This window comes from Tasmannia lanceolata, unplaced genomic scaffold (assembly GCF_043159265.1).
Source record: "Tasmannia lanceolata isolate RefF3 unplaced genomic scaffold, GAP_Taslan_0.1 ptg000008l, whole genome shotgun sequence".
Lineage (NCBI taxonomy): Eukaryota > Viridiplantae > Streptophyta > Magnoliopsida > Canellales > Winteraceae > Tasmannia > Tasmannia lanceolata.
The window spans coordinates 19,739,076-19,804,914 of NW_027518685.1; the positions used below are offsets into that span (position 1 = coordinate 19,739,076).

At 37.8% G+C, this 65,839-nt stretch overlaps 4 protein-coding genes and 1 long non-coding RNA gene across 9 annotated transcripts in view; 2 read left to right on the forward strand and 3 right to left on the reverse strand.

Moving 5' to 3' along the window:
• Nucleotides 1-681, reverse strand: part of LOC143884702 (uncharacterized) — a 7,888-nt gene extending 7,207 nt beyond the window's left edge. The window contains exon 1 of the long non-coding RNA XR_013253041.1: nucleotides 510-681. This is a non-coding gene — a long non-coding RNA (uncharacterized LOC143884702). The remainder of the gene's footprint in view (nucleotides 1-509) is intronic.
• Nucleotides 682-5,851: 5,170 nt separating this feature from the next.
• On the forward strand, nucleotides 5,852-15,497 carry SCI1 (splicing regulatory glutamine/lysine-rich-like protein). 4 transcript variants are annotated; one of them, XR_013253043.1, is made up of 6 exons: nucleotides 5,852-6,021; nucleotides 6,128-6,247; nucleotides 7,234-7,296; nucleotides 14,005-14,247; nucleotides 14,926-15,005; nucleotides 15,352-15,418. XR_013253043.1 is itself a non-coding variant. In XM_077388432.1 (5 exons), the coding sequence occupies exons 1-4, from the start codon at nucleotides 5,970-5,972 to the stop codon at nucleotides 14,235-14,237; spliced, it is 468 nt and encodes a 155-aa protein (XP_077244547.1). In that variant the 5' UTR covers nucleotides 5,853-5,969; the 3' UTR covers nucleotides 14,238-14,247; nucleotides 15,352-15,497. The 4 variants fall into 4 exon arrangements, 3 of the variants coding, with proteins under 3 accessions (XP_077244547.1, XP_077244546.1, XP_077244548.1); XM_077388432.1 differs by lacking the exon at nucleotides 14,926-15,005 and having other exon boundaries at nucleotides 5,853-6,021; nucleotides 15,352-15,497; XM_077388431.1 differs by lacking the exons at nucleotides 14,926-15,005; nucleotides 15,352-15,418 and having other exon boundaries at nucleotides 5,859-6,021; nucleotides 7,234-7,298; nucleotides 14,007-14,404.
• A 409-nt stretch (nucleotides 15,498-15,906) lies between these two features.
• LOC143884704 (glycine cleavage system H protein 2, mitochondrial-like) lies at nucleotides 15,907-29,214 on the reverse strand. Its single transcript, XM_077388434.1, has 4 exons — nucleotides 29,042-29,214; nucleotides 25,117-25,205; nucleotides 24,271-24,441; nucleotides 15,907-16,363 (listed from the first exon to the last, which is right to left on the reverse strand). Exons 1-4 carry the CDS (start codon nucleotides 29,115-29,117, stop codon nucleotides 16,235-16,237), a joined length of 465 nt encoding a protein of 154 aa, XP_077244549.1. The 5' UTR covers nucleotides 29,118-29,214; the 3' UTR covers nucleotides 15,907-16,234.
• Nucleotides 29,215-32,811: 3,597 nt separating this feature from the next.
• LOC143884705 (Tetratricopeptide repeat (TPR)-like superfamily protein) lies at nucleotides 32,812-46,873 on the reverse strand. Of its 2 annotated transcripts, XM_077388435.1 has the most exons (8): nucleotides 46,712-46,873; nucleotides 42,752-42,951; nucleotides 40,157-40,389; nucleotides 37,335-37,584; nucleotides 36,976-37,121; nucleotides 36,652-36,857; nucleotides 34,396-34,520; nucleotides 32,812-33,514 (listed from the first exon to the last, which is right to left on the reverse strand). In XM_077388435.1, coding segments are annotated over exons 1-8 (1,746 nt in total). In that variant the 5' UTR covers nucleotides 46,714-46,873; the 3' UTR covers nucleotides 32,812-32,930. The 2 variants fall into 2 exon arrangements, with proteins under 2 accessions (XP_077244550.1, XP_077244551.1); XM_077388436.1 differs by lacking the exon at nucleotides 42,752-42,951 and having other exon boundaries at nucleotides 46,712-46,861.
• Nucleotides 46,874-52,859: 5,986 nt separating this feature from the next.
• Nucleotides 52,860-65,325, forward strand: LOC143884707 (uncharacterized). Its single transcript, XM_077388437.1, has 8 exons — nucleotides 52,860-53,061; nucleotides 54,415-54,522; nucleotides 57,507-58,934; nucleotides 59,129-59,371; nucleotides 59,486-59,635; nucleotides 62,626-62,751; nucleotides 63,036-63,182; nucleotides 64,850-65,325. The coding sequence occupies exons 2-8, from the start codon at nucleotides 54,442-54,444 to the stop codon at nucleotides 65,105-65,107; spliced, it is 2,433 nt and encodes an 810-aa protein (XP_077244552.1). The 5' UTR covers nucleotides 52,860-53,061; nucleotides 54,415-54,441; the 3' UTR covers nucleotides 65,108-65,325.
• Nucleotides 65,326-65,839: the final 514 nt, after the last annotated feature.

The window sequence follows — 65,839 nt, forward strand, 5'->3', positions numbered from 1 at the left end:
CACTCCGGCTCTTCCAATGGAGGGGCTTCCTACCTCACTCATGTTTTTTAGAAATTAGTTGGAAAATCTATGTAACCTTGTGCATTGGTGGGACATCTTGTCCCCTTATGTATTCTGGTTTATTACAGTGAATGAATTCATTGTTATTTCTCAAAAACAAAATATTATTCGTATGTATTTGCACTTTCCACCTACGAAAGTTGATTTCCTATTGTTTATGTATTTCTCAGCAATAAGGAGGATAATTGGGACCTCATTAAAACAATTTATGTGTACAAAAATAATCGAGTAGTGAAATTTAGTGGTACTTAGGAAGAGGCAAAACAATTCCAGATGCTAATTCAGAAGCTAAGATAAAAGAAGACTGAGTTGATCATTCAAAAAAAAAAAAAGAACAAGTTCCAAGATCAGACATACCAATCAACTGAGAATCGGAGAGTACAAAATTCATCAAAGTCAATAATTTCCAGAAATAAAAAACAACTATAAGGCCATGTTTGGATACCCACAAGATTTGGATTTGGATTTATCACATTTGCAGTTGAGATTTGGACATGGATTGGATCCTTCGATTTCTAAATCAGCTACAACAGTGATTTACAAATCAGCTACAACAGTGAAAAAAAATCTGATTTTCAAATCTTTTCTGCAAGACATTATTTGGAAATCCATATTTGTGGCAATTACCTTCACCCTCGCTGCTCCTCGACCTCGCTGCAGCAAGATGTCCCTCCCTCCCTCCCTCCCTCCCTCTCTCGTACAACATGAGCGTGAGGATGATTGATGTATTTTGTATCCAAAAATCAAATCCACATACAAAAACTTGAGGTATCCAAACGTGGCCTAATAGAATTTCCAAACCAATAAAGAACAATCTCCGATTAGGGTTAGGGTTAGGGTTTATTGTATGATATCGGAAAGAAGAGAGATTTAGGGTTAGGGTTAGGGTTTTATTGTATGATATCGGAAAGAAGAGATTTAGGGTTAGGGTTAGGGTTAGGGTTAGGGTTAGGGTTTTATTGTTGGATTTGTTGGTGGGAGGAGAGGCAGAGGGATAAAGAGAGCTGAGCTTGCTGGCAGTGGGTGCGCTTGAGGGCAGTGCCGGCGCTGGTGCAGAAGCTGCGGACGGCGTCGGACTCGGCCGGGCAGGCGACCGAGACGAGGCAGCCAGCAAGGGCGCGGTTCAGGTGCCGGCACGCAACATCTCGCTCGCGCCGGTGCTTGAATCTGCCGTGGCATTTGCACAAGGCCTGATGCAAACGTTCGCACCCTTCTCCCCCCGACATCCTTCTCTACGCCCTCTCTTCCTTTTTCCCATAATTTATAGTGGGACTGCACATTAGAGGGTTAATCCTAACCCTCTATAGATCCGGAGGGTTAGGATCAACCTATGGGCCCACCATGGATGGGCCATATCCCTAAGATCTCTCCCGCTTGAAAGAGCTTTGGAAAAAAAAAAAAAAAAAAAAGGATTTTTGCTAATTAGTCCCTACATGGCAAAATAATTGCTTATTAGTCCCTAAGAAAAACGTATTAGCTAAAGAGTCCTACTTTGAAAATATTTGCTAAAAGGTTCCTAAAACTCACAGACTACAATTTTCTCCGTTTAAAATTGTAAAATGGCAAATTTACCCCCCAACCCATTTAATCAGTTTTAGCATTTTTTTTATTTCCCTTCCAATATTTTAGGAGAAAAATAGGAAATAAGTAACAATATTATCTCTTTCAATATTCTCGTCAAAATATCTTCAACAAAAAATCATTTTAGGAATTGAGAAAAACGGTTCCTACACATATGTGTAGAGAGTTCTCTACACACTAGTTTAAAATACAGTGGGGGCCCTCATTGTTTGGGTGGGGCCCACATTGTTTGGGTGATCCAAGCCATCCTTTTTAAAGGCCCTCACATAGATAGGGTGTCTACAAAAAATCAGATCCATAGGATCATTCCAACTCTACGATTTGTGGAGGTAAAATGGATGTCTTTAAACCTTCACAAATTAGTCCATTTTTTGCCTCCACAATTCAAATGGTTAGGATGATCCTACGGATCTGATTTTTTATGGACACCCTATCTATGTGAGGGCCTTAAAAATGAATGGTTTGAATCACCCAAATAATGTGGCCCCCACTGTATTTAAGCTAGTGTGTAGATAACTTATCTACACATATGTATAAGAACCGTTTTCTCTTAGGAATTAAATAAATTGAAAATCCCTCTAAAATAAATTAAATAGGGTCAGTTTGAGCTATCTTTTCTTCATAGATAAATAAAGGAAGAAATTTTAGGAATATTTTTTGTTTCTAACTTTTCTAAGAAATTCCTATTTTGGTTGGATTGCAAGAAATATCTCTAATGGAAAATTATTTCTACGGAATTTTTTTTTCATTGAGGAATTATGTCTGAATACCGAAGGTCCCTGAAATCCAAGTAGAGACTTGGTTTGGCAACCTAGAGGGGGGTGAATAGGATGTTTATAAAACTTTTGCCTGTTAGAAACTTTTTCTAAATTTCACCCTAGTTTTATCCCTTGGTTAATTAAGTTGAATTAGTTAAGCTTAACCAATTTTCACAAATGTATATAAGCTTAAAAACCCTTGTTTAAATAACCAACTTAATTAGGAGATTTAGTGGGCTAATTAGCAATGTAAAGATATTCACGTTGGATGGCAATGCTAACTCACTCAATTCTAAATAATAAGACAAGCACAAATAAGAGAGTGAGAGAGGGAGTGAGAAATTGAGAAATACCAACGCAAGCGACACAAGGATTTATAGTGGTTCGGCCAACGGCCTACTCCACTCTACTCAAGGTCGCACTTGAGGATTTCCACTATTGAGACCTCCACGACGCCCGGCTCCAAGGCTTTTACACTCCAAGGGAATTAAATGAGGATGCCCTTCCACCTTTACAGTGACTCTCCTTCTCCACCGAGTTCTAAGCGCTTCACCCAAGGGAATTAAAAACAACGGATGCCCTTGCCACCGATCGAATAAAGAAGAAGAAGAAGTATTAGCCTCTTACTAGGCTTGATTACAAGTTGTAGCACAAAGGATACTCTCAAAGATAAACAAGTTTAAACCTAACCAATCTCAAGTGGATTTTCCCAAAGTCAAGGCACAATGAAGGATTGGTGAGAGATTACCCAAAAAAATGATTCACAAATGGATTTCTAGGGTTTATTAGAGTTGGACAAAGTTCCTCATGTATTTTGGACCCTTGAATGAGTATATATAAAGTCACAACTCCATGTGACCGTTTGGGGGGTAAAACAGTCAAAATCGGGTCAAAAAATCAACTAGTCGTTGCACCCCAACGGCTATATTTTTTTGAAGAAAAATATTTCTCGGAGTTCCGAGAATTCAAACAGAGCTTTTATTTTTAGAACCTTGAGCATTTCTCGGAGCTCCGAGAATAATTCTCGGAGTTCCGAGACTGGTTTCCAGCAAACAGTGTCAAACTTGTAAAATTCATATCTCTCTCATTTCTCGTCGGATTTTGACGTTCCTATACTCTACGGATATGAGAAAAATGAGAGCTATCTGCTAAAAATATTTTTAAAAATATTTGAAAATGTTTTAAATAAGTTTTGATAGGATTTAGTTGCTGGTCCAGGTTGTTGCTTCGGAACTCTGTTTTGTTCATTCTTGTGTTGAATGCCATATGGGTCCCAACATATTGGTACACCACCATGGCCATTCACTTATCCATTTAAGTTCTTAAAGGGTGTGTTAGTCTCTTTGAAAAATATATTTTTAGGGGTTTTAAGATGTGCCTTGATAAGAGAAAACACAAGAGAGATAGGTGATACAATCTACCCTTTTTACCATTCTCTTGAATGAACTCTTGAGGTAGTCATTGCTTGATCTTCTCTTTGAGTGCATGGCTTGCTTTGGGATCTTCAAGGTTGAGATTCTTTGCTTGACACCTTCCAAGGATGATGCCGCCATTTGGTTCAAGCTCTTTTGCAAGTTGTTGATCCACAAGCTTTGGCCTTCATTGTTCTTCCTTTGTTTGTTCAATGCTTTGAGATGGTTGATGATGAGCTTTTCCTTGGTACCTCCAAGGTGTGATTGGTCCAAGTATGTTCCGAGCTCTTTTGCCATTGTGTTTGGTTCATCTTCAAGCATAGGCCAACAAGGTGTGTGCTAGTATGATTTGACTTGTGTAGGACCTGTCTAAAGCACAACACTCAAGGCAAATGATTAGTCCATAAACGACTAATCAATTTGCGTTTGTTAATCATCAAAACAAGGTGATTGAATAAACCTATGGGGAACCCTTGGGCTTACAGTCCCTAATTGAAAAATTGAATAGGGCCTTATATTTTTTTAAATGTAAGAAATAAGAAATTTTAGATTTTTTTCTTTTCCGAACTTTTGTTTTGGGAATAAGAACTAGGGTATGGCTTCTAATCTTAGGAGAAGAAGAAGGGAGAATGTCGAAGGGAAAGTCAATATTGGAATAGATAATATTGTTGCTTATTTCTTAGTTTTTTCCCAAAAATATTGGGAGGGAAATCAAGAAACGCTAAAACGGATTAAATGGGTTGGGGGTAAATTTGCCATTTTAAAAATTTTAACGGAGAAAATTGAAGTTCGTGAGATTTAGGGATTCTTTTAGCAAATATTTTCTAAAAGTAGGACTGTTTAGCTAATATGCTTTTCTTAGGGACTAATAAGCAATTATTTTACTTTGTAGGGACTAATCAGAAAAAATCCTAAAAAAAATCAGACATAGGCAGCCTATGAAAAGGGCTACCTAGTAAAAAACGTCAAAGTGAAAACCCATACAAAGTGGGCTGCCGAAGATAGCAAATGGAGAAGCCTTGGGGGGATGATATGGGATTATATTTAGAGGGCTTAGTCTAATGCATTCCATCATCTTTGAGGCTCTTGACGTATGGCAAGGTATCATTTACTTTGGAGGATGCTTATATTAGTATATTAGGAGACTGTCTGCCAGTTGAATAAAGGCCAACACTGAACATAAGTAGGACAAGCTTCACTGTTTCCACCAATCTCTGGGCAAAGGAACAAATAAGGGGGAAGTAACCAAGGCCAGTTTCTTGTAGGGGTGCAACCTGGGTCGGGTTGAGGGCAACCCGAACCCGACATGAGTTCCAACCTGATCCAACCCGAATTTTTAAGCTTACTAAAAACTAAAAACAATAAAAGAAATAAAGAATGTCGGGTTTCACTTGGGTCTGGTTGCCGAAACCCTCAACCTGAACCCGACTCGAACTCAAACCGGTTTAGGAAAACCCAACTCGAACCACACCAAACCTGACCCTACCTTTTTTTTCCCCTAGTTTCTTGTCCCCGTCCAAAAAAAAAATTCAGCTACAAGAACACGAGGACAATTTCCAATCCTTGGGTGCCTAAAAGCTAGGATAGTTTTGGGGTTTTGCTTTGCATTTGGGTGCCACGTAAACAAAATTTCTTGTTTAGCTGCGAATGTAGCATCCAAATCCTTGGAAACTACTGACAAGTTTCATAGGTAATTAGTGCATGTTTAGTGACATGGTATCCATGTCCACTCCCTATACCTTTCAAGCAAAATTTCACAAAAAAGGTAGAGTTTGGCTTGGAGAATGATACCTTCTCTCTTTCTCTATCTTTCCTCTCTCTCTTCTCTTTCTATATCGGTAATGACACCCTCTCCCACTACTCTACGAGGTTGGCAACCACAGACAACTATATACCACTATTTTACGATGTAATTTCTAGGTAAATCAAATGTTTGTCTCTTCCCTGTTGACTATTTAACCACTAATCTACAACGTAACATACAGCCAAACAAAGCTGGTACAATTCATTTGGTGGTCCCATTGTAGATGGGCCATGCCCCAAAAATACTCATCTTAGCCATCAATCGGACTCTTTGGGTTTAATGCAAAAGTAGCCTATTCTGATCGTACACAGGAATTTCGTTCTCAGCTATTCATTTTTTCCAGAGAAATCTGAAATGGGAACAGAGAGGGAGTCGAGGAAGAGGCGCTCTCCTTTAATCTCTGAAGGTGTTTTAAAACCCTACCTTGTTTCTTCTCTTCAAGAAGCCCACTAACCCAATCGAATTCAATCTCAGATTTCATTTCTCTTCTTTTTGTTTCTGGGTTTCTGCAGATGAGGGCAAAAGCAAAAAACACAGAACAAAAGACGACCCAGAAAGAGCGAGCAAGAAAAGGAAAGATAAGGAGAGGAAAAATAAATCCAGCAAGCATTCCAGAGATGATGTAGATAAAGGTGGGTGTTGTTTCTCTTCCTCTGTTATTTCTCTGAGAAATAAGAAAAACCATAATCTTCCTTTTTCTGCAAAAGCTTCTACTTAATATCTCCTGTTTCTATACATATTATTTGTATCTTTAGGCCCTGTTTTTTGAATTGCAAGAAAAACATTTTTCAAGGAATTTTTTTTTCTTTCCTCAATTTAGAAGAAAATAACATTATTATGATTAATTTAGAGGAACATCAGCATAAATTGAAGGTGTGGCTAGATTAAAAGTGAATAGGGTTGGTTCAAGTTATGTTTTTTCATGTGTTGTAAAAAAAGTACGAAACTTTTAGAAATATTTTTCTTTTCCAAAAATTTATTGCAATCCAACCTTGAGGAAATACAAACACAGCTTATCTAGTAAAAAAAAGTAGGAAATTCAATCACAGCTTATCATTTAAAAAAAATACAAACAGGGCTTTAAAATTTAGGGGTGCAACTCGGGTTGAACCGACCCGGAAAAAACTCGGGTTGGGTTGAGTTCAAGTCGGGTTCGGGTTGGGTTTTCTCAACCCGGGTTGAGTTCGGGTTGAGGGCTTGGGCAACCCTACTTGAGTTCAACCTGAAATTTTTAATAATTTTTTAAGTTTTTAAGCTTAAAATCTCGGGTCGGGTTCGGGTTGGGTTTTCTCAACCCGGGTTGAGTTCGGGTTGAGGGCTTGGGCAAAAAGGGTTGTTTGGGTCGGGTCGGCAAAAAGGGTTGTTTGGGTCGGGTCAGGTTGAACCTCGTCGGGTTGGAACTCGGGCCGGGTTCGGGTTGGCCTCAACTCGAACCCGATCCGCCCGAGTTTTACCCCTAGCTTTAATGATGACAAATTCGATTAGTTCACATTTACAAGAAACAGTGTATGAGCACTCAAGTTTAGTTATGGCTTTCTAACGGTTGAAGTTACTTGTATGCCAAATTGTTAGATAATGTTATGATCAAATAGTCAATCTTGTGATTTAATCTAATCAGTGTTTTCAGGAAGGGAGTCCTCGGAAAAGCATGATCACAAGCATCACAAAAACAGTTCTCGTGCTGTGAGTCCTATTTCTTCTAGTTTATCTGCAGTGTTTGGCACTAGGAAACATTTTGTGCTGCTTCATACTTTTGCATAATTTAGAATTGGGTTTTTAAGTGGAGCAAATGGAAACATGGTATCAATCTGTTAAAGGCACTGGGTTCCCATGTTTGAATCCTTATATATAATGTTGAATGAGTATGATATCCTCTGGGGACTGTGATGACTGAAATACTAGGTAGGACCTTTTGTCACATTAGCAGTCTACATTAATTATGAAGTTAGTTCTCATAAATCGACCTTTTGTCACATTAGCAATCTACATCAATTATGAAGTTAGCTCTCATAAATCCTCAGTCTACATTAAGAACTTGTTCAAACTGTATAACTAAGCTTCTATATGCATTGAGGTTCCGGTGTACCTTCCTCCATTTCTTCTCAATCCCTCTCCAATTGATGCAGAGGATGCTAGAACATCAAATTGCGGATTAGAAACTCATGATGTGCTTTGGTCATTGGTGAAGAATCGACGAGTGAATATTTGAAAGAGATGCAAAGAAAAGTGATACATCCATCGAGAAACTTCTCCATGATAGTATGAAAGTCCACCTCACTGTGTTTAGTGCACTCATGGAAGGCGAGCTATTAGCAATCTGGATAGTACTAATATTATCATCATAGTGAGGAATGAGCAAAGTAGGTAGGTAAAACACCAAACACAACAAGGTCACGCAGTCATGTGATCTGACTTGTTGTAGAGGATGTCAAATGATATTCAAATTGTGCAAAAGTTTACGATGTAGTATACCACTTCTTGCATTTCCAATAAAACAAGGCATTACCCAGAGACATACAACCCCCTAGTAGTAGATCAATGGATGCCGTGACAGCCAACCCAAATCGAATTAAGATGAAGTTGAAAATAGAAGACCACAGTCTAGGGTACCTCAAAGATACCAGGATCGTACTATTAACAATAGTAAGATATTAATTATGAGGATCCAATACAAATTATCTCATTGGGTACTGCATGAGTTATGTTAGGATGTGTCTTAATCAAGTACATGAAGGTTCCCACTACCGGCGATAAGCAGCGGGATCAAGAGCTGGCTTACCACCACCCTTTCAATAACCATCAATTCCAATCAAATGCCCACGACCTTTGTATCTGTGAGATGAGAAAATGTGATATGATCTCGAGTGTACTCTTGTCTATGACCATTGTTTCATTACTCCCATGTGCCATCGTGGAGTCCCTCAAGGCGACTCACATTTACCTTGGCCATGTTCTTGTCCGAGTCTACTTTTTGCCCTACAAAGTAAATCAAAGCTCCTTTGACTTTGACTCTCTCGAATTATGACTTCGTCAACCGAGTACTCAGCTGTGTCAACCGAGTACTCAACCGCGTTGTGTTGAGTCGACTAGGATTTTCTTTGGTCGTGTTTTGACCCGCATCCACATTTTGAAACATTGTCTACAATTGCTCGGTTTGAGGAGAAACCTCAAACCCGAGGAAGTTCTTCATTTTGAAAGAAGCCTGTAGAAATTCTTCAAGCGTGAAGTCCCATTATGTTCATCACCATAAATTTTGATTTAATTAATATGCCATTCAGAGAAAAAAACAGAAGAAGAAGATTTTGTCACCATAAATGACCAAGATGGTGAGGCAAATGGAAGTCTTGCAAAGGAAGATAGAGTGTAATCATGACGACTTTGGACAAAAGCAACACTCAAATTGGGACCATGAAACTTCTCAAACATGTCCTTGGTGCTTTTCTAAGCTCATAGGAAGAAATTTCTTCAAGCGACACCAAACGTTGGGGAGTGGGTTGTGGGAAGCCAGACAGAATTCATATAAACCAAGGTGCTCAGAAACTTCCTAGTTGTAGGAAGCTCGCTTCAAAACCTAAATTCTTCTTGCTTCCCAAATTTAAGGCAATCTCTCTTCCTACGTGCTTCATCTTAATTAAGAATATGCTTGGTGATTAGTTTTTCTCAAAATAGTGTTTTCTCCATTTGATAACACGCCAAATGACTGTATTTAAAAGAAGTGTATTTAAAACTTAAACATATTTTCAAATAAAATTTATAGGAATCTTTTTCTAAAATCATAACATTGAGGAAGTGGTATCTCTTTAGGATCCACTCCAGCGTCTAGAAATTGGTTAATCGGTAAAGATACATGTACTTGGTGTCCCGCCCAAGAAAGAGACCCAAGTCCTAGTAACCCCGCTAAGTGGTGATTTCGGATACGAGATATCCATCCTAGTCACTATGGGCGTATTTGCCCAATTGACACGTCCGAAGGAATCAATGTTGGACTTATTGGATCTTTAGCTATTCATGCGAGGATTGGTGTCTCAAAATCCAAATAATATTCATTACTTCAAGTGGTTGCATTCATCGAAAGGAACAAATGAAGATACAATTGGTTCGAATTTGACCATGGGGTATCTGGAAACAATATTTGATTATTTCTTTCATTTGAAATGGGCCCTTATTTTTTCATTTCATTTTTATTTGATTCTATTTCTATATTCTTTCTAGATCCAAGGACTAAACAATGAAAAAAAAAAGATATACACAAATAAAACATGTAAAACCATAAATTCCTAAAACTTGTAATTTTAATCAACTGCCTAGTCAGTCCTCTTCACTAGAATCACTACTTATAACACTAGCCTACATTAACCCTTCCGTCATAAGCTACTATAACCCTATCTCTTTCTATACCTTTCTTTTTCGCTTCCAACGAGGCTTATTACATGCTTCTAGTTGACTTTTGATGTCGCTTCCCACTCATTTCTTGTTTGCTTAGAGCTTTTTGCTTCCTGCATTTCCTCATTTCTATATCTCTTGCTTCTGGCATTGCTTCTGTCTTTTTAAACTATAATTTAAAATACTCATCCAAATCAATTTATAGAATTTCATTCTTCACATCTATCTGGTAAAGAGATTTTCGAATGGAAGCAATAGAGATATGAGTATGGACATGATGAGGATTGTCGGCGCGTTGGAAACCCGTGGGGCCCAATAAGTGGCATATTTGCCCAATAAGTAGCATGATTGACTTTTAGGGATTTTATTTCCATGTTATTTAGATTTAGCGATTTATTTCTGTGTTATTTATTTATTTATTTATTTTTTGAATGGTCACCATTTCATTGATAAGAAAACCGAGATGGTCAAGGTACATTGAGAAAAAGACACCCAATGGGCTAAAAAAAATACCTGGGTGATACATGGCAAGAGAAGAGGAGAGAAGAGTATAACTACATGGGTGGCACATGATAAGAGAAGAAGGTGACATATGGCAAGAGAAGAGGAGATATGGGTATGACTGGAGAGATTGGTATAACTGCTTAAGTGCCAAATGGCAAGAGAAGAGGAAATATGAGAATATGAGTAAAAATAATCGGGTGACAAATGACAAGAGAAGTGGAGAGATTAGAATAACTACCTGGGTGCTGTCCTTTATTGAGAGATAGACACATGATGCCCTTTAACTGTTGCAACACATTTATACAAGCTTACAAACACGTTTTATTAGTTAGCTTTTCTTTAGAGGCATACTTGTAATTGTCTCAGTTGTTTGGGGTGTATTCTGTAGCAGCCTATATAGGACATATCTGTAAATTTCTAGAGAAACTTGAGGGGTAAATTTGTACTTTCCTTTTATTCAGATCTGGCTGCCCCTTCCTCTATAAATAGGGGAGACCTCATTGTAAAAAGGAGATCTTAGAATGAATGAAAATTAGAGCTTGCTCTTGAGATGAGATGTCTCTTCATGGTGTGATGTCATCCCTTTGAGATAATCTCAAAGTTCATGTGTGATGCCTGCCAATCTTTAGGTATAATGCCTTGAATCTATCCTAAAGTCCTTCAAGATATCTGAATTCTACTCACAAATTGTTAATCAAGACAGAAGATCACTACTAAAATCAGTGCCGCAATCTTTCCTTTGCATCACCCTACATCGGATTTGAAATTTCAGAATTGTTAACTAGATCCAGCTGAATTTGCTATCCAATAGCTCTCAAAATAGATCTGTGCATGTGCACTGGTCGCACTAAAGACCTGCAATTTTTTCAATCAAAATCAGCAATTCAGCAGTTGTTGCTAATACTCTTCAAAGACAGAAAGTTAGCGCGGACCGATTCTTATCAGCCAATTTCGGTATTTCATTACCTTCAGATCTCTCCTCCATCACTTACAGTTTGGAGGTAATTCTGTCATTCTTGTTCTTATGCATGCCATTTGTAAATTGCAGTCAATTTACTTCTGCACATTTCAGATCTGAACCATCCTCCATCCTCAAGTTGTTGTCTAGATATACTTAAGAAGCCTTCAATTTCATTTCTATTAGCTTTTTTTATTGTTCTATTTGATATGAAATTCATATCTATCCCACTGTTCATATTAAATTCAGATCTATACTATTGTTCTTACTTGATCTGTCCTACAAACAGTTTATTTTCAATACAAACTCGAATCAATTCAATTGTTGATTGAACCAGATCTACTCAGATTTGTTAAAATCTGATCAGATCTACAGATTGTGGTGGTCAAACCACTAGATCTGTTCCTATTTCTAGGTTCTGATTTCAAATCTTCGCGGATCTGGTGATTACAACTTAAGATCTAATATTAGATTCTGATCTGGATTCACCTCTCCAATCTTTCTTTAATTTCCAGCCTTAAAAAAATTAGATCCAATTTGCACAGATCTGATTTGATTCACTTCGTTTCCTGCAAGTGCACCACCATTGTGAACAAATGCTTGGTCGGAATTTGCTAGATCTAGCTTTTGATTTTAACTTCTCCTATTTGTCCTACACCAACAACACCATACAAAGGGACAATAGTCCACATCTTAAGCCTTGGAATATGACAATCTAGTCTTCATGAGTGGGAAAATCTAGCACTAAAAGGGGAATAGATTGAGTGGAAAAATCTCGGGCACAACCGACATAAAGCTCGACATGGGTTGCTTGTGCACAAAGGAATATGAAGAAAAAGACCTAGTTTTCAAGAAGAAAGAAGGAATGTTGAAGTTAGGGTTTTGAATGGATTGGATTGAATATGAAAAGAATATGATGGCAAAAAGAGAATTTGGGGCTTTGAAAATTGAAATAGAGGGGGATTAGGGTTTTGAATGGTGAATTTAGGATTTTGAATGGATGGAATTGAATTTGGTAGGGATTCAAAGCTGTTGGACTTGCTTTAGGGTTTCAATGGTGGATATGGCTAAGGGTAGAATGATGGAGCTAAGGGTAAAGATGGGATGGGATTAGGATTTGGTGGGGATAACGGTTTTGTTGGGCTTTGTGTATATATGAGATTGTGTTTAGGGTTTTCAAATGGTGGGTATGAAATTAGCCTTTGGAGATAAAGTGTTTTGGATTCAAACTGGTGGGAATGGTGTTAGTGTTTATTATTTGAATGGTTGAAAGATGGAGTTGAATTAGTTGCTAGATCCAAGATGCAATGACTCCGATGACGGAATGACAATAAGTCTAAGGCCTCGGATCCGATATCGGAAGGGAGAGCCAAAAGACGAGAATAGAAAAAAGACAATTTTTTCTTTTTTTTCTTCTTCCTTTTTTTCGGGTTGGGGGTGGGGGTGTTAGGATTTCGAATTGATGAACATATCTCTTCTGGATCTTTATCAACTTTGCTTCAACACTTTTAGCATAATAATAAAGCATCTTCATTCAATTCAATTTATATAAAAGATAAAAACTACAAGGAAGGAAGAAGAGAAAATAGGAGAAAAAGAAAAGGAACGAGAGGAGAGAGTTCTTGGTGGCTTCAATTCGGCCTTCGGCCTGTGCTTATGCATACGCGAAGATCGGGCAACGATCTAGCGGATGTGGTTGCCAAGGGTGGGGTGGATCGCGCTTCTTTGGTTGTCGTCACTCCTCCTGCTTTGTAAATTCTTTTTCTTTTCGGCCCTGTTTTCTTTGTGAGATGGGCCTCTTGCATTGTCATTTTAGATCTTGGGGACGTCTTGTCCCTATGTACTCTCTCTGATTTAATGCAATTTTCGTTACCTTTTTCAATAAATAAAAAAAAGAATTCTTGGAGGTTGAATCCCATCCCCATGGCAACATGCTTTATATCGATTCAAAGTTCAACTAATTATATAAATTGCCATTTAAGGTCATTAATGATGGGCCTCGTCCTAAACATAAAATGAAGTAAGTCCTCGTTTGGATACCCACAAGATTTAGATTTGGATTTTTCACATTTCCAGTTGAGATTTGAAACTGGATCACATCCTTAGATTTCTAAATCAGCTACAACAGTGAAAAAATATCTGGTTTTCAAATCTGTTCTGGAAGACATTATTTGGAAATCAATATTTGTGGCAATTACCTTCACCCTCGTTGCTCCTCGACCTTGCAGCAGGAGCAGCTAGACGTCTCTCTCTCCTTCACCTTCGCTGCTCCTCGACCTTGCAGCAGCAGCTAGACGTCTCTCTCTCTCTCTCTCTCTCTCTCTCTCTCTCTCTCGTACAACATGGGGATGATTGATGTATTTTGTATCCAAAACTCAAATCCAAATACAAATTAAAAAACATGAGGTATTCAAACGTGGCCTAATGGAAATATACTGAAACAATAATGTAAATCTAACTAAACCTTATGTAACCATGTCGGATTGTGACACTAGTACCTGTACTGATGCAACATAGCTGATACTTGGATTATCTCTTCTAAACAGGAGATTGAAGATCTGTCAAGCGACGACTACTACTCCAAGAACAATGAGTTTTCAACATGGTTGAAAGAAGAGAAAGGACTGTTTTTCTCTGACCTTTCATCTGAGGCTGCACACAAGCTGTTTTCAGGGTTCATCAAGGACTGGAATAGCCAAAAGCTGAAGTCTCATTACTACAAAGGCATCACAAGTGGTCCGCGATCAGCCCATAACTGGAAAATAAAACATAAGTAGTGTCTATGAGGTATTCGCAAAAGCTCGCTCCCTTTGAAGCTTAACAATGGTTTTTTTTCTTTTTTGCTGTTTTCAGTTCTATATTTTCTTTTGTATTATCCATTTTCCAGACCCTCTGTGTGAACAAATTGTATACTTTCTTTTAATGCAATTTAGTACTTAGGATAGAGGTAACTCTCTTAACTCTCTTTTTTATGTTTTAACGGAAAATTAGTCGTTAACCTTGATTATGTGGTAGTCATGTAAATGGGCCGCATGTGTACCACTTGTTATTGGGGCCGTTGATCTAGTGGGTCTCTATGATCTAACCTATTTTGCCATTGCTATGATATGATCGGATGATCATATTCCGTTGATTTAGTTTTGTAATTAAAGAAACCCATCTTTTAAAGAAAAACGCTTAGCGATTGGATTCTCATTCAGCATGGGACCAAGTTCCTTCGTGTCTGATAATAGCCATTAGATCAATTATTCTGATCCCTAAATCATATACGGTGGACTAAATAGGCTTACACCGTGTAAAATCTCTGACTCTTAATTTGTAGAGATTTTCCTGTCGAGTGTGTTCATTGCCTTTTTCAACTACCCATTTATAGACCACCATCAATGATAGGATTGTTTTTACTTGATTCATTGCTTTTCTTCCTTCAGGTTTCGGCTTGTGATTCACAACGTTCATATGAACCAGGTTTGTTAGTGGAGATTTTCTGCAATTTCGCGGAAAGACAATTCCCTGCTTAGTACAGCAGAGAACAGCCACATGCAAAAGTAAGCCGCGAAATGGCTTTCCGAGAAAATACCTGACAAATCCTTTGTTAGCGTAGTAGGGCTCTTTTGTTTGCTTTTAATTTGCTACTGTGGTTCCCGGTTTGTTAGTGTAGGCTTAGGGCCCTGTTGGTTTTAGATTGTGACAACCGATTGTCAGCCCAAACCAATAATAGCTGGACTTCAAATTATGTTTAATTTTGAGTCCAATAATCAGTTTGGAGCTCACAATCAGTTTACACAGTCTAAAATGAACAGGGCCTTAGTTTATTTGCTTTTTTTTGCTAGTTTGGTTCATTTTGTGGCCATCTTAAGAAGACTTCTAAACTTGTTCGATCCCGATATGTAGGTTTCACACACACTTGGGTCCGATATGAAGGTTTCACACACACTTGGGCTTAAGCTGTCAAATTGGGAGAGGAGGGGTGCTGCTGGAAGAGAAAAGAGAGGGAAAGGGCGGGCCCTGGGGATGACAATAAGGTGTGTGTGTGTGTGTGTGTGTGTGTGTGTGTGAGAGAGAGAGAGAGAGAGAGAGAGAGAGGCTATTCCATGATTATGTTCACACATCGCAATGCATATTATATGATTGTGCATATAATATGTTCAAACATTGCAATGCGAAGGTAATTCCCATGAACAGGCTATTACATAAAAGTTTTTCTTTTAAAATGTTTTCCTTTTCGGTATCCATAATCCAAACATTGGAAAAGTAAATTTTAGAATTGCTAGGAAAATCAAGGAAAGGAAAAAAAATCCCAAGAAAAAATTTTCTCCTATAAAACTTTTTCTTGCAATCCAAACAGGCCCTAAATGCAAAGCTAATTTAGATATTGAGTATGTAAGATATCACAGGCTGTCTTCAATCAATGGTGTCTTGTGCTCAGATTACCTTTGTCATCACAAATTCACAACAACCCAATGAAATTTTGATTACTCTGGCTAAACTCCAATGCTGGCATGTAGTCTCTGCACACATCACTTGGATAAAACGCCATGAACAATACAACGATAAGAAGAAAAAACAGTTGCATGTCACAACCTATGATTCTTGTACCAAGATCCTTCTGGCTAGAGAGAGTTCAATGTAATTTTATGAAACTCAAAATACCCAGATAATTATTTTGAAATTTAGGATGAGCCGCAAAGCCAGAAGCTAGCAGCTGCAGGCATGAAACAATCAAGGCACAGAGCAAAACCTAGCTATCGATCAGCAACGATGCACCAGACTGTACTCAGTGTTTAGCATCTTCCTCTTCACAGAATTTTGAGTACTGCTCTGAATCCATCAAGGAACTCACCTCACCCGACTTGCTCATTTCTACCTTTATGATCCATCCACTATCGTATGGGCTTGCATTCACCTGGGTAAAGGATAAAATGTTATATCAAAGTCCAGATTCTAGAAAAAAAACCAACAGCAAAGTTAAATGCAGTGAGCATATGGAATGGATGCATTGGATTATGAGATGCTCTCAGTTCATCAAGTTCATAACACACTTCATCCATACAAGAAATCCTTTACGAAACCCTGCAAATTGCACAAATTTTACCTGGTAAAGGGCAATGCAAACAACTCAAACAGCTCTAGTTTTATAATAAATCGGAAACAAGAGTTAACAATGGTCCGTGGTCCCTGACTTAAACTAGCAGCCTTCAATCATCATTGATGGGATACCAACATTCCAGTGGCAGCATCAGAGATGGATAAACTTAGAAACGGGCATGGGTATCTAGACACTAGACAGACAGATACCGGTGAACGTAATAGTTGATGATTTATATGCAATTACATATAAGCAGTCTCAAGGCCACTTTCCAGAAATGAAAATATTGGTGCAGCAGCAGTCTCAAAATTTCTCTCAAACCCAACCGTGATCTTGTGAACGCCAGATGCACAATTTTTATCAACCCAACCTTTGATTAATTACAAAATAAAATAAAAAATAAATAAATACAAACTCACAAACCGACCTGCAGCCCAAAGAAGGACATCTCCGTCATTGCAATCTCATAGTGCATGGAATGGCCTCTGTTAGGGGTTAAAATTCCCCATCTTTTCCTTTCTGTTTCAAACTTCGATCATCCTTGAACAAATTTTCCCTGCTCCCCTCATTGCCCACAGTGAATTGACCTTAATAATAAACTGACCATATATTTGCTTTCACTATGAAACCCACATACCCTTTAGAGTCAGTGTTTGCCAACCACTTCTTTTCTTCATATAATTATGACCAAAATCTTAGTTGAGGATAGTTATCCATGTCCATTTCAAACCACACCTTAGCATGCAGTAGTCTTCTAAGGGATGTTGTTGAAGGTTCTGTTTTCAACAACCTTTGGCGCCTCAAGGAATCGCCTGGAATGTGCTCAAAATCTAGAAATGGATTGGCAGTTGACCCACTGAAAAAAAAAATCCAATTTCCAAATCTGAAGCTGCTCATTTGAGGCTCTCTGATTCCAGAGAGAGAGAGAGAGAGAGAGAGAGACAGAGAGAGACAGAGACAAAAGTTAGACCTGCTAGGCAATAAATTATGGCTCTCTCACCACCTGAATCTGAACTACTCTCTCCTCTTAATCGCTTTCCAAAACATGGTCCCATTTCCATCACAATGATATCAAGCTTCTGGATGTGGTTTTCACAGTTTTGAATCTAACCACTATCAATCTAGAGAGAGTGTGTTTGGTAAGCCAGTGATGGCAGGCGAAGAAGGTGGGGAAGAACCAAAGAAGGAATGAAACGGCCATTGTTTCATTTTCATTATTGTCCTTCCTAGCTGGAGACTTTTCCAGTCAAACGAGGTAGAATGGCTAGACTTGGAGGTGAAAATATCAGCTCTCTCTCTCTCTCTCTCTCTCTATATATATATATATATATATATATATATATATATATATACACACACACACACACACGCGCACACAGACAGAGAGAGTGCGCGCGCACGTGTGTATGTATGTAGAGTTTTTATATGGTGTGTGGCTGTATATTCCATTATTTTTCAGAAAGTATTGTACGGCACACTCCATAGGATCAAGGTTCTGAAAATCGGAATCAAATCGTAAATCATAACAGGGTTCAAATCGTAAATCGGATCATAAATCGTAAGACTTTTTCAGATTTATATATCAAAAATGAGAAAAACTATTAAAAAAATAAAAAATAAAATAAAAAATAAATAAAATGAGTAATTATCTATTTTCCATTTGAAACTAGTAAATTAAATATAAAATTCCATGATTAGTAATCCGTAGCACAAACCATATTCATCACACAATAAATTACTAAGCAAAGCACAAACTATATTCATCATATAATAAATCATTATATAATTTTTCACAACAGTAAACAAAGCACATTCTCAAATCTATGATAATCATCATACAAAGAAATGTCAGCAATACACAAAGCATTTTTAAATGATTTTCATTTTGAAATCACAATCAATTCTCAAAATCCAAAACAGACAGAATCGTAAAAATCGTAAAAGTAGCACGATGCAAAGTCGAATCGAAATTTTTTACGAAAAAAGATTCTTCGTCCGATTTGATTCGTTCAACCCACGAATCGATTTGAATTGTAAGATTCAAATCGTAAATCGTAAGATTTTAACAACAGAGCATAGGATGATCCAAAACCGTTCATTTGTTCGGCCAAAAGGTAAATTGGTTAAGCCCCAAATCAGCTCTTATACCAAATTTGATGTAGATCGAGTTTTTCAGGAAAATGCAAAATTTCAGTAAGAAACAATCAAGAACAGTTTAATATGAAGAACAATTAGTCTGTTAACATGTCTGATAACTCATGTATGAGCAACTTTCGTTCAATATGAAGAGTCTCTGTCTATGCAAAATTTTATCCCACACTCCTTTCTAGGAGAAATCAGTAAGTGTTGCAGAAGGACCACATGAAGTTCAACCAAAGGTTTTTGGATAGCAGCAAACTGATCAAATATTCCTTGGACATTATTAAGCAACCCGGAGATAGTAAGGGTCCCTTCCTTACAATACTAAAGCTCCATCTGCAATTGTGTAACGCGGGCTCTAACTTGTTGTGAGTCATCCAAAGCCATCTAGCGATCCCTCAGAGTCGTGAGCATAGTTGTTAGAGTGGGAAGAGAGTGCGAGAACTTTGGCTCAACAAGTTTTATAAATGATTGTTCGTTTGGCAGTAGTTCTCCCAGGCTTTCAGGGAATTTTCAAATCTGCCATAAGAAGATCCTTGATTGAGGTCTGTTTTAGCAAAATCATGGGCGACTCCCCTTCTCATACGTGGACTCTCCTCTACAACTGGGCAAGCTAAGTTGAACTTTGATGGACTCAATATAGGATACCTGGCCAGGCCCTGCAGGAGTGGGGGATCTTCTCAAAGATGAGAGTGTGGTTACTAGGTGGACCTTCTCTGGCTCTATCAGTGAAATGGACGCAAACAAGGCAGAAGTGAGTACTTTACTGAAAGGGGATTCTAGGGAGTTGACAACATGATCGTGAAAGGAGACTCAATGTTATCAAATGGACGAATAGTGGGGATCATTTCACACGGAGATTCGCAAACATGATTGAAGAGATTTTGGGTAGAATAGAGGGTCACCTTGCGATTTTTCAGCATTTTAGCCACTTAGCAAATTGGGAGGCCTATCAGCTCACTCTTTTGGAGTCAATATGCTGAACTTGGAGATTTTTTATTTTCTTCCTCATTGAGGTTGTTTTAGCCTTTTATTGTCCTTTGTTTTGGCTTGTATTTTTATCATCTCTTTCACTCGGGCTTTGCACTCTTTTTAATAAAGAGTTTCCATTAGAAACCATTAATCAAATCTCGTTTGACTCTCCAGAGTTATGATCACATCAACCAAGTACTTGATCACGTTGCACCGAGTTGACTAAGATTTGCTTTGGCTGCATTTTGGGCCGTATCCGCATTTTGGAACACGGTCTAATTCCACTCCAAACTTCAGGAGAAATATTTCGGTTTCGATCAACTGAAACTAGAATTACATTGAATTGGATTTTACTTGATATCCCTGAGATTTCCCCGAAATTCCGCCAAAATCCTAAATTTCGGCCGACATTTCATTTTTTCACCCTTATTTACAAAATTTCAACCGAAATTTAAAGATTTCCACCGAAATGGATGAAATTTCCACAGAGAAATTTTATACATTTTGGTGGAAATTTAAAAAAAAAAAAAAAAAACTGAAAATTTTGTCAAATTTTTACATGATTTCTGCTGAAATTTCTGCCAAAACAAAAATATTTCGGTTTCGGTGGTGGCCGACACCGAAACCGACATTTAAAACCTTATACATGAGTCCCCTCCCCTCCCCTCTCTCACTCTCACACACATACAACCATAACCCCTCTTCTTCACACTCTTTTGCACCAACTTCATGGATCTAGACCGTTTAACTAGTGGGACAAGACTGCCCTTGGATCTCCAATGACTATCAACTCTACACTTCCCACTCTTAGTTGTCAATTTTGTTTCGTTTTGGCTAAAATGTCTGAAATGTACTGGTTTCGTTCGAAAACCGGAACGAAGCAATGGAAATTTCGTATCGTTCCGGATTTCGTCTGATTTCATGAATTTCGGATGAAATTCACCGAAATCCGGAATTTCGTCCGAAATTGTCCCAATTAGTTGTTTTTGTTCTCACGAAATTCGAGATTTCGTCCGAAATTGTCCCAATTAGTTGTTTTTGTTCAACTCCCCTTCTCTCTTCTTGGTTCTCTTCTCTTCTCCTTTTCTCTTCTTAGTATTTACATGCTATGTCACAAATATCTCCGATATTTTCAATTTATAGCATTTTTACCGCAACATTTTGATAAAACGACAAAATCTCGAAATAATCCTGAGATTTTAAAAATATGGTGATATTTTCATTTTTATCATAAAATATCACAATAATATCCCGATATTTTTACTATATTTTATATTTGTCTTAAAATTTATATATTTATATATTCCTTAAATAATTTTATTATTATTATTTTTTCCGATATAAACCCAAAAAAATAAATGTTTTTAATATATCCAGAGATTTTCCCTTGGCGAGAAAATCCCAAGAATGATGTTTGTGACATAGTTTACATGTAAAGTCATTTACTCAAGATTTACATGTAAATAAGGGAATACCCCTCATTTGGATCTATTAAAAATAGTTTCGAGACCCAAATCTAAACAGACAAAAAGTCAACTCTCCGGTTCTAGTACAAAATTCAAAAAAAAAAAAACAAGGCGGGACAAAATCTTAACTTCCAAACAATGGGGTAGTTTTCCAATTTTAAAAATTCATAAAATCTACCATGTCCAAACATTATTAAATCCCAAAAGTACAGTAAAAAAATCTCATAATTTGGTCTCTAAAATTTTTTCATCTTGTCAGGTACTAGTCAACACATTGGTCAACAATCAACACAGGCATTTCATCAAACTAATAGTGATTTTCCTTTAAGTAAATGCTGGATCTTTTACATATTTGGTTCATTTAGTTGTTTCATATATTTTTCAAACAATTTCTGATTTTTTGGGATTTTTTTCCATATTTTTAACTATTAAAAAAATTTCCCTCGTCATAGTGGAACGAAAAGTTTCGAACGAAATCGGAACGAAATGACCGAGATGACTGAAACGTACCATTCCGGTGACCAAAACGAAATGGTCACCAAAACGAAATTGACTACTTAGGCCCCACTAGATAATCTAACTTCGATGGCTACCAACTCCACTGTTGGACCACATGAAATCCATGGTGGGGTCTGTTAGATAATCTATCTTCAATGCCCATCAACTATACTTTGAAAATATGAGACCCAAGGGGCATCCCATTAGATGATCCATCTCCAATGTCTATCAACTCCATTCTTGGGCTATTTGACATCCAAGGTAAGGCCTATTAGATAATCTATCTCCAGTGGCTACCAAATCTACTCTTGGGCAAAGTGACATCTAAAGTAGAGCACATTAGATGATCTATCTATCAACTCCACTCTTGTAATGTGACAGATAAGGTGGGGCCCATTAGATGATCTATCTCCAATTGTTATCAATCCACATTTAGACCGTGAGATCCAAGGTGGGATCATTAGATTATTTATCTCCAGCGTCTATCAAAATCACTCTCAGGCAATACAAATCCAAGGCGGTCCCATTTGATGATCAATCTCCAATGACTATCAATTCCACTCTTCGGCAATATGACATCTTGAGGAGGGGTCCCATAGACGATATATCCAGATTGATGAAAGGTGGCGCCCACAACAAACGAGCAATCTAGATCAATGTTGCTCAATAAGGACTGGAGGTCATTCTCTAGCCCATTGATCCACCCTAAAAATACTAGGAGGTTTCCATGGGACCCAATAAGCGGGTCACAGGAAACATCCAATCAATTGGGGGGAGAGGGATAAGGGGTTTACATGAGAGAAAGAAGAAGCTCAGTGAGAGAGGAAGGGTTGTTACATGAGAAGGGGACTACGATTGAGAGAAAAGGAACCATCTCTCTCTCTCTCTCTCTCTCTCTCTCTCTCTCTCTCTCTCTCTCTCTCTCTCTCTCTCTCTCTCTCTCTCTCACACAAAAGCCCCTCTCAATTGGAACCCCCTTCTCTCTTTCATGTAACACCCCCTAGTGAGAGGAAGAGGAAAAAAAATAAGGGGGGGGGGGGGGGGGGGGGGGGGGGTTAGAGAGAGAAAGAGAAAGGAGAGAAAATAAGGAAAAAGGATAAGAGAAGGGTGGGCCAAGGAGTTGTTAGGGCAAGGGTATTTTTGTTAACATTTATAGAGGAAGAAGAGCTGACCAACAGTCTAAGGCCATGCCTTTTTCAAAGGGTGGCAATGATAAGACCCATAACTTTAAGGGTATAGATAAGGTTTGCTCTTTTGGTTTTTATGCATGATTTTAAACTTCCAACGATGTGTATCAGCAGCAAACATGTGTCGACCATTGTAGAGATCGAAATTCAAAGTCCAAATCGAAGTCCGAAGTTTGAATCCTTGTTAAAGCCACATAACCAAAAAATCACACACACACACACACACACACACACACACACACACACACACATATATATATATATATATATATATATATATATATATATATATAGAGAGAGAGAGAGAGAGAGAGAGAGAGAGAGAGATTTTTTTTTTTTAATGGTAGTATATATAGAAAATATTATTGCTCATTCTGTTAATAAGGTGAGTATGTTGATAATTAAAAAAAATAAATGATCATTAGCTTTAAAAACATGTGAAATAATTATATTTAGAATGAACCTTATTGTTACAGGCATGTGCCACAACACATGCAATAGGTGTTTATTCTTGTCCAACCATTATGGATGGTTGTCTTGCTTATGTGATTATATATAAGTGTGTATTTCTGCTTATTCTAATATTTCCTGAAGTTTTATCGTAAATTTTCACCATTTCCATGGGCTTCCACAAGTACTTCCACTTTCATTGGGACCTGTTCGAACAGAAATAGATGTTTAAATTCTTGTTTTTATCCATTTCAAAAAAAAAATCCTTGTTTTTATGTTGATCGATTGGAAGGTTTAGGGTTTGGAAAAGTTTGAATGGAAGACAATGGATAGTAAGTGTTAGGGAGACTCAAATAAGGTGAGTGATTTTGAGGATTTCAAATGGAGGGAGTTTGGAATTGAAGGTGAGGGCGGGGGCATATTTGAGGTTTCCGGCTAGTGGCTTTGAAATAAGAAGAAAAAGATCTAGGGCTTGAAGAATAAAATGAAAAAAAAGGATATAGGGTTTTGCAAAAAGAGAAGAGAAAGATCGGTCTGTGAAGAACAATACGAGAAAGGAGATATAGGGTTTGAAGAAAGAAAGATTTGTGAAGAAATAGATGTACCTTTGTTGCATGAAATGATATCCTTGTACCTTGATTTTGCTAGTCTGATACCTTGTAAATACTAATTAAATCGTGTGATCACTCATGTGAGAAAGAAGAAGAGGATAGAAGGAGAGAGAGTGATGTATTCTCATTAGCTTTAAAAGTAGGGTTACAATATGTCATATACACATGATAAAAGACTCAAATACCCATAATTAAGGCATTCGTGGCCATCATCTGAACAGCGTGCGTGCGTGTGTGCGAGTATTAACACCTTGGCGGTCTCTTTTTTGTAAATAGCTTTCTTTTAGTAATAAATTTATGCTTTCAACTTGGTACTCAAAGATGAGGCATTCCATTTCAAGATATTGAGAAGAGTTGGTCAGCTTAATTTTTACAAGCAAATCTGGAATTAGATTACTCACCAAACCTGGAGAGTTGCTGAGCTCCTGATTGACTTCAATTACTTTTCCCGAAATGGGAGAATTGATGTCACTGGTTGCCTTGACACTTTCCACTGCACCAAAACTACTTCCTTGTGTTACAGAGGCACCAACATCAGGCAATTCAACATATACAACATCACCTAAATGGTCCTGAATAAGAAAAATATGGTCGGATTATTGATCTAAAATTCTAAATAAACCAACCACACTGGACCAAATTGATAGAAATTTGATAAACTAGATAAGATGAAATTGGTTGTTAAGCGACAAAGTTCACTATTGCTGCAGAAAAGATAGGACCATTGACCCGTGATTTTGAAGATACAACACACTGCAATTTGAAAAGGAGCATGCTAAATTGCTAGCCATGGCAAATATAAGTGCGCATGGCCCAGTATTCACTTAGACCAGTACAGTCACCATGAACTATTTTAACTTTGAGCCACTGAGAGAAACAAGATGTTCATTGTTCTAGCATGTAAGCAGATAACCATAGTTTTAAATTTCGGCAAAAATCCGAAATTTTGGCCGAAATAGTTCAGTTTTGGCCAAGGCCGAAATGAAATACACCATGAATCGGATTTTTACAGGATTTTGCCGAAATTTTGTTTTTCACCTTTATTTACAAAATTTCAACCGAAATCTTAAAACCGAAATTGCCGAAATTTCCACCGAATTTCCACAGAAATCTTTAAAATACCGAAAAATTTAACCTAATTTTACATGATTTCGCCGAAACCGAAATATTTCGATTTCGGTTGTGGCCGAAACCGACACCAAAACCGAAATTTAAAGCCTTGTAGATAAAGGGTAAACAATAGTAACCTGAGCATGATCCGTGATTCCTACGGTAGCAGAAGTGCCATCAACTTTAACCCATTCATGAGAATCGGCGTATTTCAAATCCTTCACAACTGCAAATCCAGAATAACAAGAGTCACAATCAATATGAAATGATTTTATCTACAAAACAGAAGATCAGAACTAATGATTAGTAACTTGATCGAGTATACAAAAGATTGGTATGTTGGAACAGTTTGATTGAAAATTGGGTCAAGTTATTCTTGTAATTTAGTACATGAGAAACTCGAGAAAACACCATTAATATGTTAAAACCTCAACCTTTTATCAATTTGATAAATCGTTTATGTTGTTTTTCCAAAGACTTGATTTTATAAATGGCTGTGGGTAGATTTGAGTCTAACATCACTCCAACTCTTTGTTTCATTTTTCTCTATAAAAAACTCCAATTAGTAGTTTTAGATCATTTTTGTTAGGGTTTCAAAAGATGTGATCATGTTAGATAACTCACCCTGTTTTGGTTAAAGATTTCGAGTGTCTGGAGTAAGATTTGAAACAAGAAGAGAAGAGGAAAAGTGCAGCAAAGGAACCCAGGAGAGAAAGAGAAGAAAACATGTAGAATAGGCCCTATGAGCCACGGTTTGTGATGAAAATTAGAGGGCATTGTTTTGGTTTATTGTGATTCTTAGTAAATTTTATTTGATGTTAGCGCTAAGTTTTAAGTTGGTTTTGGCAGGGTTATCAGGAAAAAAGGTGAATAATATTGTGAATTGTTTGCCTCTGATTTCTGAATATGGTTGTTTAAATCCTCTTCAGAAGAACATTTCAAATTGTAGACAGAGTTAGGCCCGAAAAGATGTGGGGAGACTGGATTTGTACCGATTGTGGATACTTCAACTTTAGATGGCGAAATAAATGTCGGTACTGTAAGATCGGAAAAGGAAAAGTAAAAGGCAAACTCTGGCACCCTCGAGAGCATGGAGACTCTCCATCAAAGGAAAGTTCTGAGAGGTTTTGGCTTGACTCTGGGAATATATCATCCAGCTTAATTGATGGGATTCCAACTCTAACTATCTCTAGAAAGGAGGGCGGATCGCACCCTCCTTCTAAAGTCCTGTTTGGTTGGAAGGCCAAAATGGAACAATTGGAGCTTGACGGATATTTGGAATCAAACTAAAAATCAATGGCAAATCCCATCCCTTCCTAGGCCTGGTACTCTTGGCCCCAATATGATTTTATTTAAGTTCACTAGCCAAGCAATGGCTTCCAAGGTGTTGAAGATGGAAGCAAATGCATGTGGAAATTTTCTCTCCTCCCTTTCTGTGTGGAGTCCGATTATCAAGCATGAGGAAAGGGCGGTCTGGATCAATTTTATTGGGACCCCCTCCACGTTTGGGCGACTTCTACAGTTGAGGCTTTGGGTAGTCTATTTGGAAAAGTATTAAAAGTGAAAATAGAAGGAATGACTCACGCTTCGGCCCTAATCCAAACCTCGGATATGAATGAAATTAAACCTTTTGTCCATATTCAGGTTCAGGATGTTAGCTTCAGAATAGATATTGATTCTTAGGCTTCTAAGGCTCCGTTGGGAAATCACCAAGTAGGGTTCCCTCCTCCATGACTGATCCATTGGTACCGCGCCCCTTGGTAAAGCCTAACGACCCTCGGAAAACTCTGGATAAGGATGAACAATCAATCATGAAGCCAGTTGAAGGGGTAGAGCTAGATCGGCCAGAAGGTTCGACACCGGTTCCAACTCAGTTGAATTGTCCTGGTGGTTTTGTTCGAGGTGAGACTCAGGGATTGTGTTTGAATTTCAAAATTCAAAATCAGCGACTCAAGACCCTAGAAGATGATAAATCCCGGGAAATCATAAGGATGCTGCCCTAGACACGAAAGGTCAGCAGGGGGGACGTCAAGGTCAGTCTGTCAAAAGGTTCCGAAAATCAGTCTGTCAAAATGCTTCAAAATTCAAAATCAGCGACTCAAGACCCTAGAAGATGATAAATCCCGGGGAAATCATAAGGATGCAGCCCTAGACACGAATGGTCAGCAGGGGGGACGTCAAGGTCAGTCTGTCAAAAGGTTCCGAAAATCAAATTTGAAAGCAAAGAAAATGTTAGGGAACCTTCTGAGCAGTATTTTGGGCCAGGAGTATAGCACTCAGGCTTCATCTCCAAAGTATGGCCTGTATAGGTCATGTAAAATTCTACAACAATTATGGGACGTCAAGCCTGGAAAGGAGCTTGTACTTCCTCTCTCTAGCTCTAGCCCTTTGAGCAAAAAACAAATCCTAGGAAGTAATGGGCTCTATCTCGAATACCAACAAGATTATGTAAGACATGGTTTCTGGGGAAGTGTGTTTGAGGAAAGGAATAATTACCTCCTTGGTTTATGTTACAGATGGCTCTTCCACCGCCCCATTAATTGATGGCGGTGGCCTCGTTCCTTCAACCATCCATTATGACGATATGTGATTACTTGCTTAGCACGTTTAAGGATTGTTAAAAGATATTGTTTAGGAAGCCTCTGGTCATCTAGGAAGCCTCAGGTTGTTTCGTTGGAAAAAGGAAAATGCAAAATGAAGTAAATTAGGTTGGTGGATCGGTGGAATAGCTGGAGCAATTAGCCCTTTTAATGTTAAATTTCTGGTGCGCTAAGGAAAGCAGAAGATCCTCAATAGCTTGAGAGACCACAGTCTTTCGCTTGTCAAGGCACTAATGCCTGGAAATCCATTATTTGGCAATGAGTGACGGAATGCAAAGGTGGTAGGACTGAGAAGTATAGGGGTTTTATTTGGAGGATCGAGTGAAGAAGTTGATGGGTGTACGGAGGAGCAATGGCATCACAGGACAAAATGTTTGGCGATCTAGAAAGTGGTTTAGGGATAAATTGTAGTGTGAAATCTCTTTATGGTATGGAATAGAAGGCAAGGACCTATATGGTCTTAGTTTGTGGGTCAGGGTATGCCCTAGCCAGCTTTATTGATGTTATGTATTGTGAATGGGGACCCCTGGTCCCCAATGTAACCTTCATAATATCAATGAAAATATGTCAATTTTCAAAAAAAAAAAATCCTCTTCAGAAGTTTTCTTTAGGATTCAAGTTCAAAAAATAGCAGTAGAATGTAGAAAAGGTCTAGGTGTCTTTTAGTTGGATTTGAGCCCCTAAAGTTAGGAGCCACTATTTTAATTTTTTAATGAGCGATTGCAAAATTCTGTTGTTAATTCCAACTTGGCATACGAAGTTGGATTAGGAACAGAATTGGAAATAGAAACAGGATAGGAATTAGAAAGGAGGGATTTAAAAATATTTTCTTTCTGAATACAAACTTTACATATCTTGTACAAAACTTCTATTGCTGCATTTTCTTTTAAAGGGTTATTCTAAGTCTACTGTCATGTCTCCTTGGATGTTTTCTTTGTTCATGGAATTGTTCCATTTAAAGAACAAGTTTCCTATCATACAAAAGGATATATGTTAGATAAATGTTGATCAGTAACCCAATTGAATATTAAAGTCACTGTTTGATTATGATGGCAAATCCAATCTTAAAAAAAACCCAAAAAAAATCTCCAAAAAACAATAATTTAGTCTCAATCAACGACGAAATTTAGATCAAGCAAGAGAATATAAACATTAAAAGAAAAAAAAACAAAAGAGTTTCTCTCAAAAAAGAACAATAATACTCAATGCATAAGCAAAAACCCATATCATAAACCATTAAACAAAAAATTTACAAACCCAAAAACCAAAAACTCTCAAAAGGAAAAAAAAAAATGGATACTTGGGCAAAAGGGTACAGATCTAGCATTTTAAGACACCACATAAGAAAGATCCAGAAGAATATATGTTTATTAGTAGTTGAAAAAGATGCATGGTTCCAACCATAACAACAAAAGAAAATCTAGAAAATATGAAGTGGGTTAAAAAAAAGGGTAAGATTTACCAGAAGAAAAACCCCTGTGAAAAGTAGAGATCTTAAGAAAAGAAGCAGCTCTTGAAGCCCACAACCTAGACGCCATGACAAAAAGAGATCCCCTTGTATACAGTTAAAAGATTGTCTTTTTTTGGGGGCCTGAGAGAGAGAGAGAGAGAGAGAGAGAGAGAGAGAGAAAGATCTTTATGTATGGAAAAACAAAGGACATAGTCATGGTGGGGTTGCCATCGAAATCAGAATATATGCCCACAAAATAAGCAAACAATCCACCAACCCAAAAGTTTGGTGGGTTTGGTATTTTGGCCCTGTTCATTCCTGTCTTCACCACATGCTCGGGTGAACATCGTACAAGGGGTAATGGGGTTAGATCTAATTGGAATCTATTGGTTGATCCAGGCCGTCCATCTAGTAGGACCCAGCTGGGCCATTAGTGATCGTTCCAACATTGTGGGTGTCATATGAACGATCTGGATCTACCAAACGTGGGGTGTGTATCATATGAACGATCTAGATCAACCAAAGGTGGGGTGCACCATGTTTTAGTGAGTTGTGCGTCATTGGTGCAGCAGCCACTGCCACACCGGAATCCACAACTGTTGCGATGTCCACGGTGAATTCCACCGAATAAAGAAAATTTCCCATAGCATGTATTTGAACAACGAATTCCACCTTCATAAATTATGTACCTACATATAGTATGTCTTTGAACATTATTATTATTATTATTATTAGGGAAATGTTATCAGCACTACTGTATTTTGATGAGGGCACTCCTCACTTTATTCAAAGTACGCCATGGCCCGCACTTCCAAACCGTCCATTAGATGGGCCCCAGCCTAAATAGGTTGTACCCCAAAAATCATTTCCATAGGTTGATCCTAACTAATCCGGTTTGGATCCTCCTGTGGTGTCAGCCATACCGTACTTTTAATAAAGTGAGGAGTGCTCTCATCAAAATACAGTAGTGCTTATAACATTTCCCTATTATTATTATTATTACTATTATTATTTTCTATGTATTTTGAACATATATTTCTAAGAAACACGTTTTTATATGTTGTATAATATCATAGGATTTTTATAATAAATATTAGAAATAAGAGTGTGAATTGTCAAGTGATTGTCGTCCGAGCAATGAAATATACGATATTATAAACTTAGGAAGATGATAAATTCGCACCCCCTAGGATGATTCGCACTCCTTTTAACCTGAATTGTGGCAGACTTTAGCGGGATTTGACGCCAATTCACATTAAAAGAGGTGTGAATCATCCTATAGGGGGTGTGAATTTATTTATCATCACCCTATATTTATTGCACAATGAATGCTTCATACAAGTTAAAAAACAATGAAATAAATATTAGCATGCTTTTAAGATATTATGAGAGAGAGAGAGAGATGGGGGTAAATTTTAGGGTTGCAACTCGGGTCGGGCGGGTCGGGTTTTGGAGAACCCGGCCCTACCCAAGAAATATCTCGGGTCGGGTCGGGTTTTTTTTTGGAAAACCCACGATTCCCAAACCCGGCCCTACCCATGATAAATCTCGGGTCGGTTCGGGTCGGGTCGGGTTTTTTCACGTTGACGCAATTTTTTAAGGAAAATTCTTATTTGGCAAGGCAACTCAACTCATAGAAGCAGAAATTACACTCACATTACACTTGAATCAAACAATGATGTCATTACACTCATATTACACTTGATTCAAACAATGCTGTAATCAAACAATGTTGTAATTACAATCAAACAATGCTGAATCAAACACTTGAATCAACTCAACTCATAGAAACAGAAATTACACTCACATACAATAATAGTGGGTGCGTGGGTTTTTCACTTTTAACTTTTAACTAACAATAGAAAAAAATGTACATACTATAACTTATGTAACTCGGGTCGGGTCGGGTCGGGCCCCTTCAAACCCGGCTCGACCCGAGATTCATGCGGGCTTTTGAATGCTCAACCCGGCTCGACCCAAAACCCATGAAACCTGAACCCAACCCAGGCTATTTTCGGGTCGGGTCGATGCGGGTCGGGTAAAACCCGGCTCGAGTTGCAGCCCTAGTAAATTTAAGATATTAGAGGTCGATTTATCACTGCCTTTTAGTTATTGGTGAATAATATGGGATTTGCTAGCGTCCATCGCAGACGGTCTGTTGCATGTCAGATAAGCCACCTCATGAATGAAGACAAAAGCTGATGTAAAGTGAGCCTGTGTGGCTAGTCTGACATGCAACAGACCATCTGCGATGGACGCTAGCAAATCCCGAATATTGATTACAGTTCTTTCTTATTTGTCTTCTTCCCACACCATCTCGGATGGACGCCAGCAAATCCCGAATAATATTGACTACAGTACTTTCTTAATGTTCTCTCCCCTCCCCCACCCTCTTTTTCTTTCCCACTCCTTCTCCTCCTCTTCTCCACCTCTGTCTTCCTCCAGCAACTACGATTTTCCCCGTTCCCAGCCTGAGTTTCAGGAACTTCAGCGATATCCTCTTTGATAATCAGTTGCATCCCCAAAGCCCCACCTTATCAGCCCCAAACGTCAGCCGTATCTCCCTTTTAAACCAAACTTCAACCAGCCATCGCCCAATTTTTTCCTCATCTACGAACCCATTGTTTGAGCCTAAATGAAAGTTTGAACAATGTTTCCTAATATTTAATACAAAAACCCTGCGATAAAAGGCATGAGAGTATTTTGAAACAAGAGAGTATAAATTTTTAGCATTAGATTAATATTGGTTTAAGAGGATATAAATTTATGGAGTATTAATTATTAGATCTCATAAAATTCTACAAAACAGAGGGCATCATTGAAAGGGGATACAACACTGGTACGATAAGGGGGTAACCCTTGAGATTTGATCCAACAGCAGCTCCTCAAAAAGTGAGCTGATTTTGGGTCAAATATCAAGGATGGGATGCTGAGTACTTGTTCATAAAGCCTTTTATCATATAAATTCTCCTGAAAGATAATGATTTCATCACTAAAGTCGTAAACCCAACATTTGCTTCTCTCTCTCGGGTTGGCATTTCCTCAGTTTGGGCTGGTTTAAGGTTAGGAAAAGCCACCGAATTTAATTTCGGATTAGGTTAGGCTCGAGGCCTTAGGCAAAACCCAACCCGATCCAAACTCGTCCTTTTCTTTTGGTGCAACCCAAAACTGATGATAAAGTTAAAAACAAAATGAAATTATAGGTTTGTAACTTTGGTAGAGTCAGGTTGAAGTTTTGCTAAAAAATTGAATTGGAATCGATCCAAACCCGACCCCATTTTATGGCCAAAGCCATCCCAATATAGAATTGCCCAATGACACTCTCCTTTCGACCACTTAGAAAATAACATTCACTTCTAAGTGTTGAAAGTTCTCTCCAAACAATGTGGGACTAAACTTTTGCACACCCAATACAAAGAGTACAGTTGAGAACAATAGTTTTAAACTCTTGAAAGCACACAAGTTTTGTTTGTTCAAAGCTTTAAAACTAGGCTTTGTAGGGTTACACCAACAACAATAAACAAGAGAGAAGATAATATATATGTATAAGATTATCCAAGAACATAACAACACCTTTCCAAAAAAAAAAAAAAAAGATGACAAAATTTCAAGAGAAGCTTATCCATGGATTGTTATCTCCATACCAAATGCACCAGTCAGGTCGTTTTTCACCAAATCAGAAGTCCCAATCACATGCCAGAGTAATGGTAAAATGGGTGAGGTAGCATTTTCTATGGAGTGAGCCATTAGTGTTTCACATATACCTTTACCACCCTCAAATGCATCAAATAACAATAAATTTGATTATGAATACCTTTTTACGCAACAAAAGAGGAATGATATAAATCAAAAATGTAAAATGCATTTATCTGTTGGAATGATAGCAAGAAGAATTGTAGAATCAGATAGTAAACACTGTCCTTGTCTCTTTGTGCATTGTTCTAACCACAGTAGTAACCTGTTCGATCTGATCTTCATTTGAACATGCTGATAGAAGAACTTTGGCAGTTCCCCCATCTGGATAACAACCGGCATCGACCATTTCTTCAAAGATTTCTACACATTTCTTATACTGTTTCTTTCTAGAATAAGCGCCGAGTCTAGAAGTCCATGTCACCACATCAGGCTCTAGATTTTTTCCAGGAAGCGATTGAAATAGCTCTTCCATTCTGTCACAAAAACCTGTTCGACCATATATATTTATCAAAATATTGTAGGTGCTGATATCAGTTTCATATGGGCCATTCTCCATTGAACTTAGGATCTCTTCCATTTTCTTAAAGTGGCCTATACGGCCATATGCGTTAAGCATGCAGTTCAGAACAAATGTGTCTGGTTTAATTCCTGACTTGTGCATCTGTCCCACAATTTCTTCACATTTTGCAATGTTTCCATTTTTCGAGTAGGCTGATAACAGTAGTACATGTGACTTCATAGTTGGAGTCATCCCCTTTCGTTTTAATTCCTCAAACATGGCCAGCGCATCTGTAAAACTCAAATACAAGACAAATCTAGATAACGAATAAAAAGATTAATAATTGCTTAAAACAAATATTAACAAGGAAGAAAAAGGAAGTTCTGGAAAATGAAAAGTGGATATGAAGTCTCAATATACAAATATTACAGGCATTTAATTTATGGAAAAATGGTTTGGAGGTCTGGGCAATTCTATCAAATGCTTTACAGTTTTTGAGTCTGTTAAATCATGTTGAATTCAATATTTGATTTCATAATAACTTCCATCAAGATAACCGTCTAGATGCACTCCATAATGCAGATTTGTCATGGTATTATTACAGGAATGGACATTGTGAATCAGAAAAGGCCACAACCAACCATACAGGACTTGAGGAAATGCAACCATATTTCGTCCCTCTCCAATAGTCAGCTAGCAAACCAGCAAGCCTGAAAAATCCTTCCATGACGAAGCCCTTTCTCCTAACTTTGAATTCAACAATTACTCACAATCCCCAGGCAGCTAAAGTATGCAGCCTAGTGCACATGTGTCCTTTTCATTCATACATATAAGGTCTCTCTGCTCTTAATCCATTATCAGATTTTCTATCTTCCTTGATGCATTTTTTATTATTGAAGTCATGCAAATCCTGATCTCTACCTACCATTGTAAATAGGGAAGTCCTCTTTTTCTACTTTTTCCCTTAATTTCATATTTAAACTTGAGGGAACATTGGGGTTTCTTTATCTGACACTAGAATGTCACACAAAAAATTGTTTGATTAGTTTTTCTTGCCTAAATCTTAGCTTGTCATGCCACCGATAGATTCATTCCTATAATGAGCACTTCATGAGTTGATACAAAAGAGAGAGCTATTAACTATAAAAGAATGTCAATAAAATTAATTTACCCTCATGAAGACCAGCTCTCCCATATGCATCTACCATAATGTTATATGAAGCCCTATCTGGTTCACATCCCATGTGCTGCATAAGGGAGAATATCTCAGCAGATCCATATGCAAAGCCTGCACGACTGTTAAATGGAGGAAGTTGTAAATGACTATTAGAGTGAGGCACAATTGTAATTTACTTAGTAAGGTGTATCATGTAATGCAATATACCAAATAATGACGTGCAGCCCAGTAAATTGTTATGAGCTTTTTTGTGAGGTCTGTTTAGACTCACTATTTTGCCCTCCTAATCTTTTACAACGTCCCACCTTTACTAGGACGGATATTGCATAAGCCATGAATCAGTCAATTCATACACAAACTGTGTGCATAACATGTGGAGGCTCCGAAAAGAATGCTATGCTATATCAAGGGTACTCTAAAATCTAAATGACATCATTACTCAAAATTACATTTTTCTGGTGCAGATTGCGCAGGAGATTCGATCACCAAGAGGTTGGTTGATGGATGCTGCTTATCTATTGGAAGACATTTAGGGGCCATTTGGGTACGCGGATTTTAGAATCCAGGTTTTTACTTTGAAAACAGTGTAAAAGAGGGTTAGAGACAAGAGAAGAAGAGAACCAGCCGTCGTTTTTGACTTCTCTCCCTTCTTTCCATCAGCAAGAGAGTAGCAGATCCTCCCATATTTCCAGGTTTTAGAAATCAAAGAATGTAGGAGAGATTTTTAAAACTTGATTTTCTTGCTTAAAATCCAAGAAACGCTGCCAGGGCAGCATCCAGCAGCTTGATTCATACCCTCTTTTACACTGTTTTCAAACTAAAAACCAGGATTCTAAAATACGCGTATTTTAGAATCCTGGATTTCCTCAAAATTATAGTTTGGAGACGAGAAGAAATAGAGCAGCTGTCGTTTTCTGATTTCTAGCCCTTCTTTCTGACAGCAAGAGAGCTGGCGATCGTCCCATGTTTCCAGGTTTTAGAAATCGTAGGATGCGGGAGAGATTTCTAAACCCTGGTTTTCTTACTTAAAATCCAAGAAACGCTGCCAGGACAGCATGCAGCAGTTTCAAACTTAAAACCTGGATTCTAAAATCCACGTATCCAAACGGCCCCTGGATACACAGATTTTAGAATCCAGGTTTTTAGTTTGAAAACAGTGTAAAAGAGGGTTCATGATCAAGATGCTGTATGCTGTCCTGACAGGATTTTAAGTGAGAAATTCAGGTTTTAGAAATCTTACGCATTCTAAGATTTCTAAAACCTGGAAATATGGGAGAATCTGCTACTCTCTTGCTGACGGAAAGAAGGGCGAGAAGTAAAAAATGAGTCAAAAACGACGGCTGGTCCGCTTCTTCTCTTGTCTCTTAGCTACAATTTTGAAGAAATCCCGGATTCTAAAATCCGCATATCCAAACGGCCCCTTAGTGTCATGGAATAGTCGGAAACAGAAGACTATAGCGAGATCCAGTGCCGAAGCACGAGTACAGAGCAATAGAAGCTGTTACCGCTGAATTTACATTGATGAGACACAAAGTCAAGACATTGGGACGATATGACCTACTTTCCTACAATAAGACAACCAAAGTGCATGGGCCATCTCTTCCAATCCAGTTCTTCATGACCGAGGAGAACATATTTAGCCATTTAGGTAGATCACCATATCAGTTGAAAGAACATTGAAGATAAAGAATTTTAAGGTTCAAAAGTACAAATGATCAAATTTCTATCATTTTTACAAGAAGCTTGACCAAGGAGAGACATAAGTTCTGGAGTCACAAGCTGTCCATGCAACAAACCCATGATCAGCTTGCGGGGGAGTGTGAACGATTATAAGAGTGTGGCAAACTTGTAATTTGTTGTCTTAGTAAGGTTCAGTATTTCAAGCATAAAACACATGCGTGCTCGCACACACACACACTGGCTACTGATGTTTGCCCTACCATGTTTTGATAATAAGGAGAACTCACTTTGTCTGCTAAGAGCTTCTTGGGAATTGTAATAGCCTTTGATAGATAGTTAAATAATAAAAGAGAAGGTGAGTTAGCCCTATTATCAAAACATGGTAGTGTGAATATCAGTAGCCTGTGTGTGTGTGTGTGTGTTTGGGGAGGGGGGCTTTTCATGAGATCTGTTCTTGACCTCTTTATTTTTGTCTTGCTACTCATCTTCAATCAGAAGTTTGGAGCATCACTGCCCACACTGTTCAAAACCATAATTTCTTCATAAGAGCATCACGATATGAAAGGTAACCTGTAAGCTTCCATGAGGGCATTATAAGCATACACATCAGGCTCATGCCCAGCATCCTGCAACTCTTCAAATACTTCTTCTGCTTTCTCACAAAGTCCATCCCTTGCAAATGCATTGATCAGAGCCGTGTAGGTGCAGATATTTGGCTTGCATTTTCCGGTTTTCATTTCATTAAATATCTTTAGGGCCATATAGGATTGATTTTCCTGAAATTGAGATGGTAAAACGGTGAAGCAATACTAAAGAAACAAATTCAAATTTATGAAGTTCAGAGGGCTGGGTTAGTGACAAAGAAAGCATGCTAAGTAAAAGCAAATAGTACACCTTTCCGTATAAATTGATCAACATTGTATATGTGTCAGTTGATGGCTGACACCGATCTTTCTTCATCTTCTGAAAAATCTCCACAGCTTTCTTAGTGTTTCTTCCCTTCATTAATCCATCAATGTAAGCAGTGTATACAATCGTACCTGAGTAGAATTGAGGCCCATGTCGAAAAGTTCATATAATGAAGTTCAAAATGTTTTGTAAGTGAAAAAAGAGTGCAAGTTATAACCTAAAGACAAAAAATCAAGTGTCTCCGATTGCAACCATTCCTTCAACAATAAAATACCTTTCCCTCAACCATAAAATACTGTTCCAAACCAATCTTAAAAGGTTTTTAAGATAACAAACATACATACTTGGTGGAACGTTGTGTTTTCGCATCTCAGCAAGGACAGCCTCTGCTTTCTCTAGCAATCCTGATTTGCAATAGGCCCGTAAAAGAAGGGCATATGTATCTTCGGTAGGGACGCATCGGGTTTCTAAAATTTTTAAGTAAATTGATTCTGCCTTATTATGCTGGGACTTCTGGCCATAGGCATCAATGAGTAAATTGTAGCAGATGACATCAGGCTGGAAAGAGCTCTTCACCAATACCCACTCAAAGATCTGGAACAAAAATGTTTGAAATGTCACAAAGAAACTGATTTCTAGCTAGTCTGAAATATAACGAAGAACAAGGTATAATTAATAAATCCATGACTAAAATTTCCTTCTGTTTATAGGAGTATAGGACTATCCGGGCACAGATGTTATATGGGAGGGTCAGATGTGCTTCCCAGTTATTCAGCCGATAGGGTGGCAGTTCATTCATATCTTTACGCTTTAAAGGAATCCCACAAGCAAGTACTACAGGCCCTTCATCACTAACCTAGTATTTTCAACAGAAATGTCCAACAGTCATCTCTCATCTGGGACTCTCTGTCATTAGGGAGTTACTGTCATTCTTTCTCTTTTGGATATCTGTTGTGTTGCTCGGGACCATCTCGGTCTATGAGCTGGGAGTTTATCTTGTTTTCCATTTACAAAGATCTCTAATCAACTGAAAAAAGAAAAAAAAAAAGATTATATCACTTTAAATAAGATTCATGAAATAATTTAGTCAATGCCTTACTGGTGACTGAACTTATATGTGTGTATGATAAGACCCAAACAAGACTCATTTGGGTGCATAGAAATTTAGAAAGGAGGGTTCCAAAAGTTGGATCTTGCAAGTACCAGATCAGAGTTATTGATGCAGGGGGCAGGGGGTGCTCTCAACTTTTATGAATTTTTTTATTAAATTTATAACAAATAAACATTTAGAGAAAACATTTTAACTTAAGAAATGATGACAGATTCATAGCTTTAAATAACAAATCCCTGGGTGATGGAATGATCCGTAAGTTGTTCCAAAAGTTACGCAGGATCATTTTTTACTGGGAACTGTCTTATCGCAGAGATAATACTTCCTCATTTGTCTAGCAAGCTAAAGATTTAAAAACAAACATATGACTGAAACTAAAACAAAAAATGAATAACAATGAAAGAGGTCAGTTTTTAAATTCTTAATGAGATTATCCAGGAAGAAAGTGAATTCAGTGTAAGTAAAAGTGGTTTCAGCAACTCTCAGGACCCAAATCTAGCTGAGTTTCTTACAGCTTTTGACAATGTAGCATTACCTCTATTTTTTTTTTCTAAGCCACAATGCCTAGGTTAATCATTTGTGCATTTATCAGATAGTTCTGATCTATCTATGTCTGAATTGTAAAACTGCTTCTGCTCAGTCTCCCTAGCCTGCATCTCATTCTGAAGCTCATTTGATTTGTCTTCTCAATGTCCTATGACCTATGTTACCTAGGTACAGGTATGATTAAAAATTCTAAATATGGCTGAGTTTCAAAAGACAAATATAACATCAATGATATATATCTATGGAATTATTAGTTAATAATGAGGAATAATAACACCATGCAATTCTTTAGCATAAATCAAATCATTCATCCATGCAATTCTTAAGTATAAATAAAATCGTTCATCTATTCTTACAATTTAAATATAACTACTCAAATATGAGATAGGAAGCTATGCCAATAGCCCATACCCAATGATTCATAGAAACCACATGCTAATTGCAAGTCAAAAAACCAGAAGTAGGATTGTAGGATTTCTTCTTGATGAACATTAGGAGAGAATGCAGCCAAGAAATTATCGATTGTGCACAATGTGAAATGTTGTCAAGGTTTGAGCTAAAATTGGTTCACAGTTGAAAAGAAAAAAAAGATGTAAGCATAGATTAGGTATGGAATAAATACAGTCAGAGAAGTACTAGTAGCCAACATAAGTAGGATAACGAGGGTCTAGATGCTGTACAATGCATCTATTAGATCTTAACTTCCTTTATTACTTCTACATCCTATGAAATTCCAATTCCAATTGGGAGTCCACATTTTCCACTTGGTCTCCTGACGCTTGAACTTTTATATGGTAAAATTGAGACCCATTTCTTAGGTTAGTTTTTTGTGTATCATTTTTTTCCTGTCGGTCCACTTGATTCATTAGAATATCCCTGGCTGAATTGAGGCCTACAATCAGTGCAAATAAATCCATTTCATGGAAAATGAAATTGAGTGAATGTTATAGAGATAGGAAGGCAGCATCATGCATTCGGATGAATGATAAGATGAAATTCCCAAAATTCCAGAAATCCCCAATAACTATTGAGCAACTGAGATTGGAACAAGTTGAGCTAATAAATAGAAAAAAAAATATTTCAATTACAAAGTAATAATATTAAGTATTTTATTAACATAAAATCCGACAAAAATACAGAAGATCGATAAGTCCAAATTTTCACTACTCTAACAGCATCAATAAAGAGGTCACTGCAAGATTATGCTCCGATCCTTGTTGAGTCTTTTATTCACCCAACATTGCTCGCAATAAAGATTGGTGGAACATGTCTAGTAGGATAACCAATTCATAGGAAATAATGGAGTAGTGCCTATTTCAATTTTCTCTTTTGTTTAATCTAATGGCAACTGGATGGTATCAGGAATTCAGTATATAACCCCAAGTTCACATAGGTGCTCACAGAGGTATGAAGGGATATCAACATGTATGGATAACCAAGACAGCACAGCATTATGGCACAAATTGAGAAACTAATGACAGGGACATAAAAGTTGAAAGGTTGTCTTACTGACACAATTGGATCCCATTGTTTGTTGAGACGAAGTTGAACAGCTACATTAATGAGGTCGTCCCAAGTGGTGTGAGTAGGAGCGAGAGTGTCAAGTGCCGCCCAAATTATGTTGACATCCTTTTCCTTCTGAACAAATTTCAAAAGTTGCTGAGCCATAGGGCTCAATACAGGGAAAATGCCATCTACAAATCCAGACCCATATTTCCATCCCCGTCCCCTTAAAGAACCACCTGCACATAGAAACATACTAAAGAATAATCAGCAAGGTTCTTCATATGGATAACAGTTGAATAATGCCATCAGCAAGGTTTGAAAGACGAGAGAATGCAACTTGCTTAAATTTGTAAAAATACAGGATATATACATGCATGTGTGTATGTGAATAAGTTACCAAGAATATATCTAAAGAGTGGACTTCTGCTTTCTCAAAGGACTTTGTATAGTTAAAATAATGTGTTCTGACATGATTAGTAATTTCTTTTTACTGATAGTGCATCTAGAATGGTGAAAACTAGATAGCTCAGCTCATTAGCCCACATTGACTACATCTGAGTACTTGGCAATGAGTACCATCTGAAAACTTTCTTGAAGCAAAAACAACTCAGCATCAACTTGGTCAAGATGGATCAACTAGTACAATTGAAAGTTGGACGTGTGTGTGTGTGTGTGAGTGAGTGTGTGTGTGTGTGTTGTCCTGGCAATTTTACACAGACCCATTTCCTGACCCCTCTTTTTTTAGAGGGGAGCACCTCGCAGCTGAATTTATCTTATTCATTTAAGGCTAGTGATACTCCCACTACCATGTTTTGATAATAAGACGAATTCACTTTGTCTTTTATTATTTAAGAGCTGCCAAAGGCTATTACAATTCCCAAAAAACTCTCAGCAGCCAATTAAAACAAGAAAAGACAAGGTGAGTTCATCCCTCTACCAAAACACGGTAGTGCCAGTATCAATAGCTTTAATTTAATTCATATGAGGTGGCACTTCTCTTGTGGAAAATAGGGGCTGTTAAATTTCCTTTCAAAATGGTGGTCGAAATGGGGGTCATCCACATCATTTTATTTAGATTAGATATGGGGGATGTTGACATCATCCTATGGCCCACCTTACCCCCTTTTCCATAGCCCACTTATCCTTTTAAACCCATCTTTTATAGCCTTTTAGACCGGCCCACTTATTTCCAATTGGCTAAACCCTTATTTCCTATTGGCTAAAGCCCTAAAAAACCCCACTTAAAGCACTTTTAATGCATTTTCTTATAACCTGTTGGTCAAATATAGGATCATACCACTAAAATAACTCAATCCCTTCCATCCTGAACACCCATCTAAAAGAGGTCTAGTTTTGGAAACTGTGAAGAAACTTCCCCGCCCCCCTCTCCTCACTTCTTCTCTCCTCGCCTCTTCTACTACACCTTCTCCCCTCACCTTCCACCATCCATCTCATCATCCACCCTTCCCTCCCAAGCCTTCTCTTGCTTCTTTAACTTATTCTTTGTATTCCCATTTCTTTTTCCCTCTTTTTCTCCCCTTCCCTCTTCCCCTTCCTAATTGGGTTTATAAACTGCTTCCCTTTTTCCCCTTTTTCTCCTCCCCTCCAGATCTTCATTACCCTTTTCTTGATCTTAATTTTTTCTAGATCTTGATCTTGATCTTTTATTTATCTTGATCCCTTCGAGATCTGATCTTCTCATCTTTTCTGGATCTTGAACTTTATCTTTCCTTCATCACTACTTGTTGTCTGAGATAAATTCATTTTCATCTCTATTCTAGCTATCTCTTCTCCCTCTTGGAGACCACCTGCAGCAGAATGACACCTGAGGCACAGTACGAAATCACAAGTATAGATCCAACATATTTCTTTCATGAACCTACGTGCATCACCACTTTTAGCCCGTATACCGCCCTATCACTTTATCTGTCCTAACCTGCCCTTATTTATTATCTTTAACTATTGGCTCACACATACCCTTGTCACTAACCAAAATCCATCCTAGCTTCGTTTGGCCATAGTTAGATAGTTTCTTTTATATAATTAATGTGTTTAATAGACCTGATCAGGGATCTGATTTTCTTGATTAATAACCTTGATTTCCTTGATTCATAACTTATTGCATGGAATTCCCTTGGATAAATTTCTATCGGTGAAATAATACTAAGGTTTTAAATCTTTGTGAAACCTAGTCGTCATTTTATTACAACTTCTTATTTATTTTGTTATGAGGATGTATATTGTTGTTTTATTGAAGTTAGAACCTATCTATGCTCCTGAAGTTACTAGCAAATGACCGGTGAACCCTAGGTTTGCACATATATATAAGTATAAACATCTAGGGATTGAGCTTCTAGCTCAAAGCTCAAGGCTTTATTCTTCAACCTAGAGTTCGGAGGTTCAATCCCAGCTTACCTACCAAATAGAAGTATAAACATGTAAAATTGATGCATATTAATATCTAGTGAATTATCCCAAACTGTTTCCCTTTTTGTTGTATTCCACTCATGTTGAGATAGAATACCATACATAAAATGAGAGATTCAGTTCGAACAGAAAAAGAAAACTGGTAAAATAAAACATGTGAGCAACTATTACCCTTTTTCCTTGACAGCCTTTTGCTATCAAAGCTTCTCAAAGTCCCACGTTTGTCAAGAAAAACGCTCTCACGATTGCCCTTCTCAACAGTACCACGAGAATTCTTGGATCTGCCACTAAAACTGTTCTCACAACCAAAAAGAACGCATCTGCATCTTGAGTCTAGAAAGTGATGTTGTAATGCAGATTTTAACACCAACCTACAAACATTGTAAAGTTGACAATATGAGTTGAATCCTCGAGTTTAACTCCCACTTTAAGTTACTGATGTCCATAAATAAGGATCAAAACCACAGTGAAATGTAACGTTTAGGACAGTAATAATCCATCTTTCTAAGGAGTCTGTAACTAAGAAACATTAAGCGTTCAACAGAATTAAGCTAAGTGCTCTGTCATGTACAAATTGTTCTGTTCTCTTTCTTTCTTTCACTTCCATTTTCATTGAGGTCAAAACACAATTTAAGGAGAGAAGATATTTCTAAGTACGGACTAACCAAATGATTTTCTTCTTGGGACATGGGCTTGCGGTTGGAAAGTGGTTCCAATTTATTCACTCTCGTTCAGAAGAACCTCTTCAACCCATCCAAACTGTATTTTTATCATTTTCAGCTTGAAACAACTAGATGGAAATAATCACTAGCAGGTTGCAGTAAGAAGTCTCCAAGCAGGACTGATTTTATATGTTTACAAGAGATGGTTCTTGGTAGCTGTCTGAGTTACGGTAGTTATTCCGCTTCCAGGATAAATTCCCCTGTGGGTGCCTTTGAAAATTATGTTCAAGCTCTAAAAAAATCAACAAGTTGGCTCAACTTGATCGACATTCTGGTCCAGTTACACCTGCACCTTGGGTTTTTAAAAGCTAAGAATATTCCAATTAGATAATTGAAAAATCTAGCTATTTTTTTGCCTCTAGAAACCCAATTTATGTTCAGATCAGTTCAGTGTTTAAAAATGCAAATGCAGTACGGAACACGGCAGAAGAAAATCCTAGTTGACTCAGCACGACACGGTTGAGTACTCGGTTGATGCAGCTAAGTACTCGGTTGACGCGCTCATAATTCGAGAGAGTCAAAGGCGTTTTTATTGACTCTGTAGGCAGAGCGCGGAACGAGGATGTAGCGCAACGCAAAACGCAGCCAAGGTAAACGAGAGTCGACTCGGGGGAGTAGAAGCAGACGTAGGGGATTTTTAAAACTATGTATCAAACAGGCTGGTGGTGTGGACAGACTCAAGGCTAGGGCTGGTTGTAAAAGGATTTAACCAAGAGTATGGATTGGATTACAATGAAAGATGCAGTCCAATCATCAAAATGGGAATTGTGTGAATTTTTTTATCCAACGTGATCATATTTGGCTGAGATCAAGTTGATGTAAACATGTATTCTTGCGTGGAGAGTTGAATGAAGTTTATATGGAACAATCCCTTGGATTTTTTATTTTTGTTTGAATGGTAACGACCCCTTGCCGGGTAGATTCTTTCACCCTCTTCATGAAAATTTTCTAAACGATTCATTAGCCGACCCCAACTAGTTTGGGACAAAGGCTTAGTTGAGTTGAGTTGAGAATGGTAATGACCCCTTGGATTTTACAAAGGGTCCCCTCTATAGAATGGTATGTAAGCTAGAAAGAGCAATATATGGCTTCAAGCAGGCTTCACGAACATGGTTTGTTAGATTTTGTTTAGTTATGAAGAATCACCCCTTCATTCACTATGCAACCAACTATTCAGTTTTTATTCGGAGAAAAGGACATCATATCACCATTCCATTACTCTATGTCAATAATATTATACTCAAAGGAAACATACAGACAGGATATGAAAGTATCAAACAAGTTCAATTCAATATAGTCATGTGAATCAAGTATTTCAATTCATGCACAACTCATATACAGAACATATGGAAGTTGTTAAAAGGATTCCTCGCTGCATTAAGGGTACCCATAGTGATTTATAAGTAAAACAAAAATAATCTAACTGTCATCAATCCATCCCTTACGATTGCATTCTCTGATGAAGATTGGGTGGGAGATTCGACCACGCTTAGATCGACTACTGGATATTGCATCTTTGTTGGAAAACATTTAGTGTAATAGCGTAGTTGTAAGCAAAAGATTGTCGCAATATCCAGCACTGGAGCAGAATACAGGGCCAAGGTGATGGCGGCTCTCACAACTGAGATTTCATGGATAAGAAACATAGCCATTCATTCATTGGAACAATTGTTGCGGCCTACAAACCTATACTGTGACAACCAAAGCGCCTTGCCTATATCTTCTAATGTGTTCTTCATGGCCGAATGAAACATATTCGAGTTGATCACCACCTTGTTAGAGGGAAGATTGAAGAGAGAAAATTGAAGGAAGATTTATCCGAATCAATGATCAAATTGCTGACATTTTCTCAAAGACCTTGATCTAAGAAGGACAGATTTTTGAAATACAAGCTGTCCATAAGAAAAATGGATGGTCAGCTTACAGGGGAACATGGAGGAATATAAATTGTAATACGGTGGCCCACCATGTAAAGTATGTAAACCATAAATATTATACATCAATGGAGGCAGCCTAAATCAAACTTTGGGGCTCTTCGCGGAATCTCTCTCCTGTTCACCTTCACTTCATTTTCCATTGTTCAATGATTGATTGAAAGTTATGCAAGTCGAAACTTTCATGCAATTTTGCTTCTAGTGCTTCTAGAGGCTGTACAAAAAAATTGTGGTATTTTCATCAGATTTTCTCTAATTTCTGTGTTTTTTGTGAGATTTCATGTATTCTTTCTTAGGGCTATATTAACTAACAACTTACACATTTTCCCCATTAACTGTGACCTCAGTCCCCAACCATTTTGTTACATTGTTACATTAAGCTCCAAAAAGGATGGAAAAGTAAAACATCTTGTAATTCTACTATGAAACCATTTCCAGCGTCTTATTAATACACACAGAAAAAAAAAAGCAAGAAAAGAAACATATCAAGGTAACTCCTCGACCACATTTCCTAAACCAAATTCAAAGAAAAAAAACACCAAAAATGATTTTTTTTTATGTGGGAATTAAGCTCCAAACCTCCCAGAACATGTTATCAAATTAAGCTTAGGAAATTGGAAAACTCATAGATTTCATAACTATGAACTCATTTTGAAGATCATATTATTATAACAGAAAATCAGAAACTGAAGAAAGAAATCACACTAATTCCCCAACCACATTACCAAAAAAAAATTCAAAAAAAAAAAAGAAGGAAAAAGGATAGGTCTTATATGGAGTAATCTCCCCAACCACATTATATTATTTCGGATATGGACCCATTTAAAAATCATAAGTGTGCCACATAAACCACCAATGAAATAAAGAAATTACAGTAACCCCCGACCGCATTACAAAAATAGAATTGAGAAAAGTCGAAAAGAAGATCTTATATGTCAGAATCTTCATATCTTTCAACCACTCTATTTCAAAAGTTTAAGACATAGAAAACTTGAAGGACTAGTGGTTTTATAATGACCCAATTTCAAATATCTAATTAGCGTACCATATGACTTAAACAGAACAAAATAATCATAGTGAATCCCCAACAACATTGCCAGAATCAAATTCAGAAATTTAAAAAAAAAGACAACAAACAAAAATGATGTAACATGTAGGAATTTCCCCAACCACGCCACTCAAAAATAGAATTTAGAAGAAAAAAAAGAGGAGAAATTATGCTGAGGAATATCCCAATCCACTTCAAATACAGTAAATTCTTAGTTTGGTGACAACCCACTTTGTAAATCTTCAGTATGATATGAAAACGAGAAAATATGCAAGAGAAGAGAGAGGAATAGTAAAACATTATGGCCGTTCGAAAGTTGAAACATGCAAACTCAATAGAAGCAATTATTAAAATAACAGAAATTCACAGATGTTTGGAATTGAGAGAGAGAGAGAGAGAGAGAGAGAGAGAGAGAGAGAGCCCTCACATGGATAGGGAGGAGGAACGGATTCCCTTGGAAATCCAGTTGGGTATGTGAGGAATGTGGAAGATAAGGAAATATCTGAAGAGAATCAGTATGTGTAGATAGTAAGAGCAGCATATTGGCCATATCTTAAGCAAGAGAACAGACAAACAGAACGAGAGAGAGAGAGAGCATCTAAGTGGGTTTCTGTTTGAAGGGATTTTACCTATATCAAAAGTGGATTGATATCAGCACAACCATGGTTTAATAATTGCACAAACTAAAATTGTCTTTTCTTTTTTAAGTGGCTCGTGATAGCTTTTTGGGAACTGTAAATCTGTAATAACCTTTGACAGCTCTTTAAATAATAAAAGACAAGATGAACTGGGGCAATTATCAAAACATGATTGAGAATTATGATTAATAAACAATCTAGATATTATTTGTGTTGACATACTTGCACTAAGTTTTTGTTGTCGTATTCTCATATATGAAGATGTTAATCATTTTTAAACAAGACTTGTGATTTTATAATTGAGTGAAGGACATGTTTGTTAAAAAAAAATTGGTGCATTATTTAGAGAATTTTCAGGCATATTTTTTTGGAAAAATTAAACCTTTGGCCACTAAATTAGGCAAATGATGTGGGCACAATCATGTTTTGATAAGGGGCACAAACTCATCTCATTGCATATGGTTTAACCTGCTGTCAAAGTCTGCTGACATCTTTTAGGGGATTCTAATAGTGGGTTAAGTATATAGGACATGGTGAGTTCATGCCTATTATAGAAACATAATTGGACTAATATCGTTTGACTGAAACTAGTCATCTATATTTCGGATAAGGGAATATAAGTATAACATAGTGTATGTAATTCAAAATAATCTCGTTACATTTTATCAAAAAAATCTTGTTATATTATTCTTAGAAAAAAATTTTTACCCTCTCTATGAGGGGGACAATGTAGCTAGAGATTCTTTGGATTTGATGAGTTGGCCCATGGTTTCAAATTTTGGTTTCGGACTGCATTTCGGTCCTCACCGAGACCATAATTTTGGCTGAAATCTGACGAAACAATTTAAAATAATATTTTTTTTAATCCACAATTTCGATCGAAATTACCGAAATTCAATTTCGGTTGAAAATTTGGAAAATATTATTTAATTAAAAAAATCAAGATTTTTTTGGTTGAATTTCCTTAAATTTCATATGAAATTTTGGAAAAGCAAAATTTAGACCCAAAAAAATGTAATGTCTCGGGTATGTGTGATTTCGATTTCGGTCGGAATTTAAAACTATAGTAAAATTCATAAATTTGTGTCCAACTGAACCTCCAACCCACATTTGTAGGTCGGTCAGAGATCACACTTGATCACCCAATCGAGCCAACTAACCAAGTGCGAAACTGTATTCACCGTCGCAATCCACACACCGTGTGGGGATTGAAAACAAATTTTGCTGGGGACCATTGCAGAAGGCATTTCTAGGACCGGCATATTCTCGGATTTTGTCTTATGCATTTAATTCATGTGAGGTGGCTGCTTTCTCAGCAACAACAGCCCGTTTGCGAAATGACCTGGTGCTGAGATTAGTCAAATCATATCGGATCATGATAAGATCTATTGAGCATGGAGAAATATGAGCCAGATGACATTTCCACTATCTTTTCTGAGAAATTATGTGGTGGCCGCCCTTTATATGTAAAGGGCGGAGGGAGAAAATATCAACCACGTTGATTTTGATCAAGGTAGAAGTCAAAAAAATGGGTTTGACCTGGATACAAAATCAAGGGGGAGAGTTTTCTCTCTGCCCTTGTTGGTGGACGGTCGGCCACCATATAAAAACTCATCTTTTCCAGCATTTTTCACCCTTTTTGTTTTGCTTTCTTTACAATTACACTCATTTTCAACCCCTCCTTTTTTCATTTTTCTTTTTCTAGAAAGGAGTCAATTTTTAAGGACCCAATTTATAGAAAAGAAGGTGGAAATATAAATTCTCTTATCGGGAAAGCCATTTCGCACCCGGCTTTTGCATGTGATGAGAGCCATGTGAGATGAATAAAATGAGCAAGACAGAATGTGCCAAAAAGTCAGTATGTGTGGCTGTCATCACATGCAAAAGTTGGCCATGAAATTGCTCTCCGCGAAAGTGGGTAGTAACTCTCTTCTCTTAATATAGCATCTTTTGGGGCTCCAATTTGCCATGTGTATATCAGTATATGATCTAGTCCGTTGACCACGAGTATCACCCACTTCCATTGATGCAACCTTGATCTAATCATCCTGACCGTTTGATCTTTCAAGCTCCTTTAAGATCTTGCCTCTGTGTTGTGGATAGAATTTCTGTTGGATATATGACAAGAACTATGTAAGACCCAGGATCAAGAGTCTACAAGATCAATGTTTCAGATCACAATGGTCGAGGGCGGTTTTCTTGGACACCTTCGTCACCGTCATCCAAATAGTCGAGGCCGGTTTGGCCGGTCGACGTGGGCGGCCACTAAACAGCCCAACCTGTTCAATTACCAATTTAGCCCTGGTTGAGGAAAAAAACTACAAAGACACGTACCATACACTAAGCACTTAGTGCGTGTTTGGCGTACCGTTTAAAACGCCGTTTGGCGTTTGAAACACCGTTTTGGGGCCAAACGGCCGTTTGGGAGTGTTTGGGTGCGCAGCCTCCGTTTGAAACGCCGTTTGAAACACCGTTTTGAACCCTCAAAACGGTGTTTTGCAAACGGAGGGGGAGAGGTCCGTTTGCAAAACGCCGTTTTGAACGGAGTTTTGGGTTTTGGGTTTTTACATGTTTACCCTCACCAAACCCATTTTTACACCTTTGTTTTTTTGGAAGAGCTTACATTACACCGTACAAAATCTCTGATTATGATTAATTTGGAAGGATATTATCATAAATTGGAAGGATATTATCAAAAGGTGGGTCCCACTTTTTAAAGATATGATAGTGGGACCCACTAGTCCGCTACCCTACCCATCACCATGTGAGAAACTTGTCTGTTTTTTCCTGAATTGAAAATGATTTCCCACCTCCTCTTTAGCATACCCTATCCCTTTTGTTTTGTATTTTTTTGGCAATGATGTTTAATTTTAGTAGTGTTTGAATGAGATCCTAATGACCTTTTAATATTTGGCCTAATGAGAGAGTAGTTGAGTTACATTGAGGCCAACCAAACAATGCCCTTTTTGGTCATTTTACCACTAAAACTCTGTTTTGTGGCATTTGCAACCAAACACACAATACCTCCGTTTGCCGTTTAATATGCCGTTTTGATCTGGCCAACCAAACATGAAAACGCCGTTTGGCAAAACACCGTTTTGCAAAACGGCGTTTTAAACGCTATTTCAAACGGTACGCCAAATTGTTTCCCTTTGGCGAAGATTATTTAAGGGAAATGTTAACACAATCTTTGAGATTAAATAAGAAAAGACAAGCTTTGCGATTATTAAAACACTCGTGATATCATTTCCCTATTTAATTTACAGAAATTCCTTTGATTTTAATTGACATAAATACCCTTTATCCTCTTAATAGTAAATAAGGTTATTTTCTTGAGATTTTTAAAAATTAGGGTTGTTTTTTCCATGTCAAGTCTTCCCACTTAAAAGTGGGCTTAAATTTTGTTTTATGCTGTTGGGAAAGTTGCCTTATTTTCCACCCCCAGTGGTTGCTTGGGTGGGAAGGCAAAGGAAAAAATAGAGATTTTTATTTTTATCTTTTGGGGAAAACTAAACTATAAAAAGAGAAGTGTTGTTCTCTTGAGTTGCGGCGAAGCAAGATGTCTTTGGTGTGTCGGCTGCCAAAGGAGAGAGAAGAAAAAGAGAGAGAAATGGCGAAAAGGTTTTTTTCATCTCGAGGGTTTTCTCTTGGCTTTTTTTTTTCGGGTTTATCTCTCGCGTTATCTCTTGTATACGGTCTTGGGTTTGTAGGTTTGTGATTAATCCATTATAATCTTTGTATTTTGTTTTTCTCATAGTGGAAGATCGTGTTTCTCGCCCGTGGAGTAGGCTTGGCCGAACCACGTAAAATCTCGGTGTTCATCGTGTGGCTTGATTTGTTTATTTTACTTTCCCGTTTAATTTTTGCACGATCGGATTGGATTTGCTTGGCGGATTTTCTCAACATATGCCTATCTCATGATCGAAAGAAACAAATCCTTATAGTCCCTTTGGTCGCACTAAAAATTGAGAAAATCAAATTAAAAAAGACATATTTTTCTTTTCTTAGCAATGTTTGGTTGTCATTTACTATTTTCGGGTAGCCAATATGTATTGCCTAGCCCCATGGTATGAAGGGAGTGGTAGCACTCCTCGTAGAGATAATATACTCAAATAACACATGGTCATGCGGATGATATCTCAAATAATAGTCTGGTTATAGAAAATGTTGTACCCATAAATATGACATTAATTAAACATCAAGCGGTAATGTCTCTTCAAATTGATCGAGAATGCTTGAATTATTTGTAAATGATTAAAATTTATAAAAAGTTAATTTTCTTATTAAAAAAGGAACGTATTTTCTATCTTTCTGGGATAAATAAAATTTATTCATAATTTCTCCTTTTTAATTTCTAGGGTCTCATATGTTTGGTATTTTTTCTTGAACATCGGGATTTTTTTTTATAAAGTTGGGCTTTATTTATGAAATTATCGGTGGATTGTGGTTGAAGTCAGTTCCCAAACATATGACATCGTACAATCCAATAGACTCTTTTGCCCCAAGTCCATATAAAGCACATAAATAAGGGTTGTCTAAGAAAACTTGGGGCGCCTCCTTGAAACTTGTTTCCCCTAAGAAAACTTGGGTCGTTCCCAAGTTTAAGCAAGATGACACCAAGTTTTCCAAGGCGACCCCAAGTTTCATCAAGGAGACACTAAGTTTAACCGAGATGATCCAAATTTATCCCAGACAACGCTAAGTTTTAGAGAGGCAATCCCAAATTTCAGCAAGATGACCCCAACTTTCCACATATCCCCCCCCCCCCCCCCCCCCCTAACGGTTCCTACGAGAATGGTTCACTGCTTGAGGATAAATTCACCTCCTTTAACATTTTTCCTAGCTTTTAAAATTTAACGAATAACGTTAAAAGCGCCGGGGGGGATGGGTATTATTCCCCTTTTTTATATATATATTTTTAATTTTTCAGGTGTCTTTCATTTTTCTCACGACCCCAACTTTAATTCTTCTTCCTTATTTTTTCTTTTCTATTTTTTCAGCAACCTCCATTTTTTCCATTGTCTTTTCTTTCTTTCTCTTCTTTTTTCATTTTTTTGGCGTCTTCTATTTTTTCTGACGTCGATTCTTATTTTTCCTTCTTTTTCTTCTGCTAAGGGGGCTGCAGACGAACATGGCACCAATGAAGGAGGAAGGGACGTAAACCCTCTTTCTAACCTCAATACGCACTCAGAGGGCAAAACGGTCTTTTGGATGATACAGTGCCGTACAGAGGTTTGGTAACTGAAATTCAATCACACCGGCTATAAATAACTAGTAAAAAACCCGTGCGATGCACGGGCCGACAAAGAACGGTACGGACCACGTGATAGGGTGATCCAAACCGTCCATGTGATGGAACACAACATAAATAGGTTGTGCCCCAAAAATCATTTCCATAGGCCAATCCTAGCCTTCCAATCTATAGATGTTTCCATAATTCCTCTTATCTTAAATCGGATGGTCAATATCACCCTATAGTTTTTTAATTAAAAAACCATAAAGAATGGGGGTAAGATCGAAATTATGCGGCTCTAATGGATGCCTTTGTTAAAAGCATAAAGGAGGGGTAGGATTGAAATTATATGATCTAATGGGTGCCTTTGTTAAAAGCATAAAGGAGGGGGCAGGATTGCAATTATATGAGTTGAATGGGGGCATTTGTTCAAAAAAGTAAAAAAAATGTGAGGTGTAATTCTCACCGATTTTTCAAAAAAATCGAAAAAAATCTCTCTTTTCATCCCGGCTTATTATAGTAGATTTCACAAATAAATTGTAATTTTTGAAGAATTTTTCTAAGAAATTTTAATACATCCAAATGGATTGGGAAGACAAATAAGAGAGATGTTTGATACATAGGCTCGAAACTCGGCAATGATAGTGTAGTATCGCAATTAAAATGAAATTGAGGGCCTTATTGTTTCTTAGTCTGGTTCTACCTGCCATACCTATTCGCTGCTTGGGTCCACATGCAGGCCCCTCAAACCTTGAATAAAAAAGCTTTCGTCTTTTGATCAACAACATACCAATTCCAACTCTTTAGTTGCGTTTAACCTTCCTGGACTGCCTGCATCTTCTTCTATTCCGATCTTCTACTTTTCATTCTTTAGGGAAATCGAATCCAACACTCGCAATCTTACTGGTATTCATTTTAGTTTCACTTTTCTTCTGATTCAATAATACGTCTTCTACTATTTTACATCTATTTTTGTTGGATTTTGCTGCTTGCTTATTTTTCATTGGACTTTCCACATATCTTTCATCGATTCAGCTCTCTTTGGTTTTTAACTGATCCAATCTGTTAAACTGATCTTTCAACTTGAACTCGAATTTCTACATGTGCTGATGAAAGGGTCTGGTTTTTCCCTAGATCTTCCACGGAATCGCTTTGAAAATCAATTGGGAAAGCATTATTCTATAATGGTTTCCATAATATGAAGTTCCTATATTGATCGGAGGGCTAGGATCATACTACGGAAATGACTTGTGGGGCACAACTTATTTTACGTTTTGGCCCATCAATTGAACGGTTTCGATCATTCTATGCTGTGGGCACTTTTTGCATCGTTCAAACCCATATTTTTTCAAGAAGTAACTCCATAGGATGATCCAAACCGTCCATTTGTTGGGTCACAGCCTAAATAGTTTGTGTAGGATGATCCCTCTATAGATCACAGAGTTAGGATCATAGTATCATACTATCGAAACGAGTTTGGGGCACAACTTATTTATGCTGCGACCCAACAAATGGACGGTTTAGATCATCCTATGTAGTGGGCCGCACTGCACCTTTTAAAAATTAGGGTTTGTACGGCCACCCATCATATGATATCTCCCTCCGTTTCAACTTCTCCGAGGATACTCAAAATTTGAGATTAGCCGTCCAAATTTAGGGGCGTTCATTATTCGGTTATAACTGAATAACCGACCGAATCGGTTCAGTTCGGTTTTGGTTTTTTTTTTTTTGGAAATTCGGTTATTCGGTTTCGGTTATCTAAAATAAAATAAAATCGGTTAACCGAATAACCGAAATTATGGATGAAACCCATTTTTTTTCCAAAAAAAAGTGCAATATGGGCACACCGTAGGATGATCAAAACCGTCCATTTGATTGATCACAACTTAATTAGGTTGTGCTCAAAATATCATTTCGATCGGATGATCCTAGCCCTCCGATCCAAACCGAATAACCGAATTGTTAATCGGTTCGGTTTCGGTTCGGTTTTTAGGAATTTCGGTTCGGTTTCGGTTACCGAATTTGATAACCGAAGCTATTTCGGTTATCAAATTTCGGTTTATTCAGTTCAATTATAACCGAATAATCACCCCTATCCAAATTAATCCATATTCATTTTGAGTACATATATGTTTGGCAACCACAGAAAATATTTCATGTTAATTTTTTTCTTTGGAAAATGAATTTCATGGTTGCAAGAGATGTCAATGATTTTCTTATTATTTTCGGTATTTCTGCTATTAATTGATGTTCTTTCAGGAGTTGTAATCTCAGAAAATAAAGGGCATGGAAGAAGAGAGACAAGTGGAAGTACATGAAAAGTTGGTTGACAACTCTAGCAGCGATGTTGACTCAATCCCTATCACGGTATTCTATTTTATGCTTTCTTCCCTTGTCTTGATCTTGATTCTCTATTTCCTTTTTGTCTCTTTCTCTTGGCTCTCAAGGGTTCATATCATTTTGGTATCAAAGCTCAGTGCTTAGGTCCCTTGTAGGATTCATTCATTTTCAGCCCCCAAAGTGTCCGACAAAAGTCCAATTTGAGTCTCCCTTAATTAAATGCTTTAGGTAAATTCATCTAGCGCCCTTCAAGTGCTCGAAAAAATTCCCGATATAGCCTAGGATTACATCAGTTTGGTATCAGAGCCTAGGTTCGAATGTCTAATTGGGATAACATGAATATGTCTAGAATATCCCAACTCATGGATCCGAGGATTAGAGACATACCAAGATTCTATGGAGTTAATGAAAGAGAATGTCTTGATTGTGTAGACACACTAGAGACGTATATACGGCAGTATAATCCTAGTGATGACCAAAGGATTTACATTAGCAGGAAAACTCTGGTGGCTAACATTGAAGAAGAAGCGACGCATAATAGGAAAACCCAGTTGTTATTTGATGTGACCGAGGGACTTATTTTTGGAAAAGTTTGCTCCGAAGACTTTTCAGGAATACAAAATACTACGAGCTAGACTGATTTGAGAGAAAAAAAAGCCAAAGCTCTTGCGATAAAATTATATAAATTATCTTGTCTGAAGATCTAGAAAACTTGGCGAATGTACCTGGCCAAGCAAGTGTACAAGAGACAAGTTACTTTAGGCATCCAGATCTAGGCTTATGTGTGAGGACTGATAGCGTGGAAAGTGTTTGACATCAAGAGGTAGACAAGAGGAGCACTCGTCATCCAACGACAATTCCGTCAATATGTGGCTCGCTTCCATTACTTAAAGATTCAGAAAGCGGCAGTCATCCTTCAGGTGTTTGGTAAAATTTCCGATGAAACCTAGGATCACATTAGAAATTTTCTTCTTCCTTTTTTTTTTCCTATGTGACATTTTCTTTTCCATAATATTTTTAGCCTACATCCTACTGCAGCCTTGCCATGAGTTGGGATCTTCTTTTTCCCACTAATTTTCATACCAAAATTTTTATCTTGCAACTCTAATAGACCTTGGAATTCTTTTTTCCCACTAATTTTCCCTTTAAAACTCAAGAACCAAAAGCAGCCAAGAACCAAAAGGGAAAAACTTAAACTTAAATATTTTATTACTTGAATTCAAAATTACTACACCACTCATACGACTTGTGCTTTTAAAGTTCCACTAGAAGCTGCTTCTAATAGAACAGAACAACTAAAAACATCTAAACTTCTAGAAAATACTCCAAAACCAAGTAGTGAATATACCCAAGAAATGCATAGCGTAGTGAACGACAATCAAGCTTGGTTCTTGCTTAGTCACGAAGGTATGGAAAACAACTTCATGCAAATACTTATAAGGATCTATAATATGGTAATTTGCCCAATAGTTTCTCATGAGGGTATTTTCAGTGAAGTACCTGATAGGGTGGTTGATTGATCAACCAAATTCCCTCTGTAAAGGCCTCTACCCAGAATCTCTATAGAACTCCCCAGCCGTTGGGCTGCTGCTCTGATACCAAGTTGAAATAATGGTTGCGAAATGAATAGGGAAGGAAGGGAGGAGAGATAGAGGAGAGGAGGCGTGAGAGTTTTGTGGGGACCCGGGTAGAACTCACCCTTAAAAGCTAGCCGTTAAGGGAAGGGTGCCCAAGTCCTCATAAGCCCATCCACATCTACTCACTTTTCCGATGTGGGATATTTGCTTTTTTGTGGAACCCCCAACAATATCCCCCCTCAACGTGGGAGCAATGTGGGAACTACGAGATCTTCCCAGAGGGATTTTTTGTTACAAACCTAAATCGGTTCGTAACAGATTTGATCTTCTTAGAGGGAAGATCAGCCTCTTGACCCACTTTGAGGGAAGGGTCGTTCCTCCTTTCTGTGCAAAAACACAAATTTGGGGATAAATTTCTTCATCGAACAAAGAAAGGCTGCGTACAAGTTATTTATTAAAAATCTCTAATCTAGATAAGCCCTATCTCTAAGACTCCTAACTAACTAAATAACTACACAGCAAATCTCAAAATAATAAATATCTCAACCAATTTATTTCAACGAAGGTGGGACCCAAATAAGCACGTAACATTTTTCCATCCTCGGAGGCACATCAGGGTTATCGAGATCTTCCCCGAGGGATTTTTCCATCGTCGGAGGCACACTAGGGTTATTGAGATCCTCCCCGAGGGACTTTTCCGTCCTCGGTGCCACACCGGAGTTCCAACGCCCCGCCTCTAATACCACTTGTGGGGACCCAGGTAGAACTCGTCTTTGAAAGCTAGCCATTAAGGGAAGGGTGCCCAAGTCACATCTACTCACTTTTCCGATGTGGGATCTTTGCTTTTGCATGGAACCCCCAACAAGTTTTGGGGAGAAAGATCTTTGCTTTCCACAAGCATGCTGTAATTTTTTGACTTCTCAAGGACTTAAGGCTTCTCCTAGAGCATTCACACTATCATGCACCTCCAATTGTCATTGATGAATGTTAGCATGTATCTCTCTTATTATAACACAATGGTTTGATGACTGTTCAATATGTATACACACACACACAGTCCATGTTCATAAATTCAAGCAGTAATGATGATGCCTTGCGAAATTGGCATTATGCAGGCACAACTTCATTTCTCCATACAATTCTTCTTCTATGGATATTAGACGGGATTTCTCATACAACTGAATTTTCAAATATCCATCTTAATTCATAACTGGATTTCTTATACATCTTTGTTTCTCATACAACTGAAGAACCAAGACAGGAAAAGTAAATCTCTGTTTAAAAACTTGAGTTACGCATGTTTTTTTATGCAAACACCTATTCTGGCTGATATTTTGACAGGAACTTTGGAAATTCATGAATGAATTACACAATATTTTTATCCAAAATTTGGTTCTTGCTGATTACCTATTGATGCTTAAAATCGTATTTCAGGTAGAAGGAGAAGAGGAAGAGATTCTAATTAATGGGAATTTGAACCAAGAGAGAAATGGAGGAAACAAAGAAGAAGAAGTTGCTTTGGATGGAGAATTCATAAAAGTGGAGGACTCATTAGATGTGAAGGGCAGTTCCGATACAGACAAAGCGGCAGGAGGAGAAGATAATCCATCTGCTCTACAACACAGCTCAAGTAATTCAATGGAAAGGAAAGAATTCTTAGAAGCCCAAGAGAAGATGAAAACACTGGAGCTTGAATTAGAAAAAGCCGCCAGAGAATTGGAGCATTCTCAATCTGAGAAAGCTCGTCTGCAGGAGGAGGTTGTTGTTGCAAAGGAGAAGTTGGAGGAAAGGGATAAGCATTGTGAAGAGCTCGAACTCGCTCAGAAGAGATTGCAAGAACAGATCAGAGAAGTAGAGGAGAACTGTTCGCAACTCAGTGCACTCCAAGAAGCATTGGGAGCTCAAGAATCAAAGCAAAAAGACTTATGCAATGATCTCGAGACAAGATTGAAGCTTTCAGATGATAATTTTCGCAAATCAGACGAGCTTCTCTCACAAGCTTTGTCGCATAATACTGAGCTGGAACAAAAGTTGAAGTCTCTTGAAGAACTCCATCAAGAATCCGGGGTTGTTGCGGCTACTGCCACACAAAGGAATCTTGAACTTGAGGATATAATTCAATCTTCAACTGCAGCCAAGGAGGAAGCAAAATCACAAATGAGAGAGTTTGAGATGCAGCTGATATCTTCACAGGAGAGGGTTACAGAGCTTGAACAACACTTAAATATGGCTGAACTAAAAAGCGTTGAGGCTGATAAAGAAATAAAAGAGTTCCGTGAGATAACTGCAGAGCTCACGGCCATGTTGAGAGGGTTCGAGGAAGAAAGTGTACAACTAAAAAGCCAATTACAGGAATATGCAGACAAGCTGAAGACTCTTGAAGATCAAGCCAAGGTATATCAAGTTGTGGCTGTGGGAGCAGCTGAAAGAGAGGCATTCCTAAAGGGAAAATTGGATGAAAATTCAGAAAAATTGGTAACTCTGGAAAACACCATTGATGAGCTCAAAAGCAAGGTCATGGAGGCAGAGAGCATATCCAGACAGTCTTTTTCAGAGACTGAACTGTTGGCTGAAACAAACTTGAAGCTCAAGCTGGAATTGGAAACTTATCAGATTAAAGTAAATGAGCTTCAGGAACTGCTAAGCTCTGCTCTCTTGGAAAAGGAAGGTCTAGCCGAGGCAAATTTGAAGCTTACACAGGAATTGGCAGAATATAAGAAAAAAATGAATGAGATAGAAATGATGTTGAACACGATCCTTGTTGAGAAGGAGGAAACAGTTGAACAGCTTCACTCTTCAAAGAAGACGATAGAAGATTTGACACAACAGCTTGCTTCTGAAGGGCAGAGACTACAATTACAGGTTTGAGCCTATACATCTGATCTTTGGATGAACAGAGAAGTAACATTCAAATTTTGATTAGTCACATATTCAGTGACATTTCTTTTTAATTTTCATATTCTGAAAACTTATATTTGGTGACTAATAGTAACAAGATATTAAGTGATCTCTATGCCCTCAAACTTTCTGATCTGAGTATAGAACTTCCCTTGCAGATATCTTCTGTGATGGAGGAGAACAATGTTCTCACTAAAACATATCATGATACAAAAGAAGAACTGCAAACAGTAATAATCCAACTGGAAGGCCAACTGAATGAACAGAAGGCAAGGGAAAGTTCTCTCAATGCTGATATGGAAAATCTCAAGGCTGAGATCACTGAGAAATCTGGGCTGCAAACTCATATAGAAGAACTCGAACAACAATTGATGTTGGCTGAAACCCGATTGAAAGAAGAGGTATTATTTCCGTTATGCGTCAATGAAAGCATCACAAGGAACATTCCAACAACTTGTATGGCTTGATTAATGAAACTTTAATTGTCCCTTCCCGATAATTCCTACTGGTTGTAGGTGGAAAGCATTAGGGAAGTGGCAGCCGTAAAGGAGGCAGGAATAGCTTCCAAACTGGAGGACCATGTAAGAACAAGGGGCATTTTAGATGAACAAGTGGTGAAACTCCAAGAGGAGCTAAATATTGCTCATGCCACCATAGCTGAACAGGTTCTCCCTCTATCATTTTTATGATACTTCTTACTTCTGTCCTGTTACCGTTTTCAACTGTTCTCCTCCATATATTTTAAGAGTAATGCCCTAATTGACTCCTATGATTATTGCCAACTGTTGAAGCATAAATGATAAAATAACACCAACTCTAACAGCTTAAGCTTTTGGAGTAATTGGTTGTTTTACACTAACTATTAAATAAACTGGCCTACAAGTCTACTAGAATGCCATTAACTTTTGAGAAAGAGGGCTGCTAGCAATCGGGAAGCGACTGTCGTAGAATTGATGATTAGGGGTTCTGGTGGAGCCAAGGTTTTAAATTTCGGTTTCAGTACCAATTTTGGACCGCCGAAATTCGGTATAAATAAAAAAAGATTATTTAATAAATTTCGAAATTTTGGACTGAAATTTCCGAAATTTCGGTCGAAATTTGGTAAAGGGCGAAATCCAAAAATTTGCCAAATTTCGGTTTCGGATTTCGGCCGAAATTTAAAACCAGGGGTGGAGCAAAAGTTGTATGGGATATAAGAATGCGTCGAGACTTGAAGGAGGAGGAGATTGTCCAGTTCACGGGACTTATGCTCCTGCTGAATGAATGCTACCTGAAATTATGTGATGATGATCGTATTCTATGGTCGCCTGAAGCTCAAGGTGGGTTTTCTGTTAGGTCATTTTTTGAAAGGTTATGCTGTGATGGAGCACGGTTTCTTTCTATTCAAATTTTATAGTGAGGAAGATTGCACCCGAATCCTAGAAGGAAATGGTCATAATTATGGGGGAAGATCCTTGATTCTTCAGAGATGGGATCCGAACATCGTGATGGAGAGGAAGAGAATATATGAAATCCCGGTTTGGATCAAACTTCACGGGCTTCACCTAAAGTTCTGGAACTCCCATTGCCTCAGTAGAGTTTGTTAGGGAAACCCCTCTACATGGACTCTCACACAGCTGCTGCTTCCCGGCTTAGTTTTGCTAGATTATGTGTTCTAGTGAGTGCCGAGCAAACTCTCCCAGATTCTATCAAATTATGCACTTCCTCGGGAGAGATTATTCAGCAAATTGATTACGATTGGAAGCCTAAAGCTTGTTCTCATTGTGCGGATTTTAGCCATAGTTCAGATTCTTGCCATCTCCATGTGAATCATCCCCCAATTCAATACAAGAAAGAGTGGAGGCCGAAATCTAAGACTCAAATGGAGGCAGTTGGAGCTGATGATCCTTCATTTGTCAAGCCTATGTATGTCCATCAATCAATCTGGTCCCTCAAGCTCCTCGGCTCCTCCAATTCATCAAGAGCAAATCCACTCCAACAAATTTGCAGCCCTTGCTCATCATGATGGCACTGCTCCTGTTTTTGAGAAAGGCAAACAACTCTCCAATGACTCCCCTGATTTCCAAGCTCTTTTTTGGATCAAGATGGTTGGCATAAAGTTCAGAAGAAGAAAAAGTGTTCGTCATTTAGTTTCCTTTCTTCCCCTTATGGGCTTTCCCCCTTCAAGATGCCCATTGGGCGAAGATCATGACTTTCTTCTTACTCTGGTGTGTGGTGCCCCTGCTGATGCATTGCTTGGGGTTTTTCTTCGAGGCTATGATCCATGGCGACTCCTTTTTTTTGCCCTGGTTGTGGTTTGTTTGCTGTTTTTCTTAGTCTTGTTTGATTTGTCTTTTTTGTTTGCCTTTGGGCCTCTATTCTCTCTGTTGCTGCCCTCGTGGCCCCCTGTAAATTTTCCTCTCTCTCTTTTTAATACATCTGGTGGGGGTCTTGCCTAACCCCAGCTTACCCATCAAAAAAAAGAAGGTGGAACATCAGGTAGATCGAGAATATGGCGTAAAAATATTCCCCCAAGGATATTGGCTTTTGCGTGGACCGTCAGTCATCGCTGCATCAACACTTGCGACCGACTAATGGGACGTTCAATCCAGATGGCGAGTCGGTGTGTCCTATGCTACAAGGCCGAGGAATCTTTAGACCATATATTTATTCATTGCAGATACTCCTCCTTGGTTTGGGCGGCCCTACTCAAATTGTTTGGCATGGTTTGGGTATTCCGTGATAGCATTTCAAATGAACTGGAAAATTGGATTGGTGCTTTTAATGAGAAAGAGGGCTGCTAGAAAACGGGGACCCGTTTTAGTAAAAAAAATATGGGTACATATTGTTGTGACACGGGCACAAGAAGACTGTTAAAGTATAAAAGATAAATAATGCCTTTCTCCAATAGCTTAAGCTTTTGGAGAAGTTGGTAAGTTAACATGGTATCAGAGCTAAAGGTCTTGAGTTCAAACCTCCCGGATAGCGAAAATCCACATGCGATGGTCGGTCCAAAGTGGGCCACATGTGCCACGTGTTTGCCAAGTGGGCCACACGTGCGGGGGAGTGTTAAAGTATAAAAGATAAATAACGCCTTTCTCCAACAGCTTAAGCTTTTGGAGAAGTTGGTAAGTTAACAAAGACAAAACCAGTTCTGGCTTCTATCAAAATGAAAAAAATAACCTTGGGTAAATTTTCAAAGCAATACCAAGCAATATCTGGTGACCGGAAGCACCCAATGCCGGCATTTTGGATCGGTTTTCTGGCAGCAGGTGGACCACGTTTTTCCGGCCAGACTTTTCTGACTGTCTGCGCCATATTGTCTGGCGGTGAGACCGGTTGGTATTGGTTGCATTCATCCATGTTTTATGGCCGATTTATTAAGTAAATCAATTTACGCTATTGATCCACATATTTTCCTATAGAAATTACTCTTAACAAAACCATTTCATCTTGTTTTGTTGTCCTTTGGAATGGAACCTACTTGTTGCATAACCTTGAAATCTTATCAAACTAGTAACGGGTGATTGTTATTATCTTTGTAGAGGTAGGATATCACATTTATCCATGGACAGTTTTTTTTTTGGTCATATATTCGTTTACATCATTGAAGTGTTGAATTAATTAACAAGCCATTGTAGACCTGCGTGTTTAACAAAATATTTTAATCAAACAGAAAGAAGCATATTCGAGAAAAGATCTTGAACGAGAAGCTGATTTGAATCATTCTGGGGAGCTAGAAAAGAAAGTTGAGGAGCTGGAACAGAAATTACAACTATCCGATGCAGAATATAAGGCAAAGGTGGGTTTTTTATTTGAAGTTGTTTCGTTGGAATCTTAGACCAGTCACTATTTCATCCATAAACACAAATAATACAAGTTTCAGTTCCACTACGATGCCTAGAGGCTTTTCGTAAATGATAAAGATGTTCCTATTGCTCCCTTTTTGTATCATTCTTAAAAGTTTAATTTACTCTTTTAATTCTCTACCCACTGACATTTGTTTCATGGGTATCTAAAATATATAGCTATAGTTTGAGGGTCTTCTTATTATCTCATCCACAATGATTGTTTTCATTCTTGCAGGGAATAGAAGAAGGAAGAAAATTTGCTCTTGTTAATGAAGAGTTGGATAACTTGAAGAATAAATTAAGCCAGACTGTAGAATTGGAAAATAAGGTGGTGGAACTTGAAAACAAGCTAAAGTTGGCACATACCAAGTCTGAGGATCAGGCAAGTGGACTATTATTATTGTTATTATTTGTTATTACTATAATTTTGTAGGGAATCTCTGGTAAATGCAGAATCGCAATGGATGTCTTTGGGTATGAACTATGAAGTCATTACAACTTGATGCAAGGTTCAAAAAAATCACCCATTTGATTTTCAAGTTGGATACACCCAGGACAGTAAAAAACTCACCTGTTTTATATATACCACTCAAAATGATCACAATTTCGGCCGGCGTAGTTTGGACTTGTCGAATCTCATCCAAACTTAGTTGAATTAGTCGTGTTCCCAGTCAATCTGTGAGGTTTCGATGATTGGTTTTTATGGTCCACATGTCATGATGTCTTCTTTATTGTTTTTTTCTTTTTTTTGTTGGGTTTGGGTACCATTATTTCTTAGCCGTGTTCCCAGAGCCTCACATAATTGGTTTTATGGTCCAAAGGTCATGATGTCTTCTTTATTGTTTTTTTTTCTTTTTTTGTTGGTTTTGGGTACCTTTGTTTCTTAGCTTAATGGATCTGCAGTCATTCCTATGCATGTATAAATTTATCGTCTAGGAAGCTCTATCGATATTTTGGAAGTTGAGGTAATTAACTACCATGCAACTGAATGGAGATGAATATAACTTTTTTAGGTTGCCGATGATATTTGAGACATTGCTAAATTCTTTGTTGTAGCTACAATTTTTATGCTGTCAATGTTAAATAAGGCTTAGGTATGCCTTGCTAAAAGAAGTATAGCTATGTCATCAGTCCTTATATTCTTTGCATATTGCATGTGAACGCAAGGTTTTAAAAGCTTGAAATTTGACTTGGAATTAAAAGGTAGTTCAGTCTCAGTTTATTTTTTTTGAAATGGTAGTCAGTCTCAGTTGATTTGAGGTTTAGTTTACTTGATTGAGTCGATCATATTTTTCTACTTGGTACTTAAAATGGTTAAGAAATCTAAAAATTATATATTAAAAGACTAGCACTGAGAAATTTAAAAAGTACGAGTCAATTTGGGAGACATTGTAAGCACTGAGAAATTTAAAATACTAATACAATTTGGGAGACATTGTTTCATAATTATTGACTCACTACTATGACAAAACTCACATAGCGAACATGCTATAAATGTTTCACGATCACCTTCCCTCAATATCTTGAGAGATCAAGAAAAGAATGAGCAATGGCTGGTAATATCACAATAGAAGAGTTTTTTCTCCCAATACAAAGATTGAGTGGGCACACTAACCTCAGGGATTTAAGAGAAAAGCAAAGGTACATTGAGGTTTGGATTGGTGTCAAGTCTGGTCCACTTCCATCCTTACAAACACAAAGACATCTATTAGAGCCCCAAAAAATTGATTTTTTTGTCCAGATTGATCATTATTCTTTTTTATTTCTCGAGAAAAGGATACAAATTTGTCGAATACCATTAAAAGCAGAAGTTGAATATCTTGTTCAAGTTTTTCTCTTGTTTTACAGATACTTGTAAAACTTGACCTGAGTCGGATGCTAAATCAATTCGCCTGGTTTTTCAAGCACCTGATTGAGTTTCCAAACAATGTGTATATTCATGGAAAGGATGGATGGATGCTTTCAGACTTTCAGTGCATCCTTTTGATGAATGATGATATAATGTGTTTTAAGACAACAATAGGCTTATGCGTTTTATTGTGTTTGCAGGGCGAAGAAGGAATCCAAGCCGAGTTGAAGGAAAGGGTGGAGGTGAAATCCAGAGAATTTGGATCAGACATCTCTACCCCACCAAAAAGGAAGAGTAAGAAAAGAACAGAAGCAACACCTACGCAAGCCACAGAGGCTGCTTCTACTACGTCTACTCAAACGAAGGGGCCATCTTCTTCAGGGATGAAGTTCCAACTCATCTTAGGTGTAGCTATGGTATCTGTTATCACCGGCGTCATTCTAGGCAAGCGATACTAAACCATGGTTATGCATTTTTTGATTTCTGTAATTTAGTATTTGGTTATTTTTACACAGCTAAGAAAAGCTTAATTGGTTTGGCGTAGTTAAAATCTTCAATTTGGCTTGGGAACCTGTTTTTATTGCATTCCTACCTACCTGTGTGCAGAGCTATTCAGAAGCGTGGTGTATTAGATTTTGTATTATTTCCATAATTTATTGATTATTTTTTATGCAAATGCTTCTGATTGCTGATGGTAGTTAAAGGAAAGACCCCGCTTCAGCGCTGGCATGTTTCTGTATTTTGATTAGTTTTCTGAATCAGGTTCAAAACAACCCTAATCCACACCAGATTCAGTACTCACAAGTCACAAGAACATGAAAACTTTTTAGTTTTCCCATTATATTACACTTTTGCACAGTACATAATACATCATATTACACTATGATTAATGATTATTAAATATTATTTAACTATAAACCATCTCCACTGTCGAGTCGTGCACATGCCTGTTGATCTGGGCTGTCCAGTGAACGTTCTGAAAATTTCCTTAGGATGAAGACAGTCAGGATTACTTGATTTGTGACATTTGGCCTATTTCTCATCGGTTGGAGAATCTGGAACAACATGCCTGTGTATCAATTATACGCTAGATATGGTTCATGCACCAGGTTCTGGTGTACTGTTTTGTTAGGACCCACTGTAGCCTATTTTGTTTTTCACTTCTAAAGTTTGAGTCCCGCATCAGAAAG

Excerpts from the sequence above, each read along its gene's own strand:
- LOC143884704 (XM_077388434.1), bottom strand. The coding sequence starts at position 29,117 with ATGGCGTCTAGGTTGTGGGCTTCAAGAGCTGCTTCTTTTCTTAAGATC. Across the intron at positions 25,206-29,041 it reads TCACAGGGGTTTTTCTTCTG|TTGTGAAGGATTTGAAATAC; the intron begins GTAAATCTTACC and ends CTGGATTTGCAG. Across the intron at positions 24,442-25,116 it reads GAATCACGGATCATGCTCAG|GACCATTTAGGTGATGTTGT; the intron begins GTTACTATTGTT and ends TTTCTTATTCAG.
- LOC143884707 (XM_077388437.1), top strand. The coding sequence starts at position 54,442 with ATGGAAGAAGAGAGACAAGTGGAAGTACATGAAAAGTTGGTTGACAAC. Across the intron at positions 54,523-57,506 it reads TTGACTCAATCCCTATCACG|GTAGAAGGAGAAGAGGAAGA; the intron begins GTATTCTATTTT and ends ATCGTATTTCAG. Across the intron at positions 63,183-64,849 it reads ATACCAAGTCTGAGGATCAG|GGCGAAGAAGGAATCCAAGC; the intron begins GCAAGTGGACTA and ends TTGTGTTTGCAG.
- LOC143884705 (XM_077388435.1), bottom strand. Across the intron at positions 36,858-36,975 it reads TGATCAATTTATACGGAAAG|GAAAATCAATCCTATATGGC; the intron begins GTGTACTATTTG and ends TCTCAATTTCAG. Across the intron at positions 34,521-36,651 it reads GCCCTCATGGAAGCTTACAG|TCGTGCAGGCTTTGCATATG; the intron begins GTTACCTTTCAT and ends TCCATTTAACAG.
- SCI1 (XM_077388432.1), top strand. The coding sequence starts at position 5,970 with ATGGGAACAGAGAGGGAGTCGAGGAAGAGGCGCTCTCCTTTAATCTCT. Across the intron at positions 6,022-6,127 it reads CTCTCCTTTAATCTCTGAAG|ATGAGGGCAAAAGCAAAAAA; the intron begins GTGTTTTAAAAC and ends GGGTTTCTGCAG. Across the intron at positions 7,297-14,004 it reads TCACAAAAACAGTTCTCGTG|AGGAGATTGAAGATCTGTCA; the intron begins CTGTGAGTCCTA and ends TCTCTTCTAAAC.